Here is a 71,650-nt window from a genome sequence, read left to right as displayed (position 1 = left end):
TAACACTGACACATTCACTCTGTGCCATTAATCACACTGTTGTGACTCTGGTTGTTTATTTGCATCGACAGTGAAACCTGAGCCTGTTCGGACGAGAGAGAAACCTGCTCGGTCTGAGGAGGAGATCGAGAGGAAGTGCAAGTCCATCATCGACGAGTTCCTGCACCTTAAAGATTTCAAGGTGCTGAGATCCACTCAACTGATAACTGATTTTTTTTCTTTTCGATTTCATAGAATAAACCTTCTTAAAGGGAAGAATTAAAGTATAAGTCTTGAACATGCGTCTTTGTTTTGTTGCAGGAGGCTGTCCAGTGTGTGGTGGAGCTTGATCTGGGCTCTCAGTCGCACATCTTCATACGCGTGGGGGTGGAGTCGACTCTGGAGCGCAGTCAGATCACACGGGACCACTTGGGCCAGCTCTTCTTCCAGCTGGCGCAGAAGGGAATCCTGCCCAAACCCCAGTTCTACAAAGGGTCAGTTCCCCTGCTCAGTTCTACTTAGGGTTGCAAAATTCCGGGAATATTAAAAGTTGGAAACTTTCCATAGGAATAAACGGGAATATACGGGAATATACAGGAATAAACTGGACATTGTGTGGCTAATTTATACTAACTGTATTTACCTTGTCATATACAGACATAAATATAAACATTTTGTTTTGTCATAGGCTGATTTGAGCCCTGAGGAAACTTTGGGCACTTGACTATTTGCTTCTGCATCTTTGTGTCATTCTTAACAGAGGTCTTTGCACAGTATTTGCAAATGTACACAGCCTTTGCTTCTACATTGGCTGGGGTGAAATAAAACGATTTATTTGATGTTGTCCAGCCATTTATCTTCCTGCTAATTATTTTTCAAAACCTGTCGATACCAGAATAAGCGAGAATGACCGTCAATTTTCAGTGGTTTTTGGTTTTCTAAAAGACCATGTTGTCGTTCATTTATTTATTTGGGGAACATGTAAACATTTTCTGCTTCTTAACTTACTGAATTTATATTGACTATGTTTTTCGGAGCGGCTCTTTTTCCTAACCACAACGTCCTTGTTTCTTTTCCCAGGTTTGCAGACACGCTGGAGCAAGCGGACGACATGGCCATCGACGTTCCCCACATCTGGCTGTACCTGGCTGAGCTGCTCAGCCCTGTGCTGAAGGAGGGGGGCTTCTCTATGAGAGAGCTCTTTAGGTACGAGACCACAAACGTGTTGACTGTGATGAACTCTGCTCTAAACTAAGCTGTGTATGAAGTAAAGATCTGCTCAGACTTTTAAGATTTATTTAAATTTCTGTCATGTTCTGTTTGTTCACAGTGAATTAAGCAAACATTTGCTTCCTGTGGGAAGAGCTGGGATCTTGATCTCTGAAATACTGCTCATACTATGCAAACAAATGGTAAGAAACACTTCAGTCTGTTCTTCACTCTTTTTTCCTGTTACCTGTTCTCATTATGAAGCAGGTGGATTATAACCAGTGACTCAGCTGTAGATATAATTTAAATACACATAGATTATTGACTTGTATACAATCTATATTGAAATATTTTTACTGTTACACTGCACTGGAGTTCACTGTAGCATTTTTTTTTGTATTATTCATTCAGTGTTATTATTGTGATTCTGCTATAATTATTATAAACCAGTTAAATGAAAAATCTCACTGAAATCAACTAGGCTGATTTGATCTTTTGATTTGAAGCAAATATTTTCTAATTTATTAAGTAAGTTTATGAATGAAATATTTCTCCCTGCTGTAAATTAGACGTAATAGAAAAGACATTTCAGAGCATAGGTTTGTGACGTTGTCCCGTCTCGTGTCCACAGGGCCATCGTACTGTGGCTTCTCTGTGGGAAGAATCAGGCCTCAACTGGACTGACCTTCTGCCGGAGAAAGAGGATGTCCAGGCTTTCATCTCACAACAGGTCAGTGATGAAGGTCAACACTCATCAAGACTCAAGAAATATCAATGGAGGGAAACCCTCTGTTACCATCTATCAGCTGTTTGAAGACTTTTTAACTAATTGAGACAAATAAGAACTTTCTAATGTTTTTTGTATTGTTTCCACGCCGTCCTTCTCTTCTATACTTCCTCACCATATCAATGTTGTCTCCACTCGAACAGAAACTCCAGTTTCTTCAGCCACAGAGTCCGAGTGTCTCAGAGCACAAACCTGAGCCAGAGGGCAGCAGTGTCCGAGAGCCTGGTGAGACGCACTTCACTGTCCAACACCGGACAGACAGGACGATAATACTGACACATTCACTCTCTGCCATTAATCACACTGTTGTGACTGTGGTTGTTTATTTCTCATGTTAAAGGAGATATGACCAGTCAAAGTCAGATTACCCCTAAATAATTATCTTGGAAAGCCCATATCTCCATTAATTAAGATCTGTGATATGACAAATTTCAGTTCCATGTGTTTCTCATGTGACCAAATCAGCACATTCAATTTAATTAAGATCTGTAACTGTTTGGCCAATTTCACATTACTTATATGTGAAGAACTGTTAAGTGTAAATATTACCTTTTGCTGATTGAATTCTGAAGACATGTATTCATCTGTACTTTTCCTTCTTCCAGATGATGCGCCAAACATGCAGGCTTTGAACAGCCTTGCAGAGTCAGAGACTGAGCTGGAGACAGCCGCTGTTGAGCCTTCTCTCATGCCCCCCGCTTCACTACAGGCCCAAGCCTCTAGTCCTGCTTACAGAGAGGCCTCCTCTGAAACTTTACCTGCTGACACCACTCCTCAACAGAACCCAGACATCGAAGCCAGGACAACTCTGGGAAGGTATGAGATGACAACGCTGTCTGATTTGAAAGATCCTGTTGGTGTTAGGTTTCTCTGAAACATGAGGAGAGTGTCTGTGATTCTGATATTTATCTCTCCTGCTAGCAGGATATTTATAACTCTGATTAACTAGTTTCCATTGACCTAAAAAATCTGTTTTGTTATTAGGGTTTTATTTCGCTTCTGTTTAAGTCACTGATAATAATTTGTAGTATTTTACAAATTGGTTGAAAAGCTTGATATTCAGAGTTTCTCATTTACATTGACATCCTTCCTGACTCTTTGTTTATTCGTCCCCCACCACTCGTAGCCGTACAGGCAGGAAGCGCAGGAAGAACAGAAAGCGCAGCGCAAAGCCGCTGAGCTCTGCACCGTCTCAGCCTGATCTGTACACCAGGGGAAGCAGCTCAAAGGAGCTGCTGGAGAGTCCAACCCCGGAGGAGCCGCCAAGAGACAGCGAGCCAGAGGGAGCCGTGCCTAGGAGACCGAACGTCTCAGAGCACAAACCTGAGCCAGAGGGCAGCAGTGTCCGAGAGCCTGGTGAGACGCACGTCACTGTCCAACACCGGACAGACAGGACGATAATACTGACACATTCACTCTCTGCCATTAATCACACTGTTGTGACTGTGGTTGTTTATTTCTCATGTTAAAGGAGATATGACCAGTCAAAGTCCGATTACCCCTAAATAATCATCTTGGAAAGCCCATATCTCCATTAATTAAGATCTGTGATATGACAAATTTCAGTTCCATGTGTTTCTCATGTGACCAAATCAGCACATTCAATTTAATTAAGATCTGTAACTGTTTGGCCCATTTCACATTACTTATATGTGAAGAACTGTTATGTGTAAATATTACCTTTTGCTGATTGAATTCTGAAGACATGTATTCATCTGTACTTTTCCTTCTTCCAGAGGATGCGCCAAACCGGCAGGCCAACCCACCTGAAGCGGCCAACTCAAGTGAGCGTCCCTCAGCCAAGGAACCAGCTTCTTCTCACTTGTCCTCAGTCGAGGAGCTGAAACCCTCTTTGGTGCCACCTCAGACTCTGAACACAGACAAGCCTCTCTTAGACGCCCCTGGAACTCTGGCTGCCTTGTCTGGAGCAGCCCCCACGGCTTTGAACAGCCTTGCAGAGTCAGAGACTGAGCTGGAGACAGCCGCCGTTGAGCCTTCTCTCATGCCCCCTGCTGCACTCCAGCCCCAAGCCTCTAGTCCTGCTTACAGAGAGGCCTCCTCTGAAACTTTGCCTTCTGACACCACTCCTCAACAGAACCCAGACGTCGAAGCCAGGACAACTCTGGGAAGGTATGAGATGACAACGCTGTCTGATTTGAAAGATCCTGTTGGTGTTAGGTTTCTCTGAAGCATGAGGAGAGTGTCTGTGATTCTGATATTTATCTCTCCTGCTAGCAGGATATTTATAACTCTGATTAACTAGTTTCCATTGACTTAAAAAATCTTTTGTTTATTTCGCTTCTGTTTAGGTCACTGATAATAATTTGTAGTATTTTCCAAATTGGTTGAAAAGCTTGATATTCAGAGTTTCTCATTTACACTGACATCCTTCCTGACTCTTCGTTTATTGGTCCCCCATCACTCGTAGCCGTACAGGCAGGAAGCGCAGGAAGAACAGAAAGCGCAGCGCAAAGCCGCTCAGCTCTGCACCGTCTCAGCCTGATCTGTACACCAGGGGAAGCAGCTCAAAGGAGCCAACCCCGGAGGAGCCGCCAAGAGACAGCGAGCCAGAGGGAGCTGTGCCTAGGAGACCGAATGTCTCAGAGCACAAACCTGAGCCAGAGGGCAGCAGTGTCTCTAGTCCTGTTTACAGAGAGGCCGCCTCTGAAACTTTGCCTTCTGACACCACTCCTCAACAGGACCAAGACTTCGAAGCCAAATGTGTGAAGGTACGAAAAGTGAAATCAACCAGTCTCTGCGAGTTAGTAGTAAAAATCCTGAAGGGCAGACAGAGTGGGGCTAAGTTACACCTTGTTGTAAAGTAACTGAATATAATTATATTTCGGACCTTGAAGCTAATGTTGGTCCACGACTGTTGGTAAGATCTCATCAATACAATTCCTGGATCCACCTGTGCTCCAAAATGTTAGGTTTCCTCCCTGGGTCCACAAATATTCATGGGAATCATTTCAGTAGCTTTTGATGAATCCTGCTGACAAACTGACTAAACAAATGAAAACATAAGCTCCAGTTCTAGACCAGAAATACGTTAGTTACACATCTACATACTTTGAACTCTGTGTTTACTGCTCTTCAGTGTCATCACTTCTGAGCTGATTCTTGTGAATTTGACAGACGCTGTGTTTTTACTCCTCCTCCTCCTCTGATCTCTCTGTTTCTCAGGAGAACCTGACTGAATCTCACCTGAGCTCGTCTCCCTACCTGAGGGCGTTGATGACGGCTGTGTGTAAGGCAGCAGTGAAAAGTAAGCTCTCCACCAGCCGGAGCAAAGACTCCTCTGCTCAAATCGCACCGCTGATTACAATATTTATTCTCTGCCGAGCGTATGAATTTAATCTGCCTCCTTCTTCACTGTGCAGATAACACCAACTGTCGAGTGCACACGGCCCTCATTCAAAAGAGATTACCTGTATTGCTCCAGTACCGGAACTCAGAGAGTGAGCGACAGCTGCATGCTCTTCAGGAACTTCAGTCGCTGATCGTCGCCCTCGATCATCCTCCAAGTAAGTTCTGCATCAGAGTTCACTCCAAATGAAACTCACAGATCATCCCTTTTCTTTGTTTCTTAAGAATAAACTGTGTAACAAGTTCTCAGTTGTGATCCAACCAGTGGAACAGTTCAATCTCACTACAAGGTCCATTTAGTAGCTTTTCTGGAGCTTTAGTTCTTGTCACATGATTCTCATCAGCAGAAGAACTTCGCCTTGTTATATGGAATTGGAGATTTTCATATTTCCGTCTATTTTTTAAGGACATTTGAAAAGTTTGGATTAAAACTTTGAATCTCAAATTTTTTCTCCACTGACATTATCTTGATTCGTTCATTTGAGAAACATCACTCAAAATAACTTTTGCTAAACACAATGCCGTCTTCAGTTATTTCTAATACATCAATTTTTGGTTTCTTATCTAGATACAAATCCCATTACTTGAATTGATAACATTAGGAATTGGTCTCACCTCACGGAAAAATGAGATTTATTTCAATTTCGTCACAGCTGAAACGATGACTGACATGTATTTGTTCTCCAGACCTCCTCAAGATATTCTTCGAGTGTATGTACGACGAGAACGCATTCTGCAAGTCGGGGACCAGAAAAGACCCGGCCAATCAGCTGGATAAGGGCGTGGCCCTGAAGACCGTCACAGCCTTCTTCACATGGCTGCAGGAGGCGGAGTCGGAAGACAATTGACGAGTTTGGATTCCAAACTTTTGCAACGTTCCGCACTTTTTAATTTATTAATAATAAAAGGTAGTTAAAAATGCTCGTTCTCATGATTAGTTCTTTCCATGTTTTGGTGCTTAAAGGGCATACGACTCAGTGTGTGTGTGTGTGTCTGTGTGTGATGAACTGAGACAGTTGTGTTGTGTTGGAAGTTGCCATAGCATCGTCAGATGACCTGTGTGATCAGACCAGGAGGAGCAGCTGAGCGATGAGCTGCCGGCTCCTCAGGATCAACGACACAGGTTCCACTCGTTTGGTCTGTTTAGTCATCGCAGCCCAAACAATCAAACAGCACCGTGTCGTTGAAAGTGTCTCAGCAGCTTGTCGCCTCATATATTTCTTATTTGTACCATCTTTTGTATGTGTGTATCTAGATTGTGTGTTTATGAAGCCATGACATGTTTGAGTGTTGCCCGTCATAATGTGGTCACGTGACCACCAGGTCGCCCAAAACACACCCACTGTGAACATGGATACCGGAGACGTATTGGTTAACTGATGATTCAATTTATTGGCAATTATTTAGGTAATGTCTAAGCAATAATCTTGCACTGTTAAATATGACTGTATATAATTGTTTCACAGGTATTTTCAAGAACTGAAGATTAGACACAAAACCCTGAAATATTCACTTTACAGTTAAATACGACAAAAGTGGTAAAAGGCTGAAATATGAAAATATTGTACAAATGTTTTATATTATCACTGTTGCTTTTTCTCAGTGAAGGTTAAAGGCTCATGTTTCAGGATATGAGTTCTCTGTTCAGTGTGTGTGTGTTCTTAAGGGGTTTGTTTTTTTTACTCTTGAAACAAGTGACTTATGTTGGCAGATACAAAACGGTTGTCTACCACTGCTGATCACAAGAAGTTGTTTTGTTGTGTCATCATTAGACAGAGGTAACCAGATGTTTGTTCCACTTTATTTCCCATGAAGGTTTTCTTTTATCGGTTTTTACTGGAGTTGTAAGTCTATATTCACAGTTTATTAAGTTCAATATGTTGGTCTACCCATGGCTGGATTACCAACTGAGCAAAGTGGGAAACTAACACAAGGATCCCAAAAGCCAAAGGTTTTCCCTCCATGGCATCACTACATAATTTAATTCATTGAAGGTTTCTTTCCAGTTTGCACCAGTGAAGAAGAATATCATCTATGTAGGATCTTCCATTAACCATTTAATGGTGATATGTTTTTAAACTAGTTTTAAGACTAATATTGTTTCAGTTAATGTTTGTGTTGATTTTATTTTATCAAATTGCTTCAATTGTTTCTCTGTGACAAGAAGTTAAGCACTCACGGAACCTCAGGCACAGTTGTATTAGTAACCAGCCAGTTTCAGTTAGTTATAGTTAGTTAGTTAAATAATTTAAACTTGTCAACAAGCTGTCAAAAAACAAAATCCAAGAAAACTGAGAAACCAGCAAATAATCAGATTGAAGAAACAACGGATTCTTTCCTTTTAACAAAGACCTTTATTCACTGATCATTGTCTACGAATTGATTCATCATCTAATCAGGGAGCTGGTTGGTTTCTGTGTGTCTGAGGAAATCAGTTAATGATTCTTCTATTGTAACAGATGAGGCCTCTCAGACTTCACCAAGGTAAATTAGCTTGTATAGTTTTGGTGAAGAACTCCAGCTCACATGAGTCTTAGCAGACAGGCATCCTATATAAATGTATCAGAGGTAGATAGTTTCAGGGTTCAAAGGTTTTCATTATCTTCATATTCAATTACAATGAACCTGAAGGATGCTTCTCTCTCCAAGATATCTACAGTGCCTTGCATAAGTATTCACCCCCTTTGGACTTTTCTACATTTTAACGACCAATTGCATTCACAAGTCACATTTGCAAGTCACATAATTAGTAAATAGGGTCCACCTGTCTGCAATTTAATCTCAGTATAAATACACCTGTTCTGTGACGGACTCAGAGTTTGTTGGAGATCATTACTGAACAAACAGCATCATGAAGACCAAGGAGCTCACCAAACAGGTCAGGGATAAAGTTGTGGAGAAATATAAAGCAGGGTTAGATTATAAAAAAATATCCAGTGCTTTGAACATCTCTCTGAGCACCATAAAATCCATCATAAGAAAATGGAAAGAATATGGCACAACCGCAAACCTACCAAGAGGAGGCCGTCCACCCAAACTGAAGAGTTGGACAAGGAGAAAATGAATCAGAGAAGCAACCAGGAGGCCCATGGTTACTCTGGAGGAGTTGCAGAGATCCACAGCTGAGGTGGGAGAATCTGTCCACAGGACAACTATTAGTTGTCTACTCCACAAATCTGGCCTTTATGGAAGAGTGGCAAGAAGAAAGCCATTGTTGAAAGGGATCCATCACAAATCCCGTTTGGAGTTTGCCAGAAGCCATGTGGGAGACACAGCAAACATATGGAAGAAGGTGCTCTGGTCAGATGAGACCAAAATTGAACTTTTTGGCCTCAATGCAAAACGCTATGTGTGGCGAAAACCCAACACTGCCCATCACCCTGAGCACACCATCCCAACAGTGAAACATGGTGGTGGTAGCATCATGCTGTGGGGATGCTTTTCTTCAGCAGGTACAGGGAAACTGGTCAGAATAGAGGGAAAGATGGATGGAGCCAAATACAGGGAAATCCTTGAAGAAAATCTGATGCAGTCTGCAAAAGACTTGAGACTGGGGCGGAGGTTCATCTTCCAGCAGGACAATGACCCTAAACATACAGCCAGAGCTACAAAGGAATGGTTTGGATTAAAGAATGTTAATGTCTTAAAATGGCCCAGTCAAAGCCCAGACCTCAATCCAATAGAGAATCTATAGCAAGACTTGAAGATTGCGGTTCACAGACGGTCTCCATCCAATCTGACTGAGCTTCATCTTTTTTGCCAAGAAGAATGGACAAACCTTTCCATCTCTAGATGTGCAAAGCTGGTAGAGACATACCCCAAAAGACTTGCAGCTCTAATTGCAGCTGTAATTGCAGCGAAAGGGGGTTCTACCAAGTATTGACACAGGGGGGTGAATACTTATGCACCCAACAGATGTCAACTTTTTTGTTCTCATTATTGTTTGTGTCACAATAAAATTTATTTTGCACCTCCAAAGTACTATGCATGTTTTGTTGATCAAATGGGAAAAAGTTTATTTAAGTCTATTGAATTCCAGTTAGTAACAGTACATAATGGGAAAAAGTCCAAGGGGGGTGAATACTTATGCAAGGCACTGTATATATACATGTAAAGATGTATAGAAATATTATTAAAAAAAATTCATATTCATACATGTTTTGTAATTATGATATGGCTATATTTCATTAGATTTGTTTTAATTATTTTAAACCTAGGTTTTAATAGTTCAATTAATATATTTTTATAAAATTTCACATTTTTAGATTTTTATTTTCTATTAAAATATATACCTATATTTTTTATTAATTAGATGGTTAATTTTTTTATTAGATTCAATTGTATTATTAGATTTGTTTAATTATTTTAAACCTAGGTTTTAATAGTTCAATTAATATATTTTTATAAAATTTCACATTTTTAGATTTTTATTTTCTTTTAAAATATATACCTATATTTTTTATTAATTAGATGATTAATTTTTTTATTAGATTCAATTGTATTATTAGTCTCCATTTTTTTTAAGTTTCAATATCTATAAATGAAATAAAATATAAACAAACATAAATACAATCATAGCAGCCCACAAATCCAAGATCAGATTATTCTTTAGACGCATTTGTTCCAGAAATGAGGAATAACTTAAAACCAAGATGACATTTGTCGAATCAGTTAATCGACACAAAGCTGCACATAGAATAAGATTCCTCGTATATGTATCTATATGTTTAATCAGGTGGTTTAAATAAGCATCTGTTGAATGACACATACACTGTGAGTTGAATTAAAAACGCATAAATATCAGTATTATATTGAACATGGCTCCTCACACTTGCACCATGTTTTTGAATACATTTTAAACTTTGGAGGGGAAACAGCGCCCCCCGGCGGCCGGCCGGCGCCACGACTATGGGACACCTGGTCGTAATGGGGCGGGGCCGCTAAGCAGGAATCTAAATAAAACATCGTGCAGGATTCAAACTACAAACTCTTTCACTTTTCTTCCGACTCTTGAGGTGAGTTCGTCCCGCGGTGTCGTTCGTTGTTCGCCGGGCTCATAGATACACGGAGCCGGTACCGGAGAACACGCAGGGGCCGCTGGGTGTCCGCTCCTCTCTCCCCCCCCCCCCCACCCCCCTACTCCGGGCAAAGTGAAATAAATTTTATCTTTTATCCGTTTGGCTAATGCTAACGCTGGAGTCCTTGTGTAACAGAGTTAAGAATGCACTGTATTTATTTTATTTATAATTTGTATTTGTGAATTTACTTGTGGAGGTGATGTCGTTGTGCACTACCTTTTGTGCTCCCCAAAAGTTTGTTACTTCCTGTTAGCCCTTCCCTCCCTCAGTTTAGTTTTTCATCACTGAGGGTGAGTCACCTGTGTAGAAGCTCTGTGCTGTTTTGTAGTTTTCCTTGAAGGAATGACCGTTGTGGATTGTATGTTGCGTGTATGAGTACAGTGTGCTGTTGTTTTGAATGTTTATATGTTTTGACAATGTTGTGGTTTGAAATCCACGGAGATGTTATTTACATAATGCGGCCGCCATTTTGTTTTCGCTCCGCGGATTTCGGCAGCCTTTGATGTCAATTTGTTCTGTTTTGTAGACTTTTGTATGGAGAAAAAGGAGGTTTTAACAGCAAACCTATGTTGTTGTCTGCAGGTATGTGAGTTTCTTTTTGGATCTAATAACTGTTTCACCAATAATGTGTTACTGAGCAGTTTAGTTTTTCATCACTGAGGAGAGTTCGTCCCGCGGTGTCGTTCGTTGGAGAAAAAGGAGGTTTTAACAGCAAACCTATGTTGTTGTCTGCAGGTGTCTGCAGTTTTTGTAGGTGAATAAATACCCAAAAACCAAGTCCTGAGTCACATTTCTACATCCGTTACACTGGTGCCGTGACCTTTCGGATCATCAGACCAGCTTGATGCTCGTCGCCGTGGATGCTGTGCTGCCATCCTGATCCACGTCTCAAGATTATAGTGCGGTCAGACCTGTAGAAGACCCTTGATTGGGGCATAGCGATTTATACATATATTATTATTTTTTTCTCTTCCCCTCCAGTGTGTTGACAACTGTTTTCATTTCTAAATATCTGTGTACTTCTTATTAACCTTTCTTTTTACATTTTTTTTTATATACATATATATATATGATTATTTTTTTATTTTTTTATACACAACGCAAGTACATTTCATGGTCAAGAGTTGTTTTAATTAACAATGGATGATTTTTCTAGTCCTATTCTGCCAAAAGGTAGAGGTGCATGGATAAGTGCTATTAATAACAGTAGGGATGTGGGACGCTCAACAGCAATGCCGGATGGCTATGCAGATACTGGGTTAGGTCAGATCCCAAGTTATACTCCCACTAATGTGCCTACAGGGGGGGGTCCACATACTTCCACTCCTGGCAGTGATGTTGATGCCATTCACCATCTCACAGACATGGTAGGACAGTTAGGAGCTCAGATTGGTGAGTCTATTGTAGCAAAGCTGATGTCGGCTGGTGTTGTAAGCTTAAATAGTGGTAATCATACTGCTCCTATGACTGAGAACAGACCTAGTGACACTACCAGACATGATGTTCCACAAGTGACTGTACGTGTTAAGCCTGACAGAGAACCACAGACTTTCAGAGGTGACAGCACTGACAAAAACTCAGTCCAGGACTGGATTGACATGACTAAGACTTACCTCAGAAAGCAAGATGTTCCTATACAAGACCAGGCAGAGGAAATTATAAGTCACTTAATGGGCAAGGCCAGGGATGTTGTGAAAATCGCCCTACGCAGTAACCCAGCTCTTGACGTACGACAGAAACCAGAACTGGTGTATGACATTCTTCTCCAGTATTTTAGTGATGCTTCGTCATGTCTTCCTCTGGCAGACTTTTACGCCACTCTACCAAAGCACAAAGAGAACCCAGTCGATTACTGGATAAGACTGAATAAAGCAGCAGATCAAGCCAATGAGGGCCTGCGCAGGCAAGGGAAGCAGACGGAGGACATGGCTGATGAAGTGGCCCTGATGTTTGTCAAGCATTGTCCAGACCCAGAGCTCACGAGCATCCTAAAGTGTAAACCAGTCCACGAGTGGAACTCGCGTGATGTTCAGCTGAGGATTGATGACTATCAGAGGGAGTTGAGAGCTAGTAGCAGAACCACCAGTGCTAGTCAGCTAAAAAGCCACACTGCCTCTGTAGCTCCTGAGCAATCCACATCAGCAGTGTCCGAGCAGCATCACACCCTTTGCCCCTCTTCAGCGTCGGAAACAATTCAAGGTGAATCCCGTCCGGCTCAGAATTATGCCCCTGTGCCAGCTGTGGCACAAAATCTACAACAGTCAGAAGATAGGCTCCTCACTCGCGTAGCGGACATGTTTCAGGAGATGATGGAGAGAATGCAGCAGCGCAGTATTAACCACCCGACTCGAGGAAGTAAGTTTCAATATAACCCTCGCGACAGACGTTCCAGAGAGGCGTTTTGCAGAGTGTGTAACGACTCTAGCCACACCACCACTTCGCACTGCATGGCCGAGAGACTGTGTTTTGGCTGCTACGCCCCTGGCCACACCCGACCAAATTGTCCTGTCAAAAGCTCCTCCCCTCCTCACGCTGAGGGAAACTAACTGGCCTGTATTTGGAGGGAGGCAGTACAGGTTTCACCAAAAACTTCCAAACTGAAGATATGTCTGATGCTGAGACTGTTTACATATCTGCGAAAGACTCAGGTAATAACTCTACAGTTGTTTATCAAAATATTCACAGAATTGGCAATAGTGACAGTCTTTTCAACACACCTGCAGTGGTGAATGGATTAGTGATAGGTGGTATGTTGGACAGTGGTTCTATGGCCTGCAGTATTAATGAAAAGGCTGAGATGAAACTGAGAAATGCTGGGTCAATTACAGATCAGACGTGTGTTGACGTGAATGTAGTCCTTGTTGGTTGCGGCGGGCTTCGTGTTAAACCCAAATGTGCTTTTGATGTGGAGATGGAAGTGTATGGCTGTAGGATGTTGGTTCCCACACTAGTTGTTCCAGGACAGCATGATGAGTTGATCATAGGAACTAATGTCATAAAACACGTCATGCATCAGTCTAAGCAGCGTGAATTATATTGGGACACAGTGTCTGGTCCCTGCTCAACCGTTGACTCAGAAACGGTAAATTTCCTGTCTATGCTCTCTGGTGTGAACCCTTGGAAAGGGGATGCAGTTCCTGACAAAGTTGGAACGGTGAGGTGTAACTCAGCCACATGTCTCGAGCCTGGTCGGGAATATCTCATCTGGGGAAAATTGCAGAAAAACACTGTTGTTTCACCTGGCAGTGCTGTCATGTCAGAGCCTACGTCATCACGATCAATTCCGAGAGGCATTATGGTTGCGAGCCTTGTAACTACACTCTGGGGAGACAGATGGGTCCCACTCAAGCTAGTCAACACAACAAGCAAGTCTATAGTGATGAGGCGCAACGCAAAACTGGCTGACATCTTCTCCTGTGTAGCACTTGAGGATATGGATGTTGCTGATAGCCCTGAGGTTGCCCTCCCCAGTTACACTCAGTCAACTGTGCCACTTGCTCCTGAAGCAGATTCTGTCAAAGACCGGCTCATGTCAGTTAGACTCAGTAATGTTGACATTGAGTCATGTGAGGTGTCAGCGGATTGCAAGAGAAAAATTACCGATCTTGTCTTGCAGTATGAGGACATATTTTCAAAACACCACCTAGACTGTGGTGAGGCGAAAGGTTTTGTTCACCGTATATACCTGTCCGACAACAGACCATTTAGACTCCCATACATAAGAGTGCCCCCTGGTCAATACCAGAAACTTCGCCAAGTGTTGAACGAGATGGAGGAGAAAGAAATCATTAGAAAGTCATCCAGTGAATATGCATCGCCTCTGGTGCTTGTGTGGAAGAAGAACGGAGATCTCCGCATCTGTACAGACATTTTCGGTGGTTGAATAGGAGAACCCTGAAGGACGCCCACCCTCTTCCTCATCAAGGGGACTGTTTGGCAGCGCTTGGAGGCAACTGCCTGTTCAGTACAATGGATCTGACCTCCGGCTTTTACAACATGCCCTTTCACAAGGATGATAGGAAGTATTCTGCCTTCACCACACCCATGGGCCTGTTCGAATACAACCGTTTGCCACAAGGTCTCTGTAACAGCCCAGAGAGCTTCATGCGCATGATGACCAGCATCTTTGGTGACCAAAATTATCTGAGTCTGCTGTGCTACTTGGATGATCTGCTGGTGTTTGCACCCGACGAGAAGACTGCCTTGCAACGGCTGGAGCTGGTGTTTAGTAGGTTGCGTGGTCATAACCTAAAGTTGTCCCCTAAGAAATGCTTCTTCCTCAGGAGATCCGTAAAATTTCTTGGTCACATTATAGACGAGAATGGCGTTTCAACAGACCCATCTAAGGTTGACAGCATCACAAGCATGACGAGCAAAGACTTGATGGAGCCTGATGGCAAGACACCTTCTCAGAAGAGAATTAGGTCCTTTTTAGGGATGGTGAATTACTACCAACACTTTGTGCCCAGGTTCTCCGCCATCGCCAAGCCGCTTTTTGATCTGCTGAAAGGTGGAAAAAGGAAAGGCAAACAGCTCAAGATCAAATTGTCAAGTAGGAAGCTACATGAAACTGACTGGACTAGAGAGCAGGACCGAGCTTTTGAAGACCTGAAGGACTTGCTAGTTGGAAGTGTTGCCTTGGCCCACCCTGACTTCACCCGACCCTTCATGCTGTCAACTGATGCATCACTGGATGGCTTGGGAGCTGTGTTGTCCCAAATCCAGGAAGGCGATACGCGTGCCAGACCTATTGCTTTTGCCAGTAAGTCATTGTCTCAGTCCCAAAAGAACTATCCAGCCCACCGGTTAGAGTTTCTCGCTTTGAAATGGTCAGTTTGTGACAAATTCAGTCACTGGCTAAAAGGCCACAAATTCACAGTTTGGACAGACAACAACCCGCTGACTCACATCCTGACTAAGCCGAAACTAGACTGTTGTGAGCAACGCTGGGTAGCAAAGCTGGCTAGTTATGAATTTGATATTAAGTACGTCCCGGGTCGGCAGAACATTGTAGCTGATGCTCTTAGCCGTATACTATTTGTCAGAGAGGATGTTGGTCACAGACTGCTTGCTGAGCCTTACGAAGGTCTTCTTAACGAGGTCTCAAATGTGTCTAGTGCTTCTGTTCAGAAAGCCTTCAAATCTTCCAGTGGTCACCATACATCCCATTTGGATAGGAATGACATTCAGTCCACGTGCACTCCAGTTCATATGCAAGTTCAGTCTGTTGTGATGTAGGACGTGTCTGCCGTGCTGCAGTCACACATTGAGTGGGACACATGTTCAAGGGTCCGTGCAGCTGAAGTGTTGCAGCATCTACCTCAGTTGATTCCGCCTGGGCTGGACGCCTTACCTGCTTACACCGAGAAAGAACTTCGCGATAAACAGTTGGAGGATGAGGCCCTCTCCCGTGTTTTCTTCTATGTTGAGAGGCATCGGAAGCCTTCCAGAAGAGAAAGGTTTAAAGAGTCTGTCTCTGTTACAAGGTACTTGAAGCATTGGGATAGGCTGAGTGTCATTAACGGTGTGTTGTACAGGGTTTCTAAGGACCACAAAACTAAGGCAAAGCGTTTTCAGTACATTGTCCCTGATTCACTGAGGTCTGTGGTCCTGCAAGGTGTTCATGACAGAGCAGGTCACCAGGCTCAGTTCAGGACTCTAAGTCTGACTAGACATAGGTTTTTCTGGACAAATCTTGATAGAGACGTGAGAGATTATGTTCGTCATTGTCAGCGATGCATTGTTAGCAAGAAGGTTGAGCCTGAGGGTAGAGCCCAGTTAGAGAGCATCACATCTACAAGGCCATTAGAATTAGTTTGTATTGACTTTTGGTCAGCCGAGGATTCCAAGAACAGGTCCATTGACGTCTTAGTGGTTACGGACCATTTCACAAAAATGGCTCAGGCATTTCCATGTAGGGATCAGACAGCCAAACAGGTCGGAAGAGTTCTCTGGGATCGTTACTTTTGTGATTTTTCCCGAAAGGATCCACAGTGACCAGGGTGCTAACTTCGAGAGTCACCTGATTAGTGAGCTTCTCAGAGTCTCAGGCATCCGGAAATCACACACTAGCCCCTACCATCCTATGGGAAATGGGAGTGTAGAACCGTACCTTGGGTGGCATGATCCGTGCATTGTCCCCTGATGAAAAAAGTGATTGGCCAAGGCGCTTGCAGACTCTGACGTTCATGTACAACTGCACTGCCCACGAAACAACGGGTTATGCACCCTTTTACCTAATGTTCGGACGTGTCCCCCGTCTGCCTGTTGATGTTCTTTTTCGTAGTGTGCTCCATGACTCTGCAGTGACAAGCTATGAAAAGTACGTTACATGTCTCACTGAAGATCTGAAGGAAGCGATGGAGATTGCCAAAGACCATGCTGGTAGAGAGCAGTACAGGCATGCACAGTTGTACAACAGGAAAGTGAAAGGTTCCGACATTAACATCGGTGACAGAGTGCTCATGGCCAACAAGAAAGACAGGGGTAAAAAGAAGCTTGCTGATAGATGGGACTCAACCATTTATACTGTAGTGGACATGAATGAAGGGACACACACGTACAGGATCCGTGACACGATCAGTGGTCAAGAGAAGGTTATCCATAGGAACTTACTGATGCCAGTCAATTTCCTCCCTGTTGGGGACACAAGTGAAACCTCTGAACCTACCTCGTCTGAGTCTGTTATGGGATCGTCAGTGTCAGGAACTGTTAATGTGGAAGGAGCCGGAGAGACCCAGTTTGAGAGTGACAGTGTGTCTTTTATTGCCAGTGGCAGTCTTGATGCTGACGATGACAAAGATTCACCTGCATCTGATGTACTTAGTCAGGGTGTATCGACTGAACTAGAACCTGTAGATTCTGAGAGGAGGACCATAGATTGGATCACTCAACTGTCGACGCCATGTCCATCAGTAGTGGCTATTTCTGACCACCAGAGCGTGACCTTTGGTTCCCAACAATCCTCGGTTTTACAAGAGGACAATCTGCTAGCTGACTCAGTTATTTGTAATGTCAGCCCTGGGACTGCTGTGGACAATTCAACACATGTGAGGGAGTCGGACTGTGATACTGTGACAAAGACTTCTCATACTGACGTGGAACATACTGTAGACCAGACTTCACAAATACCCTGTGACCACTCTTTTGCACAAACTCAGGTTAGATCTAGATTTGGTCGGCTGGTTAAACCTGTTAACAGGTTCCTACAAACCATGTCTAGGCAGGATGTTGTTCAGGACAAGTTTGGTGTGTAGTCTATGTTCCAAGCGTTCAATGATTAGGGTTGTATTCAGCTAGTCTACGCCTTAATAAGTCTGAATGTTTTGTTTTGGTTTAATACTCCATTGTTTTTGTTTTCTGCTATGCACAAGTTGCATTACACAATGTGTTAGGGTCTTGTGGGGTGTACAAGGCACCCCGTTGCCAGTTGATGGACCTGCCAAAGACAATGATGGTGCACTTCTACACCTGCATCATCGAGTCCATCCTCACCTCCTCCATCTCCATCTGGTTCGCTGCTGCCACTGCCAACGACAAAAGGAGGCTGCAGCGGATCATCCGTTCTGCTGAGAAGGTGATCGGCTGCAATCTGCCATCTCTTCAGGACCTGTTTGCCTCTAGGACCCTGAGGCGGGCAGGTAAGATTGTGGCTGATCCCTCCCACCCGGGTCACAAACTATTTGAGGTTCTTCCCTCGGGCAGGAGGCTGCGGGCCATCAGGACCAAAACCTCCCGCCACAAGACCAGCTTCTTACCGGCTGCAGTTGGCCTCATAAACAAGGCCCGGGACCCCCACCTGACTCAGACTTTTATTCCGCCCCCTCACCTTTAGGATGTGTTAAATTAACACATTACATCATATTATACTATACTGCATCACATTGCATATTGCAATCGGACACTGTTTACTGTTTTGCATTTTGCATATCACTTTTTACATTTTTTATCTTTTATATATTTTTATTCAGTAATGTTTATGTCGAAATAAATGTTACTTTGTATAGATATTTTGTATTTTTGTATTGTATATTTGTATTTGTGAATTTTATTAAGTTACTATTTTATTTTGATAGTGCTACTTGTGGAGATGATGTCGTTGTGCACCACCTTTTGTGCTCCCCAAAAGTTTGTTACTTCCTGTTAGCCCTTCCCTCCCTCAGTTTAGTTTTTCATCACTGAGGGTGAGTCACCTGTGGATTGTATGTTGCGTGTATGAATACATGTTGATGTGTGAATTGTTGAATGGCAAGAACAGTACTAAAGCACTTTGAGAGGTCATCAAGACTAGAAAACAACTATACAGATATAGACCATAAAGAAAATGATAATAAATCTGTTTTTTCCATTGTTAGGGTTCAATTAAAAGTTAATTTGCTCCAAATGTAATTGGTTCTTCTCTGACCCAATCTGCTTCTTTCCACTTAGTGTGCTGCTCCCCCTTTGCAGTTGTAATTTGACAGCGGTGAAAACATGGATGGTGTCTTTAATTATCTAGTTTTGTCACAACTGAAGGAGATGCTGAACATCTCTACCAGTGGATACAAAAATACTTAAAGGGTCCTCTGTTCACTATTAACTATAATTTAAGTTTAAAAAAAGAGGGCAGCTCATTCTTGTCTCCCCCTCAGAGCCCGAAGCCACGGAGGAGGAGCCGGCAGCATCTTCAACCAAGGAGGCTGAGACTAAGGAGGGTGACAGCAAGGCGGGGGCAGGCGATGCAGGGCCCACAGAGAACGGAGAGCAGAAGGCCGATGACGAAGCCGGGGAGGAGAAGGAAGGAAAGGGCACAGAGAAGAAAGAGTGAGTCTCAACCAGAGAACGAGTTTGTCAACTCTGAACACTGCGATATTTCACTTTGATATCACTTTTATATGTTTATATGATCCTTACCTTTGCTGGATAACTGCAGACTGCTCCTCATGGTCGCAGCGTTGCATTTCCACAAGATTACATTACATTACATTTAGCTGACGCTATTATCCAAACAGACTTACAATAAGTGCATTCAACCCTGAGGGTACAAACCTAGAACAACAAGAATCAAGAAAGTACAATTTCTTCAAAAATAAAGCAAAACTACAAAGTGCTATAAGTAAGTGCATTTTAAGTGCTACTAAATTGTTAGTTTCAAATTTTTATTCAAGGTATAGTCGGAAGAGGTAAGTTTTTAGTTTGCGGCAGATGTGTGAACTTTCTGGTGTCCGGATGTCGATGGGGACCTCATTCCACCATTTAGGAGCCAGGACAGCAAACAGTCGTGATTTTGACATGTGACCTGTCACGCCACACTCATCCCCCTCTTTTTGGTTACAGTTTAGATATGATTATAATCTGCACACACCGGTGTTGTAAACCGTTCTAATATTAAGTGTATAATTATGTCTTCAGAGAGAAGTGGAGAGACTTGATGTGGACTGTTATCAACAGCTCTGTGGGAGATTATCACCTTGAATATTACAGATGAGGTAGAAAGACATTTTATCTATTTGTACAATGTTTTATTTCTTTCAATACGTTTATCCAAAGCGTCTTACAATATGTGCATTTAACCATGAGGATACAAACCCAGAGCCCAGTACATCGGTTCTGTTTGAAAATCTGTGGTGCTTCCACCTGCTGAACACAGAATAAACTATAAGAACCAGATGGAACATACACAACACATAACATTATTTTACAGTGAGTTTCTTTTCATTAACATGGGAATTGACCCCTTCTTGGAGCCCGCCACTAGTGGCCACCCAGTGAACTGCAGCTTGTCCAAGATGCGCCTCGGCTTAAAGGCAGATTTTTCTTTGTCCATGATGCGCCTCGGCTTAAAGGAAGATTTTTCTTTGTCCTATAATGTCCTATGTTATTCCTTTGATGTTTATTTGTAGTCATTCCTTCTCTCCCTCATTGCTGGACATCTACTCACAAACCACAAGTTTGTTACAGAGTCACGACAGACGCATCATCTGGTAATTTACCCAACTGTAAGTTCCCTCCTGCTTCTCTTCTTCCACCATCATCATCAAAACCGTATCTTTTCCCAGTGTCAGAAGACAAAGATATAAGGGAATGTCTTTAGTTATTCAGTTATTGATGAGAATTATATTACGTTAATTATTGATATCATTTTTGTATCTAGCTCCCTGTACTATTTGCCAACTTTGGCTTTTGACTTTGCCCACTAAAGATCAAGGGCTAGGTGATATATCAGGAATTATCATGATAAATGACACAATTCATTTTTTTTTTGTAAGTTTATAGGCAGATATTTTTTCTCTCCAGAGTGATGCTCTCTGTTCTATAATGTGCTCTGTTATTCCTTTGACGTTTATTTGACATCATTCCTTCTCTCCCTCATTGCTGGACATCTCCTCACAACCCACCAGTTTGCTACAGTCACGACAGACGCATCATCTGGTAATTTACCCAACTGTAAGTTCCCTCCTGCTTCTCTTCTTCCACCATCATCATCATAACCATATCTTTTCCCAGTGTCAGAAGACAAAGATATAAGGGAATGTCGAATGTGAATGTAGTTATTCAATTAATGATGAGAATTATATTACGATAATTATTGATATGGTTTTTGTGCCTAGCTCCCTGTACTATTTGCTAAACTTTGGCTTTTGACTTTGTCCACTAAAGATCAAGGGCTAGGTGATATATCAGAAACCCAACAGATTGCTACTGAGACGTGACAGACACATCATCAGGTAATTATTCCCTGGTTATTCGTAAAACTTTTTGGAATTGTATATAATGTTATTTAATAGATGTCCATCTGAACTTTGACTTAAACATAAGAAGAATAGTCGTCTAAAAAACTGAACTTGTTTGTACTTTAGATCAAAGCATGGCAGCCTGCAGAAATGAGTCAGCTGTCTCTGGGATCGTTCTTAATGTCTTCTGTGTTTCTCTCCCATCTTACCTACAGTTTTTCCAGAGGACTCAGATACAGACTGCTAGGCCCACCATCCCGACAAACACGTCTTCCAAACAGCCTGTCTCACAGACTCCTCTAGCCGTCTACCCAACTAATCAGCCAATCATGAAGCCCATGGCACCCACGCCTTTCCCTTCCCTGCGGGCTGCACAGGTGAAAGAAACACACTGACCTGTTTACAGTTGATGGTTGCTCTCATTCAGGGGTAGGGGAACCTTTTTTTCTATCAAGGGCCATTTCAATATTTAGAATCTCCTTCAAGGGCCATGCTAAATATTGATCACATATCACCCTAGCCTTTCTCTCTTTTTCTATCTATTTTCGACCCTTTTATTTTTGTATCTACCCATTCTTCCGACCTTGGTCTTCATTCTCTCTGGCTCCCCCCTGTCTTTTTCTTTAAAAGATATTGTCATGGTAATAATACTGTTTTTCCCTTTTTTCCTGTGTTAAGCTTAAAAACCTTGGGGCCCGGCGACCACCACCCAGGAAGATCATCATGGGCCTGTCTTTGCACGACGATGTTCAGCTGAAGAAATCAGAGAATGCCTGGAAACCAGGCATGAAGAGGGAAAGCCTCCCAGCGGAACCAGAGTCCAACAAAACACAGGTACAACCAAATATACACAATCTGAAATCCACAAAGCAGTGGGCATATATAGAAATTACATATACAGAATTTTCTGATAATAAATGTTAGTCTACGTGATTGAAGATTTTCAAAGTATTGGAAATTCCAGTAAAAATGTTGTTTAAATCTGTAAATATAGGAAATCATTGTGAGTATTTAATTTCCGTATTACTAGTAGCTTTACAACAGGAGTAGTTTTTCATGTGGAGTGAGAGATTGGTGTTTGTGATCGATGACCTCAGAGTTTAAGTACCTGTTATGACCTACTCCCTCAGGACCTGTTCAAGAAGGTCCGCAGCATCTTGAACAAGCTGACGCCGGAGAAGTTCAGCCAGCTGGTGAAGCAGGTCTGGGACCTGACCATCGACACTGAGGAGCGGCTCAAAGGAGTCATCGACCTGGTGTTTGAAAAGGCCATCGACGAGCCCAGCTTCTCGGTGGCCTACGGGAAAATGTGCCGCTGCCTCGCCACGGTAAGCTGGTCGCTTAGTTGAGCAGAGAAGTGTGTCGACTTTGGAACGAGAGAGTCTTGTGTTTGCAATGTAATTGTTTGAATTGGATTTGGAGAAGTACTTAAATATAGCTTTTTCGTAAACTGCCGCATTCATCAGATGCAAAAACACGATGGAGGAATTAAGTGTAATCTTTAAACCATCTATTGGAGGGGTGTGCACACTGTGTCTCAATATATAGTCAACAATTTGCTAAATGTTTATGCAGCAAATGGATCAATTGGTTCATATTCAGCTCTGCCTTGATGCAGAATAATGCTGTGAAAAGCAACACAATTCAGTACAATGTGATGATGAGGTTTTATTGTTTTGATGCCTCTAGAGTGTACACCAGACGACACTATTTATTAGGGAGTTTGAAAATCAGTCACAAATAATCCTTTAAAACACAATTTATTAAACGTGCATATCCTTAATTATAGACACTATTAACAAGAGTTCTAGAGAAACTATTACATTTTCTGTCTTCCATCATTTGATAACATAACCTTAAAAATATATCAGTCATTAAAATCTAAATAATCCAGATACGAAAATATTAATTTGCGAAATATAAAAAGAAATGTTAAACCGCTGAAAACTTTTTTCCCGGTTAGTTCATTACTTATTTTATTCTAATGCTTATGTTCTCTACTGAATTCATTCCACTTACTTTTCATGTGCAGCTCAAAGTGCCCATCACTGACGCTCCCAACAACACAGTGAACTTTCAAAAGCTGCTGCTAAGCCGCTGCCAGAAAGAATTTGAGAAAGACAAGGTGGATGATGTGGTGTTTGAGAGGAAGCAGAAGGAGCTGGACTCTGCTGCATCGGTAAGTGTGACACCGGATCTTTACCAAAACAACATTTAGTTTCTGTTTCAACTCTGTTCAAGAGGTTTGTTTCCTTGGTCCCATTAGACGGAGCGTGACCGACTTCAGGTAGAGCTGCAGGAGGCCAAGGACATTGCCCGGCGGCGATCCATCAGCAACATAAAGTTCATTGGTGAACTGTTCAAGCTAAAGATGCTAACAGAGGCCATCATGCATGACTGCGTGGTGAAGCTGCTGGGGAACCACGACGAAGCTTCCCTGGAGTGTCTCTGCAGGCTGCTCACCACCATCGGCAAGGACTTTGATTTAGTGGAGGCCAAGGTGAGCTGGTGGTTGTACATTTTACATAAATCTTAAATTTCTTTTATTACGGTCTTAGAAAGGTCTGAGGGGCTACAGATTGAAAACTTTGAATATAATCTACAGGATAATATGCGGCTGGTTTCCCTTTCAAATTAAATATTAAGAGAAATGCATTGTTTGCAGGGATGAAGATGTGATGAGAACTTTTTGTCAGCAGTGTTTTTGACATTAGGGCAGCCAAAGATCAGTTCATGTCTCTGCTTTCATCCCACTAAGATGTTTTCTTCTGGAAATGTCAAATAAGTGATTTAGAAGGTGATTCTGATTTACAATCCCACAGCAGCTGCTTACAAGTAGGTTGTGGTCGTTTCCTCAGCACGGAAGCTTTACGGCTTTTACGGCTGTTGATGAAATGTTCCGGTTTCATCTCAGGCGGTCAGGACTGTTCCAAGTGATAAACTGGACAATTGGTCAACTCTGAAAATAATAGTATCTGCAACCTGCTGTCTGGTAGATTGAATGGAGACATGCTGAACATGACTTTCGTGTCTCAAATTAACCGTCTCTCTCCCTCTGTGTCTCACCAGCCTCGGATGGATCACTATTTTAAGCAGATGGAAAAAATCATCAGAGAGGGGAAGACGTCTTCACGCACAAGGTTCATGTTGCAGGATACCATAGACCTAAGATTGGTGAGTGGGTCTTTGTGATTTTTCTTTCATTTGCACAATTGTAAAGAGTCCAAGAATCAAATTCTTAACCGTAAGATGGATTTTACCAGAGAGATTTATTTCATCGATCTCTCTGATGACCAGGAACATGATACTATATTTTCTGGTCCTATTCTGTTTAATGAATATCTACACTGCTGTTGTTAAGGAGATCTGATGCTTTTTAGAAGGACTGATATAGATAGATACATAGATAATGGCGAAGAAATGTAAGAAAATTCCATAGAAACAACGAACAGGGAAAAATGGTTGAAACCTGAGGAATACGTGATAACTATTGATCTTTAATGAATTCATCAGTGTGTCCCCAGTCATTAGAATATTCCTCTGTGATTGAAGCTGAGCTAAGACATCTGTTTAACACTACAGAATCTGTCTGATTCAGGTTTGAAGTCATTGTTGTTCTGTACATTTGTTTTTCTTCAGCACAAATGGGTGTCAAGAAGAGCCAACCAGGGTCCAAAGACAATTGATCAGATCCACAAGGAGGCAAAGCTTGAAGAGGAAGAGGAGCAGAGAAAAGTGCAGCAGCAACTGTACTTCAAGGACACCAGGAGACGGCCAGGTCAGGCCTGCAGTCTAAATCCTCTTTAAGGTTTAGAATTACATTGGCACAGCTATAGTAACTCAGGAAGACAGGCTGTAGACTTCCTGTCCCTATAGCCTGCAGAGATGCTATTGTGCCCAACAGCAGACAGAAAGCCCCCTAGCTCCCTCCCATCTGCTAGCTGACCTATAATATTTCATCCTGTAACGCAGCATGCCACTAAAACAGTCAGAAATGTCACTCTGTCTGCCACTTTCACAGCTGTTTGACTCCACTGTTTTTCCTGTGAACTTATCTTAAACCTGTATTTCCCTGTTTGTTTCTTGTTTTTTTGTGTGGGTGTGTCTCCACAGATCCAAGGGAGCAGAGGGAGCAGAGAGAGCAGAGACAGCAGAGAGAGCAGAGACAGCAGAGAGAGCAGAGAGAGCAGAGACAGCAGAGGGATCAGAGGGATCAGAGAGAGCAGAGAGAGCAGAGGGAGCAGAGGGATCAGAGGGAGCAGAGGGAGCAGAGAGATCCGCAAGTACAGGGAGAGGAGACCTGGAAAACTGTGCCCATGAGGAAGAATGGCAGGACCATCGACCCCAACAAGATCCCAAAGATCTCCGAGGTGAGACGAGCTTTCCGAGGCTTCGACACAGATCTTACCATTTTACCTTTTTCTTACCTTCTACTGTGAGGTTTGTACAAATGCACTGCTACAGGAGACATGAAGCTGCTATTTACTTTCTGTCCCTCATAGTTGATTTGCTCATATCTCTACATTGGAATCACAAAAACAATGACAAACAATTACCATGTGTTAACTGGTCGTGTTCCATGGAAACTTAAGCCGTTGTCAGGCGTGACCTCCGGGTAAAATCTGGAGAATTGGCTACAGACTTTAAACATTTAAATAACTTAACTAATTTTGATTTAATGATAGTTTGATCTGAGAGATTTGAAATTTGAATTTGAATTAAAGCTGGAACCTAAAGCAGAGTCAGGACTTGTTAAGTTTCTCTTGTATAATCAGAAATATGTAATATTTTATGATTCATACAGACATTGGTAAACAAGTTTCTTAGATTTTCTACTTATTACTGATAAAAGACTCATAACAGGGGCATTTGTGTCGATTTGTTCCTGCTTCTTCCTCACGCCCACGATTTCACGCCCTCAACTCAGAGTAAATCAATTCAACAATATACATAATGATTTGTATAATGAGTTTAATAATGTAAAACAATTTCAAAACAAGAGAAGCTGAATATAGTATATTTTGTGAAATCAGCAGTGACCTCTGAGTAGAAACTGATCACAGACAACGTGAAAAGTTGTAAGGCTCATTTTTTTGTGCCTGATGGTCTGTTTCTCTTTCTGCAGATGGACGAGAAGATCCAGCTGGGCCCTCACGGAAGGTATGAGATGACAACACTGTCTGATTTGAAAGATCCTGTTGGTGTTAGGTTTCTCTGAAACATGAGGAGAGTGTCTCTGTGATCCTGATATTTATCTTTCCTGCTATCAGGATATTTATAACTCTGATTAACTAGTTTCCATTGACTTAAAAAATAAATCAGTTTTGTTATTAGGGTTTTGTTTCCTCTCTGTTTAGGGCAGTGATAATAATTTGTAGTAGTTTCCAAATTGGTTAGAAAGCTTTATGTTCATTTACACTGACATCCTTCCTGACTCTTTGTTTATCCGTTCCCCACCAGTCGTAGCCGTACAGAAAAAAAGTGCAGCAACAAGCCGCTGATCTCTGCACCGAAAGTCACTGAGGTCGAATCTGAGCCAGAGCGCAGCAGAGTCCGAGAGCCTGGTGAGACACACGTTGCTGCCCAACACCGGAGTGACAGGACAATAACACTGACACATTCACTCTGTGCCATTAATCACACTGTTGTGACTCTGGTTGTTTATTTGCATCGACAGTGAAACCTGAGCCTGTTCAGACGAGAGAGAAACCTGCTCGGTCTGAGGAGGAGATCGAGAGGAAGTGCAAGTCCATCATCGACGAGTTCCTGCACCTTAAAGATTTCAAGGTGCTGAGATCCACTCAACTGATAACTGATTTTTTTTCTTTTCGATTTCATAGAATAAACCTTCTTAAAGGGAAGAATTAAAGTATAAGTCTTGAACATGCGTCTTTGTTTTGTTGCAGGAGGCTGTCCAGTGTGTGGTGGAGCTTGATCTGGGCTCTCAGTCGCACATCTTCATACGCGTGGGGGTGGAGTCGACTCTGGAGCGCAGTCAGATCACACGGGACCACTTGGGCCAGCTCCTCTTCCAGCTGGCGCAGAAGGGAATCCTGCCCAAACCCCAGTTCTACAAAGGGTCAGTTCCCCTGCTCAGTTCTACTTAGGGTTGCAAAATTCCGGGAATATTAAAAGTTGGAAACTTTCCATAGGAATAAACGGGAATATACGGGAATATACAGGAATAAACTGGACATTGTGTGGCTAATTTATACTAACTGTATTTACCTTGTCATATACAGACATAAATATAAACATTTTGTTTTGTCATAGGCTGATTTGAGCCCTGAGGAAACTTTGGGCACTTGACTATTTGCTTCTGCATCTTTGTGTCATTCTTAACAGAGGTCTTTGCACAGTATTTGCAAATGTACACAGCCTTTGCTTCTACATTGGCTGGGGTGAAATAAAAAGATTTATTTGATGTTGTCCAGCCATTTATCTTCCTGCTAATTATTTTTCAAAACCTGTCGATACCAGAATAAGCGAGAATGACCGTCAATTTTCAGTGGTTTTTGGTTTTCTAAAAGACCATGTTGTCGTTCATTTATTTATTTGGGGAACATGTAAACATTTTCTGCTTCTTAACTTACTGAATTTATATTGACTATGTTTTTCGGAGCGGCTCTTTTTCCTAACCACAACGTCCTTGTTTCTTTTCCCAGGTTTGCAGACACGCTGGAGCAAGCGGACGACATGGCCATCGACGTTCCCCACATCTGGCTGTACCTGGCCGAGCTGCTCAGCCCTGTGCTGAAGGAGGGGGGCTTCTCTATGAGAGAGCTCTTTAGGTACGAGACCACAAACGTGTTGACTGTGATGAACTCTGCTCTAAACTAAGCTGTGTCTGAAGTAAAGATCTGCTCAGACTTTTAAGATTTATTTAAATTTCTGCCATGTTCTGTTTGTTCACAGTGAATTAAGCAAACATTTGCTTCCTGTGGGAAGAGCTGGGATCTTGATCTCTGAAATACTGCTCATACTATGCAAACAAATGGTAAGAAACACTTCAGTCTGTTCTTCACTCTTTTTTCCTGTTACCTGTTCTCATTATGAAGCAGGTGGATTATAACCAGTGACTCAGCTGTAGATATAATTTAAATACACATAGATTATTGACTTGTATACAATCTATATTGAAATATTTTTACTGTTACACTGCACTGGAGTTCACTGTAGCATTTTTTTTTTTGTATTATTCTGATTCTGCTATAATTATTATAAACCAGTTAAATGAAAAATCTCACTGAAATCAACTAGGCTGATTTGATCTTTTGATTTGAAGCAAATATTTTCTAATTCATTAAGTAAGTTTATGAATGAAATATTTCTCCCTGCTGTAAATTAGACGTAATAGAAAAGACATTTCAGAGCATAGGTTTGTGACGTTGTCCCGTCTCGTGTCCACAGGGCCATCGTACTGTGGCTTCTCTGTGGGAAGAATCAGGCCTCAACTGGACTGACCTTCTGCCGGAGAAAGAGGATGTCCAGGCTTTCATCTCACAACAGGTCAGTGATGAAGGTCAACACTCATCAAGACTCAAGAAATATCAATGGAGGGAAACCCTCTGTTACCATCTATCAGCTGTTTGAAGACTTTTTAACTAATTGAGACAAATAAGAACTTTCTAATGTTTTTTGTATTGTTTCCACGCCGTCCTTCTCTTCTATACTTCCTCACCATATCAATGTTGTCTCCACTCGAACAGAAACTCCAGTTTCTTCAGCCACAGAGTCCGAGTGTCTCAGAGCACAAACCTGAGCCAGAGGGCAGCAGTGTCCGAGAGCCTGGTGAGACGCACTTCACTGTCCAACACCGGACAGACAGGACGATAATACTGACACATTCACTCTCTGCCATTAATCACACTGTTGTGACTGTGGTTGTTTATTTCTCATGTTAAAGGAGATATGACCAGTCAAAGTCAGATTACCCCTAAATAATTATCTTGGAAAGCCCATATCTCCATTAATTAAGATCTGTGATATGACAAATTTCAGTTCCATGTGTTTCTCATGTGACCAAATCAGCACATTCAATTTAATTAAGATCTGTAACTGTTTGGCCAATTTCACATTACTTATATGTGAAGAACTGTTAAGTGTAAATATTACCTTTTGCTGATTGAATTCTGAAGACATGTATTCATCTGTACTTTTCCTTCTTCCAGATGATGCGCCAAACATGCAGGCTTTGAACAGCCTTGCAGAGTCAGAGACTGAGCTGGAGACAGCCGCTGTTGAGCCTTCTCTCATGCCCCCCGCTTCACTACAGGCCCAAGCCTCTAGTCCTGCTTACAGAGAGGCCTCCTCTGAAACTTTACCTGCTGACACCACTCCTCAACAGAACCCAGACATCGAAGCCAGGACAACTCTGGGAAGGTATGAGATGACAACGCTGTCTGATTTGAAAGATCCTGTTGGTGTTAGGTTTCTCTGAAACATGAGGAGAGTGTCTGTGATTCTGATATTTATCTCTCCTGCTAGCAGGATATTTATAACTCTGATTAACTAGTTTCCATTGACCTAAAAAATCTGTTTTGTTATTAGGGTTTTATTTCGCTTCTGTTTAAGTCACTGATAATAATTTGTAGTATTTTACAAATTGGTTGAAAAGCTTGATATTCAGAGTTTCTCATTTACATTGACATCCTTCCTGACTCTTTGTTTATTCGTCCCCCACCACTCGTAGCCGTACAGGCAGGAAGCGCAGGAAGAACAGAAAGCGCAGCGCAAAGCCGCTGAGCTCTGCACCGTCTCAGCCTGATCTGTACACCAGGGGAAGCAGCTCAAAGGAGCTGCTGGAGAGTCCAACCCCGGAGGGGCCGCCAAGAGACAGCGAGCCAGAGGGAGCCGTGCCTAGGAGACCGAATGTCTCAGAGCACAAACCTGAGCCAGAGGGCAGCAGTGTCCGAGAGCCTGGTGAGACGCACGTCACTGTCCAACACCGGACAGACAGGACGATAATACTGACACATTCACTCTCTGCCATTAATCACACTGTTGTGACTGTGGTTGTTTATTTCTCATGTTAAAGGAGATATGACCAGTCAAAGTCCGATTACCCCTAAATAATCATCTTGGAAAGCCCATATCTCCATTAATTAAGATCTGTGATATGACAAATTTCAGTTCCATGTGTTTCTCATGTGACCAAATCAGCACATTCAATTTAATTAAGATCTGTAACTGTTTGGCCCATTTCACATTACTTATATGTGAAGAACTGTTATGTGTAAATATTACCTTTTGCTGATTGAATTCTGAAGACATGTATTCATCTGTACTTTTCCTTCTTCCAGAGGATGCGCCAAACCGGCAGGCCAACCCACCTGAAGCGGCCAACTCAAGTGAGCGTCCCTCAGCCAAGGAACCAGCTTCTTCTCACTTGTCCTCAGTCGAGGAGCTGAAACCCTCTTTGGTGCCACCTCAGACTCTGAACACAGACAAGCCTCTCTTAGACGCCCCTGGAACTCTGGCTGCCTTGTCTGGAGCAGCCCCCACGGCTTTGAACAGCCTTGCAGAGTCAGAGACTGAGCTGGAGACAGCCGCCGTTGAGCCTTCTCTCATGCCCCCTGCTGCACTCCAGCCCCAAGCCTCTAGTCCTGCTTACAGAGAGGCCTCCTCTGAAACTTTGCCTTCTGACACCACTCCTCAACAGAACCCAGACGTCGAAGCCAGGACAACTCTGGGAAGGTATGAGATGACAACGCTGTCTGATTTGAAAGATCCTGTTGGTGTTAGGTTTCTCTGAAGCATGAGGAGAGTGTCTGTGATTCTGATATTTATCTCTCCTGCTAGCAGGATATTTATAACTCTGATTAACTAGTTTCCATTGACTTAAAAAATCTTTTGTTTATTTCGCTTCTGTTTAGGTCACTGATAATAATTTGTAGTATTTTCCAAATTGGTTGAAAAGCTTGATATTCAGAGTTTCTCATTTACACTGACATCCTTCCTGACTCTTCGTTTATTGGTCCCCCATCACTCGTAGCCGTACAGGCAGGAAGCGCAGGAAGAACAGAAAGCGCAGCGCAAAGCCGCTCAGCTCTGCACCGTCTCAGCCTGATCTGTACACCAGGGGAAGCAGCTCAAAGGAGCCAACCCCGGAGGAGCCGCCAAGAGACAGCGAGCCAGAGGGAGCTGTGCCTAGGAGACCGAATGTCTCAGAGCACAAACCTGAGCCAGAGGGCAGCAGTGTCTCTAGTCCTGTTTACAGAGAGGCCGCCTCTGAAACTTTGCCTTCTGACACCACTCCTCAACAGGACCAAGACTTCGAAGCCAAATGTGTGAAGGTACGAAAAGTGAAATCAACCAGTCTCTGCGAGTTAGTAGTAAAAATCCTGAAGGGCAGACAGAGTGGGGCTAAGTTACACCTTGTTGTAAAGTAACTGAATATAATTATATTTCGGACCTTGAAGCTAATGTTGGTCCACGACTGTTGGTAAGATCTCATCAATACAATTCCTGGATCCACCTGTGCTCCAAAATGTTAGGTTTCCTCCCTGGGTCCACAAATATTCATGGGAATCATTTCAGTAGCTTTTGATGAATCCTGCTGACAAACTGACTAAACAAATGAAAACATAAGCTCCAGTTCTAGACCAGAAATACGTTAGTTACACATCTACATACTTTGAACTCTGTGTTTACTGCTCTTCAGTGTCATCACTTCTGAGCTGATTCTTGTGAATTTGACAGACGCTGTGTTTTTACTCCTCCTCCTCCTCTGATCTCTCTGTTTCTCAGGAGAACCTGACTGAATCTCACCTGAGCTCGTCTCCCTACCTGAGGGCGTTGATGACGGCTGTGTGTAAGGCAGCAGTGAAAAGTAAGCTCTCCACCAGCCGGAGCAAAGACTCCTCTGCTCAAATCGCACCGCTGATTACAATATTTATTCTCTGCCGAGCGTATGAATTTAATCTGCCTCCTTCTTCACTGTGCAGATAACACCAACTGTCGAGTGCACACGGCCCTCATTCAAAAGAGATTACCTGTATTGCTCCAGTACCGGAACTCAGAGAGTGAGCGACAGCTGCATGCTCTTCAGGAACTTCAGTCGCTGATCGTCGCCCTCGATCATCCTCCAAGTAAGTTCTGCATCAGAGTTCACTCCAAATGAAACTCACAGATCATCCCTTTTCTTTGTTTCTTAAGAATAAACTGTGTAACAAGTTCTCAGTTGTGATCCAACCAGTGGAACAGTTCAATCTCACTACAAGGTCCATTTAGTAGCTTTTCTGGAGCTTTAGTTCTTGTCACATGATTCTCATCAGCAGAAGAACTTCGCCTTGTTATATGGAATTGGAGATTTTCATATTTCCGTCTATTTTTTAAGGACATTTGAAAAGTTTGGATTAAAACTTTGAATCTCAAATTTTTTCTCCACTGACATTATCTTGATTCGTTCATTTGAGAAACATCACTCAAAATAACTTTTGCTAAACACAATGCCGTCTTCAGTTATTTCTAATACATCAATTTTTGGTTTCTTATCTAGATACAAATCCCATTACTTGAATTGATAACATTAGGAATTGGTCTCACCTCACGGAAAAATGAGATTTATTTCAATTTCGTCACAGCTGAAACGATGACTGACATGTATTTGTTCTCCAGACCTCCTCAAGATATTCTTCGAGTGTATGTACGACGAGGACGCATTCTGCAAGTCGGGGACCAGAAAAGACCCGGCCAATCAGCTGGATAAGGGCGTGGCCCTGAAGACCGTCACAGCCTTCTTCACATGGCTGCAGGAGGCGGAGTCGGAAGACAATTGACGAGTTTGGATTCCAAACTTTTGCAACGTTCCGCACTTTTTAATTTATTAATAATAAAAGGTAGTTAAAAATGCTCGTTCTCATGATTAGTTCTTTCCATGTTTTGGTGCTTAAAGGGCATACGACTCAGTGTGTGTGTGTGTGTCTGTGTGTGATGAACTGAGACAGTTGTGTTGTGTTGGAAGTTGCCATAGCATCGTCAGATGACCTGTGTGATCAGACCAGGAGGAGCAGCTGAGCGATGAGCTGCCGGCTCCTCAGGATCAACGACACAGGTTCCACTCGTTTGGTCTGTTTAGTCATCGCAGCCCAAACAATCAAACAGCACCGTGTCGTTGAAAGTGTCTCAGCAGCTTGTCGCCTCATATATTTCTTATTTGTACCATCTTTTGTATGTGTGTATCTAGATTGTGTGTTTATGAAGCCATGACATGTTTGAGTGTTGCCCGTCATAATGTGGTCACGTGACCACCAGGTCGCCCAAAACACACCCACTGTGAACATGGATACCGGAGACGTATTGGTTAACTGATGATTCAATTTATTGGCAATTATTTAGGTAATGTCTAAGCAATAATCTTGCACTGTTAAATATGACTGTATATAATTGTTTCACAGGTATTTTCAAGAACTGAAGATTAGACACAAAACCCTGAAATATTCACTTTACAGTTAAATACGACAAAAGTGGTAAAAGGCTGAAATATGAAAATATTGTACAAATGTTTTATATTATCACTGTTGCTTTTTCTCAGTGAAGGTTAAAGGCTCATGTTTCAGGATATGAGTTCTCTGTTCAGTGTGTGTGTGTTCTTAAGGGGTTTGTTTTTTTTACTCTTGAAACAAGTGACTTATGTTGGCAGATACAAAACGGTTGTCTACCACTGCTGATCACAAGAAGTTGTTTTGTTGTGTCATCATTAGACAGAGGTAACCAGATGTTTGTTCCACTTTATTTCCCATGAAGGTTTTCTTTTATCGGTTTTTACTGGAGTTGTAAGTCTATATTCACAGTTTATTAAGTTCAATATGTTGGTCTACCCATGGCTGGATTACCAACTGAGCAAAGTGGGAAACTAACACAAGGATCCCAAAAGCCAAAGGTTTTCCCTCCATGGCATCACTACATAATTTAATTCATTGAAGGTTTCTTTCCAGTTTGCACCAGTGAAGAAGAATATCATCTATGTAGGATCTTCCATTAACCATTTAATGGTGATATGTTTTTAAACTAGTTTTAAGACTAATATTGTTTCAGTTAATGTTTGTGTTGATTTTATTTTATCAAATTGCTTCAATTGTTTCTCTGTGACAAGAAGTTAAGCACTCACGGAACCTCAGGCACAGTTGTATTAGTAACCAGCCAGTTTCAGTTAGTTATAGTTAGTTAGTTAAATAATTTAAACTTGTCAACAAGCTGTCAAAAAACAAAATCCAAGAAAACTGAGAAACCAGCAAATAATCAGATTGAAGAAACAACGGATTCTTTCCTTTTAACAAAGACCTTTATTCACTGATCATTGTCTACGAATTGATTCATCATCTAATCAGGGAGCTGGTTGGTTTCTGTGTGTCTGAGGAAATCAGTTAATGATTCTTCTATTGTAACAGATGAGGCCTCTCAGACTTCACCAAGGTAAATTAGCTTGTATAGTTTTGGTGAAGAACTCCAGCTCACATGAGTCTTAGCAGACAGGCATCCTATATAAATGTATCAGAGGTAGATAGTTTCAGGGTTCAAAGGTTTTCATTATCTTCATATTCAATTACAATGAACCTGAAGGATGCTTCTCTCTCCAAGATATCTACAGTGCCTTGCATAAGTATTCACCCCCTTTGGACTTTTCTACATTTTAACGACCAATTGCATTCACAAGTCACATTTGCAAGTCACATAATTAGTAAATAGGGTCCACCTGTCTGCAATTTAATCTCAGTATAAATACACCTGTTCTGTGACGGACTCAGAGTTTGTTGGAGATCATTACTGAACAAACAGCATCATGAAGACCAAGGAGCTCACCAAACAGGTCAGGGATAAAGTTGTGGAGAAATATGAAGCAGGGTTAGATTATAAAAAAATATCCAGTGCTTTGAACATCTCTCTGAGCACCATAAAATCCATCATAAGAAAATGGAAAGAATATGGCACAACCGCAAACCTACCAAGAGGAGGCCGTCCACCCAAACTGAAGAGTTGGACAAGGAGAAAATGAATCAGAGAAGCAACCAGGAGGCCCATGGTTACTCTGGAGGAGTTGCAGAGATCCACAGCTGAGGTGGGAGAATCTGTCCACAGGACAACTATTAGTTGTCTACTCCACAAATCTGGCCTTTATGGAAGAGTGGCAAGAAGAAAGCCATTGTTGAAAGGGATCCATCACAAATCCCGTTTGGAGTTTGCCAGAAGCCATGTGGGAGACACAGCAAACATATGGAAGAAGGTGCTCTGGTCAGATGAGACCAAAATTGAACTTTTTGGCCTCAATGCAAAACGCTATGTGTGGCGAAAACCCAACACTGCCCATCACCCTGAGCACACCATCCCAACAGTGAAACATGGTGGTGGTAGCATCATGCTGTGGGGATGCTTTTCTTCAGCAGGTACAGGGAAACTGGTCAGAATAGAGGGAAAGATGGATGGAGCCAAATACAGGGAAATCCTTGAAGAAAATCTGATGCAGTCTGCAAAAGACTTGAGACTGGGGCGGAGGTTCATCTTCCAGCAGGACAATGACCCTAAACATACAGCCAGAGCTACAAAGGAATGGTTTGGATTAAAGAATGTTAATGTCTTAAAATGGCCCAGTCAAAGCCCAGACCTCAATCCAATAGAGAATCTATAGCAAGACTTGAAGATTGCGGTTCACAGACGGTCTCCATCCAATCTGACTGAGCTTCATCTTTTTTGCCAAGAAGAATGGACAAACCTTTCCATCTCTAGATGTGCAAAGCTGGTAGAGACATACCCCAAAAGACTTGCAGCTCTAATTGCAGCTGTAATTGCAGCGAAAGGGGGTTCTACCAAGTATTGACACAGGGGGGTGAATACTTATGCACCCAACAGATGTCAACTTTTTTGTTCTCATTATTGTTTGTGTCACAATAAAATTTATTTTGCACCTCCAAAGTACTATGCATGTTTTGTTGATCAAATGGGAAAAAGTTTATTTAAGTCTATTGAATTCCAGTTAGTAACAGTACATAATGGGAAAAAGTCCAAGGGGGGTGAATACTTATGCAAGGCACTGTATATATACATGTAAATTTTACAAATATTCTTGTAATTATGATATGGCTATATTTCATTAGATTTGTTTTAATTATTTTAAACCTAGGTTTTAATAGTTCAATTAATATATTTTTATAAAATTTCACATTTTTAGATTTTTATTTTCTATTAAAATATATACCTATATTTTTTATTAATTAGATGGTTAATTTTTTTATTAGATTCAATTGTATTATTAGATTTGTTTAATTATTTTAAACCTAGGTTTTAATAGTTCAATTAATATATTTTTATAAAATTTCACATTTTTAGATTTTTATTTTCTTTTAAAATATATACCTATATTTTTTATTAATTAGATGATTAATTTTTTTATTAGATTCAATTGTATTATTAGTCTCCATTTTTTTTAAGTTTCAATATCTATAAATGAAATAAAATATAAACAAACATAAATACAATCATAGCAGCCCACAAATCCAAGATCAGATTATTCTTTAGACGCATTTGTTCCAGAAATGAGGAATAACTTAAAACCAAGATGACATTTGTCGAATCAGTTAATCGACACAAAGCTGCACATAGAATAAGATTCCTCGTATATGTATCTATATGTTTAATCAGGTGGTTTAAATAAGCATCTGTTGAATGACACATACACTGTGAGTTGAATTAAAAACGCATAAATATCAGTATTATATTGAACATGGCTCCTCACACTTGCACCATGTTTTTGAATACATTTTAAACTTTGGAGGGGAAACAGCGCCCCCCGGCGGCCGGCCGGCGCCACGACTATGGGACACCTGGTCGTAATGGGGCGGGGCCGCTAAGCAGGAATCTAAATAAAACATCGTGCAGGATTCAAACTACAAACTCTTTCACTTTTCTTCCGACTCTTGAGGTGAGTTCGTCCCGCGGTGTCGTTCGTTGTTCGCCGGGCTCATAGATACACGGAGCCGGTACCGGAGAACACGCAGGGGCTGCTGGGTGTCCGCTCCTCTCTCCCCCCCCCCCCCCCACCCCCCTACTCCGGGCAAAGTGAAATAAATTTTATCTTTTATCCGTTTGGCTAATGCTAACGCTGGAGTCCTTGTGTAACAGAGTTAAGAATGCACTGTATTTATTTTATTTATAATTTGTATTTGTGAATTTACTTGTGGAGGTGATGTCGTTGTGCACTACCTTTTGTGCTCCCCAAAAGTTTGTTACTTCCTGTTAGCCCTTCCCTCCCTCAGTTTAGTTTTTCATCACTGAGGGTGAGTCACCTGTGTAGAAGCTCTGTGCTGTTTTGTAGTTTTCCTTGAAGGAATGACCGTTGTGGATTGTATGTTGCGTGTATGAGTACAGTGTGCTGTTGTTTTGAATGTTTATATGTTTTGACAATGTTGTGGTTTGAAATCCACGGAGATGTTATTTACATAATGCGGCCGCCATTTTGTTTTCGCTCCGCGGATTTCGGCAGCCTTTGATGTCAATTTGTTCTGTTTTGTAGACTTTTGTATGGAGAAAAAGGAGGTTTTAACAGCAAACCTATGTTGTTGTCTGCAGGTATGTGAGTTTCTTTTTGGATCTAATAACTGTTTCACCAATAATGTGTTACTGAGCAGTTTAGTTTTTCATCACTGAGGAGAGTTCGTCCCGCGGTGTCGTTCGTTGGAGAAAAAGGAGGTTTTAACAGCAAACCTATGTTGTTGTCTGCAGGTGTCTGCAGTTTTTGTAGGTGAATAAATACCCAAAAACCAAGTCCTGAGTCACATTTCTACATCCGTTACACTGGTGCCGTGACCTTTCGGATCATCAGACCAGCTTGATGCTCGTCGCCGTGGATGCTGTGCTGCCATCCTGATCCACGTCTCAAGATTATAGTGCGGTCAGACCTGTAGAAGACCCTTGATTGGGGCATAGCGATTTATACATATATTATTATTTTTTTCTCTTCCCCTCCAGTGTGTTGACAACTGTTTTCATTTCTAAATATCTGTGTACTTCTTATTAACCTTTCTTTTTACATTTTTTTTTATATACATATATATATATGATTATTTTTTTATTTTTTTATACACAACGCAAGTACATTTCATGGTCAAGAGTTGTTTTAATTAACAATGGATGATTTTTCTAGTCCTATTCTGCCAAAAGGTAGAGGTGCATGGATAAGTGCTATTAATAACAGTAGGGATGTGGGACGCTCAACAGCAATGCCGGATGGCTATGCAGATACTGGGTTAGGTCAGATCCCAAGTTATACTCCCACTAATGTGCCTACAGGGGGGGGTCCACATACTTCCACTCCTGGCAGTGATGTTGATGCCATTCACCATCTCACAGACATGGTAGGACAGTTAGGAGCTCAGATTGGTGAGTCTATTGTAGCAAAGCTGATGTCGGCTGGTGTTGTAAGCTTAAATAGTGGTAATCATACTGCTCCTATGACTGAGAACAGACCTAGTGACACTACCAGACATGATGTTCCACAAGTGACTGTACGTGTTAAGCCTGACAGAGAACCACAGACTTTCAGAGGTGACAGCACTGACAAAAACTCAGTCCAGGACTGGATTGACATGACTAAGACTTACCTCAGAAAGCAAGATGTTCCTATACAAGACCAGGCAGAGGAAATTATAAGTCACTTAATGGGCAAGGCCAGGGATGTTGTGAAAATCGCCCTACGCAGTAACCCAGCTCTTGACGTACGACAGAAACCAGAACTGGTGTATGACATTCTTCTCCAGTATTTTAGTGATGCTTCGTCATGTCTTCCTCTGGCAGACTTTTACGCCACTCTACCAAAGCACAAAGAGAACCCAGTCGATTACTGGATAAGACTGAATAAAGCAGCAGATCAAGCCAATGAGGGCCTGCGCAGGCAAGGGAAGCAGACGGAGGACATGGCTGATGAAGTGGCCCTGATGTTTGTCAAGCATTGTCCAGACCCAGAGCTCACGAGCATCCTAAAGTGTAAACCAGTCCACGAGTGGAACTTGCGTGATGTTCAGCTGAGGATTGATGACTATCAGAGGGAGTTGAGAGCTAGTAGCAGAACCACCAGTGCTAGTCAGCTAAAAAGCCACACTGCCTCTGTAGCTCCTGAGCAATCCACATCAGCAGTGTCCGAGCAGCATCACACCCTTTGCCCCTCTTCAGCGTCGGAAACAATTCAAGGTGAATCCCGTCCGGCTCAGAATTATGCCCCTGTGCCAGCTGTGGCACAAAATCTACAACAGTCAGAAGATAGGCTCCTCACTCGCGTAGCGGACATGTTTCAGGAGATGATGGAGAGAATGCAGCAGCGCAGTATTAACCACCCGACTCGAGGAAGTAAGTTTCAATATAACCCTCGCGACAGACGTTCCAGAGAGGCGTTTTGCAGAGTGTGTAACGACTCTAGCCACACCACCACTTCGCACTGCATGGCCGAGAGACTGTGTTTTGGCTGCTACGCCCCTGGCCACACCCGACCAAATTGTCCTGTCAAAAGCTCCTCCCCTCCTCACGCTGAGGGAAACTAACTGGCCTGTATTTGGAGGGAGGCAGTACAGGTTTCACCAAAAACTTCCAAACTGAAGATATGTCTGATGCTGAGACTGTTTACATATCTGCGAAAGACTCAGGTAATAACTCTACAGTTGTTTATCAAAATATTCACAGAATTGGCAATAGTGACAGTCTTTTCAACACACCTGCAGTGGTGAATGGATTAGTGATAGGTGGTATGTTGGACAGTGGTTCTATGGCCTGCAGTATTAATGAAAAGGCTGAGATGAAACTGAGAAATGCTGGGTCAATTACAGATCAGACGTGTGTTGACGTGAATGTAGTCCTTGTTGGTTGCGGCGGGCTTCGTGTTAAACCCAAATGTGCTTTTGATGTGGAGATGGAAGTGTATGGCTGTAGGATGTTGGTTCCCACACTAGTTGTTCCAGGACAGCATGATGAGTTGATCATAGGAACTAATGTCATAAAACACGTCATGCATCAGTCTAAGCAGCGTGAATTATATTGGGACACAGTGTCTGGTCCCTGCTCAACCGTTGACTCAGAAACGGTAAATTTCCTGTCTATGCTCTCTGGTGTGAACCCTTGGAAAGGGGATGCAGTTCCTGACAAAGTTGGAACGGTGAGGTGTAACTCAGCCACATGTCTCGAGCCTGGTCGGGAATATCTCATCTGGGGAAAATTGCAGAAAAACACTGTTGTTTCACCTGGCAGTGCTGTCATGTCAGAGCCTACGTCATCACGATCAATTCCGAGAGGCATTATGGTTGCGAGCCTTGTAACTACACTCTGGGGAGACAGATGGGTCCCACTCAAGCTAGTCAACACAACAAGCAAGTCTATAGTGATGAGGCGCAACGCAAAACTGGCTGACATCTTCTCCTGTGTAGCACTTGAGGATATGGATGTTGCTGATAGCCCTGAGGTTGCCCTCCCCAGTTACACTCAGTCAACTGTGCCACTTGCTCCTGAAGCAGATTCTGTCAAAGACCGGCTCATGTCAGTTAGACTCAGTAATGTTGACATTGAGTCATGTGAGGTGTCAGCGGATTGCAAGAGAAAAATTACCGATCTTGTCTTGCAGTATGAGGACATATTTTCAAAACACCACCTAGACTGTGGTGAGGCGAAAGGTTTTGTTCACCGTATATACCTGTCCGACAACAGACCATTTAGACTCCCATACATAAGAGTGCCCCCTGGTCAATACCAGAAACTTCGCCAAGTGTTGAACGAGATGGAGGAGAAAGAAATCATTAGAAAGTCATCCAGTGAATATGCATCGCCTCTGGTGCTTGTGTGGAAGAAGAACGGAGATCTCCGCATCTGTACAGACATTTTCGGTGGTTGAATAGGAGAACCCTGAAGGACGCCCACCCTCTCCCTAACCCTAACCCTAACCCAGACAACAACCCGCTGACTCACATCCTGACTAAGCCGAAACTAGACTGTTGTGAGCAACGCTGGGTAGCAAAGCTGGCTAGTTATGAATTTGATATTAAGTACGTCCCGGGTCGGCAGAACATTGTAGCTGATGCTCTTAGCCGTATACTATTTGTCAGAGAGGATGTTGGTCACAGACTGCTTGCTGAGCCTTACGAAGGTCTTCTTAACGAGGTCTCAAATGTGTCTAGTGCTTCTGTTCAGAAAGCCTTCAAATCTTCCAGTGGTCACCATACATCCCATTTGGATAGGAATGACATTCAGTCCACGTGCACTCCAGTTCATATGCAAGTTCAGTCTGTTGTGATGTAGGACGTGTCTGCCGTGCTGCAGTCACACATTGAGTGGGACACATGTTCAAGGGTCCGTGCAGCTGAAGTGTTGCAGCATCTACCTCAGTTGATTCCGCCTGGGCTGGACGCCTTACCTGCTTACACCGAGAAAGAACTTCGCGATAAACAGTTGGAGGATGAGGCCCTCTCCCGTGTTTTCTTCTATGTTGAGAGGCATCGGAAGCCTTCCAGAAGAGAAAGGTTTAAAGAGTCTGTCTCTGTTACAAGGTACTTGAAGCATTGGGATAGGCTGAGTGTCATTAACGGTGTGTTGTACAGGGTTTCTAAGGACCACAAAACTAAGGCAAAGCGTTTTCAGTACATTGTCCCTGATTCACTGAGGTCTGTGGTCCTGCAAGGTGTTCATGACAGAGCAGGTCACCAGGCTCAGTTCAGGACTCTAAGTCTGACTAGACATAGGTTTTTCTGGACAAATCTTGATAGAGACGTGAGAGATTATGTTCGTCATTGTCAGCGATGCATTGTTAGCAAGAAGGTTGAGCCTGAGGGTAGAGCCCAGTTAGAGAGCATCACATCTACAAGGCCATTAGAATTAGTTTGTATTGACTTTTGGTCAGCCGAGGATTCCAAGAACAGGTCCATTGACGTCTTAGTGGTTACGGACCATTTCACAAAAATGGCTCAGGCATTTCCATGTAGGGATCAGACAGCCAAACAGGTCGGAAGAGTTCTCTGGGATCGTTACTTTTGTGATTTTTCCCGAAAGGATCCACAGTGACCAGGGTGCTAACTTCGAGAGTCACCTGATTAGTGAGCTTCTCAGAGTCTCAGGCATCCGGAAATCACACACTAGCCCCTACCATCCTATGGGAAATGGGAGTGTAGAACCGTACCTTGGGTGGCATGATCCGTGCATTGTCCCCTGATGAAAAAAGTGATTGGCCAAGGCGCTTGCAGACTCTGACGTTCATGTACAACTGCACTGCCCACGAAACAACGGGTTATGCACCCTTTTACCTAATGTTCGGACGTGTCCCCCGTCTGCCTGTTGATGTTCTTTTTCGTAGTGTGCTCCATGACTCTGCAGTGACAAGCTATGAAAAGTACGTTACATGTCTCACTGAAGATCTGAAGGAAGCGATGGAGATTGCCAAAGACCATGCTGGTAGAGAGCAGTACAGGCATGCACAGTTGTACAACAGGAAAGTGAAAGGTTCCGACATTAACATCGGTGACAGAGTGCTCATGGCCAACAAGAAAGACAGGGGTAAAAAGAAGCTTGCTGATAGATGGGACTCAACCATTTATACTGTAGTGGACATGAATGAAGGGACACACACGTACAGGATCCGTGACACGATCAGTGGTCAAGAGAAGGTTATCCATAGGAACTTACTGATGCCAGTCAATTTCCTCCCTGTTGGGGACACAAGTGAAACCTCTGAACCTACCTCGTCTGAGTCTGTTATGGGATCGTCAGTGTCAGGAACTGTTAATGTGGAAGGAGCCGGAGAGACCCAGTTTGAGAGTGACAGTGTGTCTTTTATTGCCAGTGGCAGTCTTGATGCTGACGATGACAAAGATTCACCTGCATCTGATGTACTTAGTCAGGGTGTATCGACTGAACTAGAACCTGTAGATTCTGAGAGGAGGACCATAGATTGGATCACTCAACTGTCGACGCCATGTCCATCAGTAGTGGCTATTTCTGACCACCAGAGCGTGACCTTTGGTTCCCAACAATCCTCGGTTTTACAAGAGGACAATCTGCTAGCTGACTCAGTTATTTGTAATGTCAGCCCTGGGACTGCTGTGGACAATTCAACACATGTGAGGGAGTCGGACTGTGATACTGTGACAAAGACTTCTCATACTGACGTGGAACATACTGTAGACCAGACTTCACAAATACCCTGTGACCACTCTTTTGCACAAACTCAGGTTAGATCTAGATTTGGTCGGCTGGTTAAACCTGTTAACAGGTTCCTACAAACCATGTCTAGGCAGGATGTTGTTCAGGACAAGTTTGGTGTGTAGTCTATGTTCCAAGCGTTCAATGATTAGGGTTGTATTCAGCTAGTCTACGCCTTAATAAGTCTGAATGTTTTGTTTTGGTTTAATACTCCATTGTTTTTGTTTTCTGCTATGCACAAGTTGCATTACACAATGTGTTAGGGTCTTGTGGGGTGTACAAGGCACCCCGTTGCCAGTTGATGGACCTGCCAAAGACAATGATGGTGCACTTCTACACCTGCATCATCGAGTCCATCCTCACCTCCTCCATCTCCATCTGGTTCGCTGCTGCCACTGCCAACGACAAAAGGAGGCTGCAGCGGATCATCCGTTCTGCTGAGAAGGTGATCGGCTGCAATCTGCCATCTCTTCAGGACCTGTTTGCCTCTAGGACCCTGAGGCGGGCAGGTAAGATTGTGGCTGATCCCTCCCACCCGGGTCACAAACTATTTGAGGTTCTTCCCTCGGGCAGGAGGCTGCGGGCCATCAGGACCAAAACCTCCCGCCACAAGACCAGCTTCTTACCGGCTGCAGTTGGCCTCATAAACAAGGCCCGGGACCCCCACCTGACTCAGACTTTTATTCCGCCCCCTCACCTTTAGGATGTGTTAAATTAACACATTACATCATATTATACTATACTGCATCACATTGCATATTGCAATCGGACACTGTTTACTGTTTTGCATTTTGCATATCACTTTTTACATTTTTTATCTTTTATATATTTTTATTCAGTAATGTTTATGTCGAAATAAATGTTACTTTGTATAGATATTTTGTATTTTTGTATTGTATATTTGTATTTGTGAATTTTATTAAGTTACTATTTTATTTTGATAGTGCTACTTGTGGAGATGATGTCGTTGTGCACCACCTTTTGTGCTCCCCAAAAGTTTGTTACTTCCTGTTAGCCCTTCCCTCCCTCAGTTTAGTTTTTCATCACTGAGGGTGAGTCACCTGTGGATTGTATGTTGCGTGTATGAATACATGTTGATGTGTGAATTGTTGAATGGCAAGAACAGTACTAAAGCACTTTGAGAGGTCATCAAGACTAGAAAACAACTATACAGATATAGACCATAAAGAAAATGATAATAAATCTGTTTTTTCCATTGTTAGGGTTCAATTAAAAGTTAATTTGCTCCAAATGTAATTGGTTCTTCTCTGACCCAATCTGCTTCTTTCCACTTAGTGTGCTGCTCCCCCTTTGCAGTTGTAATTTGACAGCGGTGAAAACATGGATGGTGTCTTTAATTATCTAGTTTTGTCACAACTGAAGGAGATGCTGAACATCTCTACCAGTGGATACAAAAATACTTAAAGGGTCCTCTGTTCACTATTAACTATAATTTAAGTTTAAAAAAAGAGGGCAGCTCATTCTTGTCTCCCCCTCAGAGCCCGAAGCCACGGAGGAGGAGCCGGCAGCATCTTCAACCAAGGAGGCTGAGACTAAGGAGGGTGACAGCAAGGCGGGGGCAGGCGATGCAGGGCCCACAGAGAACGGAGAGCAGAAGGCCGATGACGAAGCCGGGGAGGAGAAGGAAGGAAAGGGCACAGAGAAGAAAGAGTGAGTCTCAACCAGAGAACGAGTTTGTCAACTCTGAACACTGCGATATTTCACTTTGATATCACTTTTATATGTTTATATGATCCTTACCTTTGCTGGATAACTGCAGACTGCTCCTCATGGTCGCAGCGTTGCATTTCCACAAGATTACATTACATTACATTTAGCTGACGCTATTATCCAAACAGACTTACAATAAGTGCATTCAACCCTGAGGGTACAAACCTAGAACAACAAGAATCAAGAAAGTACAATTTCTTCAAAAATAAAGCAAAACTACAAAGTGCTATAAGTAAGTGCATTTTAAGTGCTACTAAATTGTTAGTTTCAAATTTTTATTCAAGGTATAGTCGGAAGAGGTAAGTTTTTAGTTTGCGGCAGATGTGTGAACTTTCTGGTGTCCGGATGTCGATGGGGACCTCATTCCACCATTTAGGAGCCAGGACAGCAAACAGTCGTGATTTTGACATGTGACCTGTCACGCCACACTCATCCCCCTCTTTTTGGTTACAGTTTAGATATGATTATAATCTGCACACACCGGTGTTGTAAACCGTTCTAATATTAAGTGTATAATTATGTCTTCAGAGAGAAGTGGAGAGACTTGATGTGGACTGTTATCAACAGCTCTGTGGGAGATTATCACCTTGAATATTACAGATGAGGTAGAAAGACATTTTATCTATTTGTACAATGTTTTATTTCTTTCAATACGTTTATCCAAAGCGTCTTACAATATGTGCATTTAACCATGAGGATACAAACCCAGAGCCCAGTACATCGGTTCTGTTTGAAAATCTGTGGTGCTTCCACCTGCTGAACACAGAATAAACTATAAGAACCAGATGGAACATACACAACACATAACATTATTTTACAGTGAGTTTCTTTTCATTAACATGGGAATTGACCCCTTCTTGGAGCCCGCCACTAGTGGCCACCCAGTGAACTGCAGCTTGTCCAAGATGCGCCTCGGCTTAAAGGCAGATTTTTCTTTGTCCATGATGCGCCTCGGCTTAAAGGAAGATTTTTCTTTGTCCTATAATGTCCTATGTTATTCCTTTGATGTTTATTTGTAGTCATTCCTTCTCTCCCTCATTGCTGGACATCTACTCACAAACCACAAGTTTGTTACAGAGTCACGACAGACGCATCATCTGGTAATTTACCCAACTGTAAGTTCCCTCCTGCTTCTCTTCTTCCACCATCATCATCAAAACCGTATCTTTTCCCAGTGTCAGAAGACAAAGATATAAGGGAATGTCTTTAGTTATTCAGTTATTGATGAGAATTATATTACGTTAATTATTGATATCATTTTTGTATCTAGCTCCCTGTACTATTTGCCAACTTTGGCTTTTGACTTTGCCCACTAAAGATCAAGGGCTAGGTGATATATCAGGAATTATCATGATAAATGACACAATTCATTTTTTTTTTGTAAGTTTATAGGCAGATATTTTTTCTCTCCAGAGTGATGCTCTCTGTTCTATAATGTGCTCTGTTATTCCTTTGACGTTTATTTGACATCATTCCTTCTCTCCCTCATTGCTGGACATCTCCTCACAACCCACCAGTTTGCTACAGTCACGACAGACGCATCATCTGGTAATTTACCCAACTGTAAGTTCCCTCCTGCTTCTCTTCTTCCACCATCATCATCATAACCATATCTTTTCCCAGTGTCAGAAGACAAAGATATAAGGGAATGTCGAATGTGAATGTAGTTATTCAATTAATGATGAGAATTATATTACGATAATTATTGATATGGTTTTTGTGCCTAGCTCCCTGTACTATTTGCTAAACTTTGGCTTTTGACTTTGTCCACTAAAGATCAAGGGCTAGGTGATATATCAGAAACCCAACAGATTGCTACTGAGACGTGACAGACACATCATCAGGTAATTATTCCCTGGTTATTCGTAAAACTTTTTGGAATTGTATATAATGTTATTTAATAGATGTCCATCTGAACTTTGACTTAAACATAAGAAGAATAGTCGTCTAAAAAACTGAACTTGTTTGTACTTTAGATCAAAGCATGGCAGCCTGCAGAAATGAGTCAGCTGTCTCTGGGATCGTTCTTAATGTCTTCTGTGTTTCTCTCCCATCTTACCTACAGTTTTTCCAGAGGACTCAGATACAGACTGCTAGGCCCACCATCCCGACAAACACGTCTTCCAAACAGCCTGTCTCACAGACTCCTCTAGCCGTCTACCCAACTAATCAGCCAATCATGAAGCCCATGGCACCCACGCCTTTCCCTTCCCTGCGGGCTGCACAGGTGAAAGAAACACACTGACCTGTTTACAGTTGATGGTTGCTCTCATTCAGGGGTAGGGGAACCTTTTTTTCTATCAAGGGCCATTTCAATATTTAGAATCTCCTTCAAGGGCCATGCTAAATATTGATCACATATCACCCTAGCCTTTCTCTCTTTTTCTATCTATTTTCGACCCTTTTATTTTTGTATCTACCCATTCTTCCGACCTTGGTCTTCATTCTCTCTGGCTCCCCCCTGTCTTTTTCTTTAAAAGATATTGTCATGGTAATAATACTGTTTTTCCCTTTTTTCCTGTGTTAAGCTTAAAAACCTTGGGGCCCGGCGACCACCACCCAGGAAGATCATCATGGGCCTGTCTTTGCACGACGATGTTCAGCTGAAGAAATCAGAGAATGCCTGGAAACCAGGCATGAAGAGGGAAAGCCTCCCAGCGGAACCAGAGTCCAACAAAACACAGGTACAACCAAATATACACAATCTGAAATCCACAAAGCAGTGGGCATATATAGAAATTACATATACAGAATTTTCTGATAATAAATGTTAGTCTACGTGATTGAAGATTTTCAAAGTATTGGAAATTCCAGTAAAAATGTTGTTTAAATCTGTAAATATAGGAAATCATTGTGAGTATTTAATTTCCGTATTACTAGTAGCTTTACAACAGGAGTAGTTTTTCATGTGGAGTGAGAGATTGGTGTTTGTGATCGATGACCTCAGAGTTTAAGTACCTGTTATGACCTACTCCCTCAGGACCTGTTCAAGAAGGTCCGCAGCATCTTGAACAAGCTGACGCCGGAGAAGTTCAGCCAGCTGGTGAAGCAGGTCTGGGACCTGACCATCGACACTGAGGAGCGGCTCAAAGGAGTCATCGACCTGGTGTTTGAAAAGGCCATCGACGAGCCCAGCTTCTCGGTGGCCTACGGGAAAATGTGCCGCTGCCTCGCCACGGTAAGCTGGTCGCTTAGTTGAGCAGAGAAGTGTGTCGACTTTGGAACGAGAGAGTCTTGTGTTTGCAATGTAATTGTTTGAATTGGATTTGGAGAAGTACTTAAATATAGCTTTTTCGTAAACTGCCGCATTCATCAGATGCAAAAACACGATGGAGGAATTAAGTGTAATCTTTAAACCATCTATTGGAGGGGTGTGCACACTGTGTCTCAATATATAGTCAACAATTTGCTAAATGTTTATGCAGCAAATGGATCAATTGGTTCATATTCAGCTCTGCCTTGATGCAGAATAATGCTGTGAAAAGCAACACAATTCAGTACAATGTGATGATGAGGTTTTATTGTTTTGATGCCTCTAGAGTGTACACCAGACGACACTATTTATTAAGGAGTTTGAAAATCAGTCACAAATAATCCTTTAAAACACAATTTATTAAACGTGCATATCCTTAATTATAGACACTATTAACAAGAGTTCTAGAGAAACTATTACATTTTCTGTCTTCCATCATTTGATAACATAACCTTAAAAATATATCAGTCATTAAAATCTAAATAATCCAGATACGAAAATATTAATTTGCGAAATATAAAAAGAAATGTTAAACCGCTGAAAACTTTTTTCCCGGTTAGTTCATTACTTATTTTATTCTAATGCTTATGTTCTCTACTGAATTCATTCCACTTACTTTTCATGTGCAGCTCAAAGTGCCCATCACTGACGCTCCCAACAACACAGTGAACTTTCAAAAGCTGCTGCTAAGCCGCTGCCAGAAAGAATTTGAGAAAGACAAGGTGGATGATGTGGTGTTTGAGAGGAAGCAGAAGGAGCTGGACTCTGCTGCATCGGTAAGTGTGACACCGGATCTTTACCAAAACAACATTTAGTTTCTGTTTCAACTCTGTTCAAGAGGTTTGTTTCCTTGGTCCCATTAGACGGAGCGTGACCGACTTCAGGTAGAGCTGCAGGAGGCCAAGGACATTGCCCGGCGGCGATCCATCAGCAACATAAAGTTCATTGGTGAACTGTTCAAGCTAAAGATGCTAACAGAGGCCATCATGCATGACTGCGTGGTGAAGCTGCTGGGGAACCACGACGAAGCTTCCCTGGAGTGTCTCTGCAGGCTGCTCACCACCATCGGCAAGGACTTTGATTTAGTGGAGGCCAAGGTGAGCTGGTGGTTGTACATTTTACATAAATCTTAAATTTCTTTTATTACGGTCTTAGAAAGGTCTGAGGGGCTACAGATTGAAAACTTTGAATATAATCTACAGGATAATATGCGGCTGGTTTCCCTTTCAAATTAAATATTAAGAGAAATGCATTGTTTGCAGGGATGAAGATGTGATGAGAACTTTTTGTCAGCAGTGTTTTTGACATTAGGGCAGCCAAAGATCAGTTCATGTCTCTGCTTTCATCCCACTAAGATGTTTTCTTCTGGAAATGTCAAATAAGTGATTTAGAAGGTGATTCTGATTTACAATCCCACAGCAGCTGCTTACAAGTAGGTTGTGGTCGTTTCCTCAGCACGGAAGCTTTACGGCTTTTACGGCTGTTGATGAAATGTTCCGGTTTCATCTCAGGCGGTCAGGACTGTTCCAAGTGATAAACTGGACAATTGGTCAACTCTGAAAATAATAGTATCTGCAACCTGCTGTCTGGTAGATTGAATGGAGACATGCTGAACATGACTTTCGTGTCTCAAATTAACCGTCTCTCTCCCTCTGTGTCTCACCAGCCTCGGATGGATCACTATTTTAAGCAGATGGAAAAAATCATCAGAGAGGGGAAGACGTCTTCACGCACAAGGTTCATGTTGCAGGATACCATAGACCTAAGATTGGTGAGTGGGTCTTTGTGATTTTTCTTTCATTTGCACAATTGTAAAGAGTCCAAGAATCAAATTCTTAACCGTAAGATGGATTTTACCAGAGAGATTTATTTCATCGATCTCTCTGATGACCAGGAACATGATACTATATTTTCTGGTCCTATTCTGTTTAATGAATATCTACACTGCTGTTGTTAAGGAGATCTGATGCTTTTTAGAAGGACTGATATAGATAGATACATAGATAATGGCGAAGAAATGTAAGAAAATTCCATAGAAACAACGAACAGGGAAAAATGGTTGAAACCTGAGGAATACGTGATAACTATTGATCTTTAATGAATTCATCAGTGTGTCCCCAGTCATTAGAATATTCCTCTGTGATTGAAGCTGAGCTAAGACATCTGTTTAACACTACAGAATCTGTCTGATTCAGGTTTGAAGTCATTGTTGTTCTGTACATTTGTTTTTCTTCAGCACAAATGGGTGTCAAGAAGAGCCAACCAGGGTCCAAAGACAATTGATCAGATCCACAAGGAGGCAAAGCTTGAAGAGGAAGAGGAGCAGAGAAAAGTGCAGCAGCAACTGTACTTCAAGGACACCAGGAGACGGCCAGGTCAGGCCTGCAGTCTAAATCCTCTTTAAGGTTTAGAATTACATTGGCACAGCTATAGTAACTCAGGAAGACAGGCTGTAGACTTCCTGTCCCTATAGCCTGCAGAGATGCTATTGTGCCCAACAGCAGACAGAAAGCCCCCTAGCTCCCTCCCATCTGCTAGCTGACCTATAATATTTCATCCTGTAACGCAGCATGCCACTAAAACAGTCAGAAATGTCACTCTGTCTGCCACTTTCACAGCTGTTTGACTCCACTGTTTTTCCTGTGAACTTATCTTAAACCTGTATTTCCCTGTTTGTTTCTTGTTTTTTTGTGTGGGTGTGTCTCCACAGATCCAAGGGAGCAGAGGGAGCAGAGAGAGCAGAGACAGCAGAGAGAGCAGAGACAGCAGAGAGAGCAGAGAGAGCAGAGACAGCAGAGGGATCAGAGGGATCAGAGAGAGCAGAGAGAGCAGAGGGAGCAGAGGGATCAGAGGGAGCAGAGGGAGCAGAGAGATCCGCAAGTACAGGGAGAGGAGACCTGGAAAACTGTGCCCATGAGGAAGAATGGCAGGACCATCGACCCCAACAAGATCCCAAAGATCTCCGAGGTGAGACGAGCTTTCCGAGGCTTCGACACAGATCTTACCATTTTACCTTTTTCTTACCTTCTACTGTGAGGTTTGTACAAATGCACTGCTACAGGAGACATGAAGCTGCTATTTACTTTCTGTCCCTCATAGTTGATTTGCTCATATCTCTACATTGGAATCACAAAAACAATGACAAACAATTACCATGTGTTAACTGGTCGTGTTCCATGGAAACTTAAGCCGTTGTCAGGCGTGACCTCCGGGTAAAATCTGGAGAATTGGCTACAGACTTTAAACATTTAAATAACTTAACTAATTTTGATTTAATGATAGTTTGATCTGAGAGATTTGAAATTTGAATTTGAATTAAAGCTGGAACCTAAAGCAGAGTCAGGACTTGTTAAGTTTCTCTTGTATAATCAGAAATATGTAATATTTTATGATTCATACAGACATTGGTAAACAAGTTTCTTAGATTTTCTACTTATTACTGATAAAAGACTCATAACAGGGGCATTTGTGTCGATTTGTTCCTGCTTCTTCCTCACGCCCACGATTTCACGCCCTCAACTCAGAGTAAATCAATTCAACAATATACATAATGATTTGTATAATGAGTTTAATAATGTAAAACAATTTCAAAACAAGAGAAGCTGAATATAGTATATTTTGTGAAATCAGCAGTGACCTCTGAGTAGAAACTGATCACAGACAACGTGAAAAGTTGTAAGGCTCATTTTTTTGTGCCTGATGGTCTGTTTCTCTTTCTGCAGATGGACGAGAAGATCCAGCTGGGCCCTCACGGAAGGTATGAGATGACAACACTGTCTGATTTGAAAGATCCTGTTGGTGTTAGGTTTCTCTGAAACATGAGGAGAGTGTCTCTGTGATCCTGATATTTATCTTTCCTGCTATCAGGATATTTATAACTCTGATTAACTAGTTTCCATTGACTTAAAAAATAAATCAGTTTTGTTATTAGGGTTTTGTTTCCTCTCTGTTTAGGGCAGTGATAATAATTTGTAGTAGTTTCCAAATTGGTTAGAAAGCTTTATGTTCATTTACACTGACATCCTTCCTGACTCTTTGTTTATCCGTTCCCCACCAGTCGTAGCCGTACAGAAAAAAAGTGCAGCAACAAGCCGCTGATCTCTGCACCGAAAGTCACTGAGGTCGAATCTGAGCCAGAGCGCAGCAGAGTCCGAGAGCCTGGTGAGACACACGTTGCTGCCCAACACCGGAGTGACAGGACAATAACACTGACACATTCACTCTGTGCCATTAATCACACTGTTGTGACTCTGGTTGTTTATTTGCATCGACAGTGAAACCTGAGCCTGTTCAGACGAGAGAGAAACCTGCTCGGTCTGAGGAGGAGATCGAGAGGAAGTGCAAGTCCATCATCGACGAGTTCCTGCACCTTAAAGATTTCAAGGTGCTGAGATCCACTCAACTGATAACTGATTTTTTTTCTTTTCGATTTCATAGAATAAACCTTCTTAAAGGGAAGAATTAAAGTATAAGTCTTGAACATGCGTCTTTGTTTTGTTGCAGGAGGCTGTCCAGTGTGTGGTGGAGCTTGATCTGGGCTCTCAGTCGCACATCTTCATACGCGTGGGGGTGGAGTCGACTCTGGAGCGCAGTCAGATCACACGGGACCACTTGGGCCAGCTCCTCTTCCAGCTGGCGCAGAAGGGAATCCTGCCCAAACCCCAGTTCTACAAAGGGTCAGTTCCCCTGCTCAGTTCTACTTAGGGTTGCAAAATTCCGGGAATATTAAAAGTTGGAAACTTTCCATAGGAATAAACGGGAATATACGGGAATATACAGGAATAAACTGGACATTGTGTGGCTAATTTATACTAACTGTATTTACCTTGTCATATACAGACATAAATATAAACATTTTGTTTTGTCATAGGCTGATTTGAGCCCTGAGGAAACTTTGGGCACTTGACTATTTGCTTCTGCATCTTTGTGTCATTCTTAACAGAGGTCTTTGCACAGTATTTGCAAATGTACACAGCCTTTGCTTCTACATTGGCTGGGGTGAAATAAAAAGATTTATTTGATGTTGTCCAGCCATTTATCTTCCTGCTAATTATTTTTCAAAACCTGTCGATACCAGAATAAGCGAGAATGACCGTCAATTTTCAGTGGTTTTTGGTTTTCTAAAAGACCATGTTGTCGTTCATTTATTTATTTGGGGAACATGTAAACATTTTCTGCTTCTTAACTTACTGAATTTATATTGACTATGTTTTTCGGAGCGGCTCTTTTTCCTAACCACAACGTCCTTGTTTCTTTTCCCAGGTTTGCAGACACGCTGGAGCAAGCGGACGACATGGCCATCGACGTTCCCCACATCTGGCTGTACCTGGCCGAGCTGCTCAGCCCTGTGCTGAAGGAGGGGGGCTTCTCTATGAGAGAGCTCTTTAGGTACGAGACCACAAACGTGTTGACTGTGATGAACTCTGCTCTAAACTAAGCTGTGTCTGAAGTAAAGATCTGCTCAGACTTTTAAGATTTATTTAAATTTCTGCCATGTTCTGTTTGTTCACAGTGAATTAAGCAAACATTTGCTTCCTGTGGGAAGAGCTGGGATCTTGATCTCTGAAATACTGCTCATACTATGCAAACAAATGGTAAGAAACACTTCAGTCTGTTCTTCACTCTTTTTTCCTGTTACCTGTTCTCATTATGAAGCAGGTGGATTATAACCAGTGACTCAGCTGTAGATATAATTTAAATACACATAGATTATTGACTTGTATACAATCTATATTGAAATATTTTTACTGTTACACTGCACTGGAGTTCACTGTAGCATTTTTTTTTTTGTATTATTCTGATTCTGCTATAATTATTATAAACCAGTTAAATGAAAAATCTCACTGAAATCAACTAGGCTGATTTGATCTTTTGATTTGAAGCAAATATTTTCTAATTCATTAAGTAAGTTTATGAATGAAATATTTCTCCCTGCTGTAAATTAGACGTAATAGAAAAGACATTTCAGAGCATAGGTTTGTGACGTTGTCCCGTCTCGTGTCCACAGGGCCATCGTACTGTGGCTTCTCTGTGGGAAGAATCAGGCCTCAACTGGACTGACCTTCTGCCGGAGAAAGAGGATGTCCAGGCTTTCATCTCACAACAGGTCAGTGATGAAGGTCAACACTCATCAAGACTCAAGAAATATCAATGGAGGGAAACCCTCTGTTACCATCTATCAGCTGTTTGAAGACTTTTTAACTAATTGAGACAAATAAGAACTTTCTAATGTTTTTTGTAGTGTTTCCACGCCGTCCTTCTCTTCTATACTTCCTCACCATATCAATGTTGTCTCCACTCGAACAGAAACTCCAGTTTCTTCAGCCACAGAGTCCGAGTGTCTCAGAGCACAAACCTGAGCCAGAGGGCAGCAGTGTCCGAGAGCCTGGTGTGACGCACTTCACTGTCCAACACCGGACAGACAGGACGATAATACTGACACATTCACTCTCTGCCATTAATCACACTGTTGTGACTGTGGTTGTTTATTTCTCATGTTAAAGGAGATATGACCAGTCAAAGTCAGATTACCCCTAAATAATTATCTTGGAAAGCCCATATCTCCATTAATTAAGATCTGTGATATGACAAATTTCAGTTCCATGTGTTTCTCATGTGACCAAATCAGCACATTCAATTTAATTAAGATCTGTAACTGTTTGGCCAATTTCACATTACTTATATGTGAAGAACTGTTAAGTGTAAATATTACCTTTTGCTGATTGAATTCTGAAGACATGTATTCATCTGTACTTTTCCTTCTTCCAGATGATGCGCCAAACATGCAGGCTTTGAACAGCCTTGCAGAGTCAGAGACTGAGCTGGAGACAGCCGCTGTTGAGCCTTCTCTCATGCCCCCCGCTTCACTACAGGCCCAAGCCTCTAGTCCTGCTTACAGAGAGGCCTCCTCTGAAACTTTACCTGCTGACACCACTCCTCAACAGAACCCAGACATCGAAGCCAGGACAACTCTGGGAAGGTATGAGATGACAACGCTGTCTGAATTGAAAGATCCTGTTGGTGTTAGGTTTCTCTGAAACATGAGGAGAGTGTCTGTGATTCTGATATTTATCTCTCCTGCTAGCAGGATATTTATAACTCTGATTAACTAGTTTCCATTGACCTAAAAAATCTGTTTTGTTATTAGGGTTTTATTTCGCTTCTGTTTAAGTCACTGATAATAATTTGTAGTATTTTACAAATTGGTTGAAAAGCTTGATATTCAGAGTTTCTCATTTACATTGACATCCTTCCTGACTCTTTGTTTATTCGTCCCCCACCACTCGTAGCCGTACAGGCAGGAAGCGCAGGAAGAACAGAAAGCGCAGCGCAAAGCCGCTGAGCTCTGCACCGTCTCAGCCTGATCTGTACACCAGGGGAAGCAGCTCAAAGGAGCTGCTGGAGAGTCCAACCCCGGAGGGGCCGCCAAGAGACAGCGAGCCAGAGGGAGCCGTGCCTAGGAGACCGAATGTCTCAGAGCACAAACCTGAGCCAGAGGGCAGCAGTGTCCGAGAGCCTGGTGAGACGCACGTCACTGTCCAACACCGGACAGACAGGACGATAATACTGACACATTCACTCTCTGCCATTAATCACACTGTTGTGACTGTGGTTGTTTATTTCTCATGTTAAAGGAGATATGACCAGTCAAAGTCCGATTACCCCTAAATAATCATCTTGGAAAGCCCATATCTCCATTAATTAAGATCTGTGATATGACAAATTTCAGTTCCATGTGTTTCTCATGTGACCAAATCAGCACATTCAATTTAATTAAGATCTGTAACTGTTTGGCCCATTTCACATTACTTATATGTGAAGAACTGTTATGTGTAAATATTACCTTTTGCTGATTGAATTCTGAAGACATGTATTCATCTGTACTTTTCCTTCTTCCAGAGGATGCGCCAAACCGGCAGGCCAACCCACCTGAAGCGGCCAACTCAAGTGAGCGTCCCTCAGCCAAGGAACCAGCTTCTTCTCACTTGTCCTCAGTCGAGGAGCTGAAACCCTCTTTGGTGCCACCTCAGACTCTGAACACAGACAAGCCTCTCTTAGACGCCCCTGGAACTCTGGCTGCCTTGTCTGGAGCAGCCCCCACGGCTTTGAACAGCCTTGCAGAGTCAGAGACTGAGCTGGAGACAGCCGCCGTTGAGCCTTCTCTCATGCCCCCTGCTGCACTCCAGCCCCAAGCCTCTAGTCCTGCTTACAGAGAGGCCTCCTCTGAAACTTTGCCTTCTGACACCACTCCTCAACAGAACCCAGACGTCGAAGCCAGGACAACTCTGGGAAGGTATGAGATGACAACGCTGTCTGATTTGAAAGATCCTGTTGGTGTTAGGTTTCTCTGAAGCATGAGGAGAGTGTCTGTGATTCTGATATTTATCTCTCCTGCTAGCAGGATATTTATAACTCTGATTAACTAGTTTCCATTGACTTAAAAAATCTTTTGTTTATTTCGCTTCTGTTTAGGTCACTGATAATAATTTGTAGTATTTTCCAAATTGGTTGAAAAGCTTGATATTCAGAGTTTCTCATTTACACTGACATCCTTCCTGACTCTTCGTTTATTGGTCCCCCATCACTCGTAGCCGTACAGGCAGGAAGCGCAGGAAGAACAGAAAGCGCAGCGCAAAGCCGCTCAGCTCTGCACCGTCTCAGCCTGATCTGTACACCAGGGGAAGCAGCTCAAAGGAGCCAACCCCGGAGGAGCCGCCAAGAGACAGCGAGCCAGAGGGAGCTGTGCCTAGGAGACCGAATGTCTCAGAGCACAAACCTGAGCCAGAGGGCAGCAGTGTCTCTAGTCCTGTTTACAGAGAGGCCGCCTCTGAAACTTTGCCTTCTGACACCACTCCTCAACAGGACCAAGACTTCGAAGCCAAATGTGTGAAGGTACGAAAAGTGAAATCAACCAGTCTCTGCGAGTTAGTAGTAAAAATCCTGAAGGGCAGACAGAGTGGGGCTAAGTTACACCTTGTTGTAAAGTAACTGAATATAATTATATTTCGGACCTTGAAGCTAATGTTGGTCCACGACTGTTGGTAAGATCTCATCAATACAATTCCTGGATCCACCTGTGCTCCAAAATGTTAGGTTTCCTCCCTGGGTCCACAAATATTCATGGGAATCATTTCAGTAGCTTTTGATGAATCCTGCTGACAAACTGACTAAACAAATGAAAACATAAGCTCCAGTTCTAGACCAGAAATACGTTAGTTACACATCTACATACTTTGAACTCTGTGTTTACTGCTCTTCAGTGTCATCACTTCTGAGCTGATTCTTGTGAATTTGACAGACGCTGTGTTTTTACTCCTCCTCCTCCTCTGATCTCTCTGTTTCTCAGGAGAACCTGACTGAATCTCACCTGAGCTCGTCTCCCTACCTGAGGGCGTTGATGACGGCTGTGTGTAAGGCAGCAGTGAAAAGTAAGCTCTCCACCAGCCGGAGCAAAGACTCCTCTGCTCAAATCGCACCGCTGATTACAATATTTATTCTCTGCCGAGCGTATGAATTTAATCTGCCTCCTTCTTCACTGTGCAGATAACACCAACTGTCGAGTGCACACGGCCCTCATTCAAAAGAGATTACCTGTATTGCTCCAGTACCGGAACTCAGAGAGTGAGCGACAGCTGCATGCTCTTCAGGAACTTCAGTCGCTGATCGTCGCCCTCGATCATCCTCCAAGTAAGTTCTGCATCAGAGTTCACTCCAAATGAAACTCACAGATCATCCCTTTTCTTTGTTTCTTAAGAATAAACTGTGTAACAAGTTCTCAGTTGTGATCCAACCAGTGGAACAGTTCAATCTCACTACAAGGTCCATTTAGTAGCTTTTCTGGAGCTTTAGTTCTTGTCACATGATTCTCATCAGCAGAAGAACTTCGCCTTGTTATATGGAATTGGAGATTTTCATATTTCCGTCTATTTTTTAAGGACATTTGAAAAGTTTGGATTAAAACTTTGAATCTCAAATTTTTTCTCCACTGACATTATCTTGATTCGTTCATTTGAGAAACATCACTCAAAATAACTTTTGCTAAACACAATGCCGTCTTCAGTTATTTCTAATACATCAATTTTTGGTTTCTTATCTAGATACAAATCCCATTACTTGAATTGATAACATTAGGAATTGGTCTCACCTCACGGAAAAATGAGATTTATTTCAATTTCGTCACAGCTGAAACGATGACTGACATGTATTTGTTCTCCAGACCTCCTCAAGATATTCTTCGAGTGTATGTACGACGAGAACGCATTCTGCAAGTCGGGGACCAGAAAAGACCCGGCCAATCAGCTGGATAAGGGCGTGGCCCTGAAGACCGTCACAGCCTTCTTCACATGGCTGCAGGAGGCGGAGTCGGAAGACAATTGACGAGTTTGGATTCCAAACTTTTGCAACGTTCCGCACTTTTTAATTTATTAATAATAAAAGGTAGTTAAAAATGCTCGTTCTCATGATTAGTTCTTTCCATGTTTTGGTGCTTAAAGGGCATACGACTCAGTGTGTGTGTGTGTGTCTGTGTGTGATGAACTGAGACAGTTGTGTTGTGTTGGAAGTTGCCATAGCATCGTCAGATGACCTGTGTGATCAGACCAGGAGGAGCAGCTGAGCGATGAGCTGCCGGCTCCTCAGGATCAACGACACAGGTTCCACTCGTTTGGTCTGTTTAGTCATCGCAGCCCAAACAATCAAACAGCACCGTGTCGTTGAAAGTGTCTCAGCAGCTTGTCGCCTCATATATTTCTTATTTGTACCATCTTTTGTATGTGTGTATCTAGATTGTGTGTTTATGAAGCCATGACATGTTTGAGTGTTGCCCGTCATAATGTGGTCACGTGACCACCAGGTCGCCCAAAACACACCCACTGTGAACATGGATACCGGAGACGTATTGGTTAACTGATGATTCAATTTATTGGCAATTATTTAGGTAATGTCTAAGCAATAATCTTGCACTGTTAAATATGACTGTATATAATTGTTTCACAGGTATTTTCAAGAACTGAAGATTAGACACAAAACCCTGAAATATTCACTTTACAGTTAAATACGACAAAAGTGGTAAAAGGCTGAAATATGAAAATATTGTACAAATGTTTTATATTATCACTGTTGCTTTTTCTCAGTGAAGGTTAAAGGCTCATGTTTCAGGATATGAGTTCTCTGTTCAGTGTGTGTGTGTTCTTAAGGGGTTTGTTTTTTTTACTCTTGAAACAAGTGACTTATGTTGGCAGATACAAAACGGTTGTCTACCACTGCTGATCACAAGAAGTTGTTTTGTTGTGTCATCATTAGACAGAGGTAACCAGATGTTTGTTCCACTTTATTTCCCATGAAGGTTTTCTTTTATCGGTTTTTACTGGAGTTGTAAGTCTATATTCACAGTTTATTAAGTTCAATATGTTGGTCTACCCATGGCTGGATTACCAACTGAGCAAAGTGGGAAACTAACACAAGGATCCCAAAAGCCAAAGGTTTTCCCTCCATGGCATCACTACATAATTTAATTCATTGAAGGTTTCTTTCCAGTTTGCACCAGTGAAGAAGAATATCATCTATGTAGGATCTTCCATTAACCATTTAATGGTGATATGTTTTTAAACTAGTTTTAAGACTAATATTGTTTCAGTTAATGTTTGTGTTGATTTTATTTTATCAAATTGCTTCAATTGTTTCTCTGTGACAAGAAGTTAAGCACTCACGGAACCTCAGGCACAGTTGTATTAGTAACCAGCCAGTTTCAGTTAGTTATAGTTAGTTAGTTAAATAATTTAAACTTGTCAACAAGCTGTCAAAAAACAAAATCCAAGAAAACTGAGAAACCAGCAAATAATCAGATTGAAGAAACAACGGATTCTTTCCTTTTAACAAAGACCTTTATTCACTGATCATTGTCTACGAATTGATTCATCATCTAATCAGGGAGCTGGTTGGTTTCTGTGTGTCTGAGGAAATCAGTTAATGATTCTTCTATTGTAACAGATGAGGCCTCTCAGACTTCACCAAGGTAAATTAGCTTGTATAGTTTTGGTGAAGAACTCCAGCTCACATGAGTCTTAGCAGACAGGCATCCTATATAAATGTATCAGAGGTAGATAGTTTCAGGGTTCAAAGGTTTTCATTATCTTCATATTCAATTACAATGAACCTGAAGGATGCTTCTCTCTCCAAGATATCTACAGTGCCTTGCATAAGTATTCACCCCCTTTGGACTTTTCTACATTTTAACGACCAATTGCATTCACAAGTCACATTTGCAAGTCACATAATTAGTAAATAGGGTCCACCTGTCTGCAATTTAATCTCAGTATAAATACACCTGTTCTGTGACGGACTCAGAGTTTGTTGGAGATCATTACTGAACAAACAGCATCATGAAGACCAAGGAGCTCACCAAACAGGTCAGGGATAAAGTTGTGGAGAAATATGAAGCAGGGTTAGATTATAAAAAAATATCCAGTGCTTTGAACATCTCTCTGAGCACCATAAAATCCATCATAAGAAAATGGAAAGAATATGGCACAACCGCAAACCTACCAAGAGGAGGCCGTCCACCCAAACTGAAGAGTTGGACAAGGAGAAAATGAATCAGAGAAGCAACCAGGAGGCCCATGGTTACTCTGGAGGAGTTGCAGAGATCCACAGCTGAGGTGGGAGAATCTGTCCACAGGACAACTATTAGTTGTCTACTCCACAAATCTGGCCTTTATGGAAGAGTGGCAAGAAGAAAGCCATTGTTGAAAGGGATCCATCACAAATCCCGTTTGGAGTTTGCCAGAAGCCATGTGGGAGACACAGCAAACATATGGAAGAAGGTGCTCTGGTCAGATGAGACCAAAATTGAACTTTTTGGCCTCAATGCAAAACGCTATGTGTGGCGAAAACCCAACACTGCCCATCACCCTGAGCACACCATCCCAACAGTGAAACATGGTGGTGGTAGCATCATGCTGTGGGGATGCTTTTCTTCAGCAGGTACAGGGAAACTGGTCAGAATAGAGGGAAAGATGGATGGAGCCAAATACAGGGAAATCCTTGAAGAAAATCTGATGCAGTCTGCAAAAGACTTGAGACTGGGGCGGAGGTTCATCTTCCAGCAGGACAATGACCCTAAACATACAGCCAGAGCTACAAAGGAATGGTTTGGATTAAAGAATGTTAATGTCTTAAAATGGCCCAGTCAAAGCCCAGACCTCAATCCAATAGAGAATCTACAGCAAGACTTGAAGATTGCGGTTCACAGACGGTCTCCATCCAATCTGACTGAGCTTCATCTTTTTTGCCAAGAAGAATGGACAAACCTTTCCATCTCTAGATGTGCAAAGCTGGTAGAGACATACCCCAAAAGACTTGCAGCTCTAATTGCAGCTGTAATTGCAGCGAAAGGGGGTTCTACCAAGTATTGACACAGGGGGGTGAATACTTATGCACCCAACAGATGTCAACTTTTTTGTTCTCATTATTGTTTGTGTCACAATAAAATTTATTTTGCACCTCCAAAGTACTATGCATGTTTTGTTGATCAAATGGGAAAAAGTTTATTTAAGTCTATTGAATTCCAGTTAGTAACAGTACATAATGGGAAAAAGTCCAAGGGGGGTGAATACTTATGCAAGGCACTGTATATATACATGTAAATTTTACAAATATTCTTGTAATTATGATATGGCTATATTTCATTAGATTTGTTTTAATTATTTTAAACCTAGGTTTTAATAGTTCAATTAATATATTTTTATAAAATTTCACATTTTTAGATTTTTATTTTCTATTAAAATATATACCTATATTTTTTATTAATTAGATGGTTAATTTTTTTATTAGATTCAATTGTATTATTAGATTTGTTTAATTATTTTAAACCTAGGTTTTAATAGTTCAATTAATATATTTTTATAAAATTTCACATTTTTAGATTTTTATTTTCTTTTAAAATATATACCTATATTTTTTATTAATTAGATGATTAATTTTTTTATTAGATTCAATTGTATTATTAGTCTCCATTTTTTTTAAGTTTCAATATCTATAAATGAAATAAAATATAAACAAACATAAATACAATCATAGCAGCCCACAAATCCAAGATCAGATTATTCTTTAGACGCATTTGTTCCAGAAATGAGGAATAACTTAAAACCAAGATGACATTTGTCGAATCAGTTAATCGACACAAAGCTGCACATAGAATAAGATTCCTCGTATATGTATCTATATGTTTAATCAGGTGGTTTAAATAAGCATCTGTTGAATGACACATACACTGTGAGTTGAATTAAAAACGCATAAATATCAGTATTATATTGAACATGGCTCCTCACACTTGCACCATGTTTTTGAATACATTTTAAACTTTGGAGGGGAAACAGCGCCCCCCGGCGGCCGGCCGGCGCCACGACTATGGGACACCTGGTCGTAATGGGGCGGGGCCGCTAAGCAGGAATCTAAATAAAACATCGTGCAGGATTCAAACTACAAACTCTTTCACTTTTCTTCCGACTCTTGAGGTGAGTTCGTCCCGCGGTGTCGTTCGTTGTTCGCCGGGCTCATAGATACACGGAGCCGGTACCGGAGAACACGCAGGGGCCGCTGGGTGTCCGCTCCTCTCTCCCCCCCCCCCCCCCACCCCCCTACTCCGGGCAAAGTGAAATAAATTTTATCTTTTATCCGTTTGGCTAATGCTAACGCTGGAGTCCTTGTGTAACAGAGTTAAGAATGCACTGTATTTATTTTATTTATAATTTGTATTTGTGAATTTACTTGTGGAGGTGATGTCGTTGTGCACTACCTTTTGTGCTCCCCAAAAGTTTGTTACTTCCTGTTAGCCCTTCCCTCCCTCAGTTTAGTTTTTCATCACTGAGGGTGAGTCACCTGTGTAGAAGCTCTGTGCTGTTTTGTAGTTTTCCTTGAAGGAATGACCGTTGTGGATTGTATGTTGCGTGTATGAGTACAGTGTGCTGTTGTTTTGAATGTTTATATGTTTTGACAATGTTGTGGTTTGAAATCCACGGAGATGTTATTTACATAATGCGGCCGCCATTTTGTTTTCGCTCCGCGGATTTCGGCAGCCTTTGATGTCAATTTGTTCTGTTTTGTAGACTTTTGTATGGAGAAAAAGGAGGTTTTAACAGCAAACCTATGTTGTTGTCTGCAGGTATGTGAGTTTCTTTTTGGATCTAATAACTGTTTCACCAATAATGTGTTACTGAGCAGTTTAGTTTTTCATCACTGAGGAGAGTTCGTCCCGCGGTGTCGTTCGTTGGAGAAAAAGGAGGTTTTAACAGCAAACCTATGTTGTTGTCTGCAGGTGTCTGCAGTTTTTGTAGGTGAATAAATACCCAAAAACCAAGTCCTGAGTCACATTTCTACATCCGTTACACTGGTGCCGTGACCTTTCGGATCATCAGACCAGCTTGATGCTCGTCGCCGTGGATGCTGTGCTGCCATCCTGATCCACGTCTCAAGATTATAGTGCGGTCAGACCTGTAGAAGACCCTTGATTGGGGCATAGCGATTTATACATATATTATTATTTTTTTCTCTTCCCCTCCAGTGTGTTGACAACTGTTTTCATTTCTAAATATCTGTGTACTTCTTATTAACCTTTCTTTTTACATTTTTTTTTATATACATATATATATATGATTATTTTTTTATTTTTTTATACACAACGCAAGTACATTTCATGGTCAAGAGTTGTTTTAATTAACAATGGATGATTTTTCTAGTCCTATTCTGCCAAAAGGTAGAGGTGCATGGATAAGTGCTATTAATAACAGTAGGGATGTGGGACGCTCAACAGCAATGCCGGATGGCTATGCAGATACTGGGTTAGGTCAGATCCCAAGTTATACTCCCACTAATGTGCCTACAGGGGGGGGTCCACATACTTCCACTCCTGGCAGTGATGTTGATGCCATTCACCATCTCACAGACATGGTAGGACAGTTAGGAGCTCAGATTGGTGAGTCTATTGTAGCAAAGCTGATGTCGGCTGGTGTTGTAAGCTTAAATAGTGGTAATCATACTGCTCCTATGACTGAGAACAGACCTAGTGACACTACCAGACATGATGTTCCACAAGTGACTGTACGTGTTAAGCCTGACAGAGAACCACAGACTTTCAGAGGTGACAGCACTGACAAAAACTCAGTCCAGGACTGGATTGACATGACTAAGACTTACCTCAGAAAGCAAGATGTTCCTATACAAGACCAGGCAGAGGAAATTATAAGTCACTTAATGGGCAAGGCCAGGGATGTTGTGAAAATCGCCCTACGCAGTAACCCAGCTCTTGACGTACGACAGAAACCAGAACTGGTGTATGACATTCTTCTCCAGTATTTTAGTGATGCTTCGTCATGTCTTCCTCTGGCAGACTTTTACGCCACTCTACCAAAGCACAAAGAGAACCCAGTCGATTACTGGATAAGACTGAATAAAGCAGCAGATCAAGCCAATGAGGGCCTGCGCAGGCAAGGGAAGCAGACGGAGGACATGGCTGATGAAGTGGCCCTGATGTTTGTCAAGCATTGTCCAGACCCAGAGCTCACGAGCATCCTAAAGTGTAAACCAGTCCACGAGTGGAACTCGCGTGATGTTCAGCTGAGGATTGATGACTATCAGAGGGAGTTGAGAGCTAGTAGCAGAACCACCAGTGCTAGTCAGCTAAAAAGCCACACTGCCTCTGTAGCTCCTGAGCAATCCACATCAGCAGTGTCCGAGCAGCATCACACCCTTTGCCCCTCTTCAGCGTCGGAAACAATTCAAGGTGAATCCCGTCCGGCTCAGAATTATGCCCCTGTGCCAGCTGTGGCACAAAATCTACAACAGTCAGAAGATAGGCTCCTCACTCGCGTAGCGGACATGTTTCAGGAGATGATGGAGAGAATGCAGCAGCGCAGTATTAACCACCCGACTCGAGGAAGTAAGTTTCAATATAACCCTCGCGACAGACGTTCCAGAGAGGCGTTTTGCAGAGTGTGTAACGACTCTAGCCACACCACCACTTCGCACTGCATGGCCGAGAGACTGTGTTTTGGCTGCTACGCCCCTGGCCACACCCGACCAAATTGTCCTGTCAAAAGCTCCTCCCCTCCTCACGCTGAGGGAAACTAACTGGCCTGTATTTGGAGGGAGGCAGTACAGGTTTCACCAAAAACTTCCAAACTGAAGATATGTCTGATGCTGAGACTGTTTACATATCTGCGAAAGACTCAGGTAATAACTCTACAGTTGTTTATCAAAATATTCACAGAATTGGCAATAGTGACAGTCTTTTCAACACACCTGCAGTGGTGAATGGATTAGTGATAGGTGGTATGTTGGACAGTGGTTCTATGGCCTGCAGTATTAATGAAAAGGCTGAGATGAAACTGAGAAATGCTGGGTCAATTACAGATCAGACGTGTGTTGACGTGAATGTAGTCCTTGTTGGTTGCGGCGGGCTTCGTGTTAAACCCAAATGTGCTTTTGATGTGGAGATGGAAGTGTATGGCTGTAGGATGTTGGTTCCCACACTAGTTGTTCCAGGACAGCATGATGAGTTGATCATAGGAACTAATGTCATAAAACACGTCATGCATCAGTCTAAGCAGCGTGAATTATATTGGGACACAGTGTCTGGTCCCTGCTCAACCGTTGACTCAGAAACGGTAAATTTCCTGTCTATGCTCTCTGGTGTGAACCCTTGGAAAGGGGATGCAGTTCCTGACAAAGTTGGAACGGTGAGGTGTAACTCAGCCACATGTCTCGAGCCTGGTCGGGAATATCTCATCTGGGGAAAATTGCAGAAAAACACTGTTGTTTCACCTGGCAGTGCTGTCATGTCAGAGCCTACGTCATCACGATCAATTCCGAGAGGCATTATGGTTGCGAGCCTTGTAACTACACTCTGGGGAGACAGATGGGTCCCACTCAAGCTAGTCAACACAACAAGCAAGTCTATAGTGATGAGGCGCAACGCAAAACTGGCTGACATCTTCTCCTGTGTAGCACTTGAGGATATGGATGTTGCTGATAGCCCTGAGGTTGCCCTCCCCAGTTACACTCAGTCAACTGTGCCACTTGCTCCTGAAGCAGATTCTGTCAAAGACCGGCTCATGTCAGTTAGACTCAGTAATGTTGACATTGAGTCATGTGAGGTGTCAGCGGATTGCAAGAGAAAAATTACCGATCTTGTCTTGCAGTATGAGGACATATTTTCAAAACACCACCTAGACTGTGGTGAGGCGAAAGGTTTTGTTCACCGTATATACCTGTCCGACAACAGACCATTTAGACTCCCATACATAAGAGTGCCCCCTGGTCAATACCAGAAACTTCGCCAAGTGTTGAACGAGATGGAGGAGAAAGAAATCATTAGAAAGTCATCCAGTGAATATGCATCGCCTCTGGTGCTTGTGTGGAAGAAGAACGGAGATCTCCGCATCTGTACAGACATTTTCGGTGGTTGAATAGGAGAACCCTGAAGGACGCCCACCCTCTTCCTCATCAAGGGGACTGTTTGGCAGCGCTTGGAGGCAACTGCCTGTTCAGTACAATGGATCTGACCTCCGGCTTTTACAACATGCCCCTTCACAAGGATGATAGGAAGTATTCTGCCTTCACCACACCCATGGGCCTGTTCGAATACAACCGTTTGCCACAAGGTCTCTGTAACAGCCCAGAGAGCTTCATGCGCATGATGACCAGCATCTTTGGTGACCAAAATTATCTGAGTCTGCTGTGCTACTTGGATGATCTGCTGGTGTTTGCACCCGACGAGAAGACTGCCTTGCAACGGCTGGAGCTGGTGTTTAGTAGGTTGCGTGGTCATAACCTAAAGTTGTCCCCTAAGAAATGCTTCTTCCTCAGGAGATCCGTAAAATTTCTTGGTCACATTATAGACGAGAATGGCGTTTCAACAGACCCATCTAAGGTTGACAGCATCACAAGCATGACGAGCAAAGACTTGATGGAGCCTGATGGCAAGACACCTTCTCAGAAGAGAATTAGGTCCTTTTTAGGGATGGTGAATTACTACCAACACTTTGTGCCCAGGTTCTCCGCCATCGCCAAGCCGCTTTTTGATCTGCTGAAAGGTGGAAAAAGGAAAGGCAAACAGCTCAAGATCAAATTGTCAAGTAGGAAGCTACATGAAACTGACTGGACTAGAGAGCAGGACCGAGCTTTTGAAGACCTGAAGGACTTGCTAGTTGGAAGTGTTGCCTTGGCCCACCCTGACTTCACCCGACCCTTCATGCTGTCAACTGATGCATCACTGGATGGCTTGGGAGCTGTGTTGTCCCAAATCCAGGAAGGCGATACGCGTGCCAGACCTATTGCTTTTGCCAGTAAGTCATTGTCTCAGTCCCAAAAGAACTATCCAGCCCACCGGTTAGAGTTTCTCGCTTTGAAATGGTCAGTTTGTGACAAATTCAGTCACTGGCTAAAAGGCCACAAATTCACAGTTTGGACAGACAACAACCCGCTGACTCACATCCTGACTAAGCCGAAACTAGACTGTTGTGAGCAACGCTGGGTAGCAAAGCTGGCTAGTTATGAATTTGATATTAAGTACGTCCCGGGTCGGCAGAACATTGTAGCTGATGCTCTTAGCCGTATACTATTTGTCAGAGAGGATGTTGGTCACAGACTGCTTGCTGAGCCTTACGAAGGTCTTCTTAACGAGGTCTCAAATGTGTCTAGTGCTTCTGTTCAGAAAGCCTTCAAATCTTCCAGTGGTCACCATACATCCCATTTGGATAGGAATGACATTCAGTCCACGTGCACTCCAGTTCATATGCAAGTTCAGTCTGTTGTGATGTAGGACGTGTCTGCCGTGCTGCAGTCACACATTGAGTGGGACACATGTTCAAGGGTCCGTGCAGCTGAAGTGTTGCAGCATCTACCTCAGTTGATTCCGCCTGGGCTGGACGCCTTACCTGCTTACACCGAGAAAGAACTTCGCGATAAACAGTTGGAGGATGAGGCCCTCTCCCGTGTTTTCTTCTATGTTGAGAGGCATCGGAAGCCTTCCAGAAGAGAAAGGTTTAAAGAGTCTGTCTCTGTTACAAGGTACTTGAAGCATTGGGATAGGCTGAGTGTCATTAACGGTGTGTTGTACAGGGTTTCTAAGGACCACAAAACTAAGGCAAAGCGTTTTCAGTACATTGTCCCTGATTCACTGAGGTCTGTGGTCCTGCAAGGTGTTCATGACAGAGCAGGTCACCAGGCTCAGTTCAGGACTCTAAGTCTGACTAGACATAGGTTTTTCTGGACAAATCTTGATAGAGACGTGAGAGATTATGTTCGTCATTGTCAGCGATGCATTGTTAGCAAGAAGGTTGAGCCTGAGGGTAGAGCCCAGTTAGAGAGCATCACATCTACAAGGCCATTAGAATTAGTTTGTATTGACTTTTGGTCAGCCGAGGATTCCAAGAACAGGTCCATTGACGTCTTAGTGGTTACGGACCATTTCACAAAAATGGCTCAGGCATTTCCATGTAGGGATCAGACAGCCAAACAGGTCGGAAGAGTTCTCTGGGATCGTTACTTTTGTGATTTTTCCCGAAAGGATCCACAGTGACCAGGGTGCTAACTTCGAGAGTCACCTGATTAGTGAGCTTCTCAGAGTCTCAGGCATCCGGAAATCACACACTAGCCCCTACCATCCTATGGGAAATGGGAGTGTAGAACCGTACCTTGGGTGGCATGATCCGTGCATTGTCCCCTGATGAAAAAAGTGATTGGCCAAGGCGCTTGCAGACTCTGACGTTCATGTACAACTGCACTGCCCACGAAACAACGGGTTATGCACCCTTTTACCTAATGTTCGGACGTGTCCCCCGTCTGCCTGTTGATGTTCTTTTTCGTAGTGTGCTCCATGACTCTGCAGTGACAAGCTATGAAAAGTACGTTACATGTCTCACTGAAGATCTGAAGGAAGCGATGGAGATTGCCAAAGACCATGCTGGTAGAGAGCAGTACAGGCATGCACAGTTGTACAACAGGAAAGTGAAAGGTTCCGACATTAACATCGGTGACAGAGTGCTCATGGCCAACAAGAAAGACAGGGGTAAAAAGAAGCTTGCTGATAGATGGGACTCAACCATTTATACTGTAGTGGACATGAATGAAGGGACACACACGTACAGGATCCGTGACACGATCAGTGGTCAAGAGAAGGTTATCCATAGGAACTTACTGATGCCAGTCAATTTCCTCCCTGTTGGGGACACAAGTGAAACCTCTGAACCTACCTCGTCTGAGTCTGTTATGGGATCGTCAGTGTCAGGAACTGTTAATGTGGAAGGAGCCGGAGAGACCCAGTTTGAGAGTGACAGTGTGTCTTTTATTGCCAGTGGCAGTCTTGATGCTGACGATGACAAAGATTCACCTGCATCTGATGTACTTAGTCAGGGTGTATCGACTGAACTAGAACCTGTAGATTCTGAGAGGAGGACCATAGATTGGATCACTCAACTGTCGACGCCATGTCCATCAGTAGTGGCTATTTCTGACCACCAGAGCGTGACCTTTGGTTCCCAACAATCCTCGGTTTTACAAGAGGACAATCTGCTAGCTGACTCAGTTATTTGTAATGTCAGCCCTGGGACTGCTGTGGACAATTCAACACATGTGAGGGAGTCGGACTGTGATACTGTGACAAAGACTTCTCATACTGACGTGGAACATACTGTAGACCAGACTTCACAAATACCCTGTGACCACTCTTTTGCACAAACTCAGGTTAGATCTAGATTTGGTCGGCTGGTTAAACCTGTTAACAGGTTCCTACAAACCATGTCTAGGCAGGATGTTGTTCAGGACAAGTTTGGTGTGTAGTCTATGTTCCAAGCGTTCAATGATTAGGGTTGTATTCAGCTAGTCTACGCCTTAATAAGTCTGAATGTTTTGTTTTGGTTTAATACTCCATTGTTTTTGTTTTCTGCTATGCACAAGTTGCATTACACAATGTGTTAGGGTCTTGTGGGGTGTACAAGGCACCCCGTTGCCAGTTGATGGACCTGCCAAAGACAATGATGGTGCACTTCTACACCTGCATCATCGAGTCCATCCTCACCTCCTCCATCTCCATCTGGTTCGCTGCTGCCACTGCCAACGACAAAAGGAGGCTGCAGCGGATCATCCGTTCTGCTGAGAAGGTGATCGGCTGCAATCTGCCATCTCTTCAGGACCTGTTTGCCTCTAGGACCCTGAGGCGGGCAGGTAAGATTGTGGCTGATCCCTCCCACCCGGGTCACAAACTATTTGAGGTTCTTCCCTCGGGCAGGAGGCTGCGGGCCATCAGGACCAAAACCTCCCGCCACAAGACCAGCTTCTTACCGGCTGCAGTTGGCCTCATAAACAAGGCCCGGGACCCCCACCTGACTCAGACTTTTATTCCGCCCCCTCACCTTTAGGATGTGTTAAATTAACACATTACATCATATTATACTATACTGCATCACATTGCATATTGCAATCGGACACTGTTTACTGTTTTGCATTTTGCATATCACTTTTTACATTTTTTATCTTTTATATATTTTTATTCAGTAATGTTTATGTCGAAATAAATGTTACTTTGTATAGATATTTTGTATTTTTGTATTGTATATTTGTATTTGTGAATTTTATTAAGTTACTATTTTATTTTGATAGTGCTACTTGTGGAGATGATGTCGTTGTGCACCACCTTTTGTGCTCCCCAAAAGTTTGTTACTTCCTGTTAGCCCTTCCCTCCCTCAGTTTAGTTTTTCATCACTGAGGGTGAGTCACCTGTGGATTGTATGTTGCGTGTATGAATACATGTTGATGTGTGAATTGTTGAATGGCAAGAACAGTACTAAAGCACTTTGAGAGGTCATCAAGACTAGAACTCTGTGGGAGATTATCACCTTGAATATTACAGATGAGGTAGAAAGACATTTTATCTATTTGTACAATGTTTTATTTCTTTCAATACGTTTATCCAAAGCGTCTTACAATATGTGCATTTAACCATGAGGATACAAACCCAGAGCCCAGTACATCGGTTCTGTTTGAAAATCTGTGGTGCTTCCACCTGCTGAACACAGAATAAACTATAAGAACCAGATGGAACATACACAACACATAACATTATTTTACAGTGAGTTTCTTTTCATTAACATGGGAATTGACCCCTTCTTGGAGCCCGCCACTAGTGGCCACCCAGTGAACTGCAGCTTGTCCAAGATGCGCCTCGGCTTAAAGGCAGATTTTTCTTTGTCCATGATGCGCCTCGGCTTAAAGGAAGATTTTTCTTTGTCCTATAATGTCCTATGTTATTCCTTTGATGTTTATTTGTAGTCATTCCTTCTCTCCCTCATTGCTGGACATCTACTCACAAACCACAAGTTTG

General features: G+C 42.5%; 3 protein-coding genes across 3 annotated transcripts in view; all 3 read left to right on the top strand.

Annotated features, from left to right (window-relative positions):
• Window positions 1-6,262, top strand: part of LOC128456250 (eukaryotic translation initiation factor 4 gamma 3-like) — a 12,070-nt gene extending 5,808 nt beyond the window's left edge. The window contains exons 12-23 of the mRNA XM_053440345.1: window positions 72-181; window positions 301-473; window positions 1,060-1,185; window positions 1,310-1,391; window positions 1,820-1,931; window positions 2,581-2,791; window positions 3,102-3,247; window positions 3,712-3,934; window positions 4,404-4,704; window positions 5,111-5,240; window positions 5,356-5,499; window positions 6,029-6,262. Of these exons, the coding sequence (XP_053296320.1) occupies window positions 72-181; window positions 301-473; window positions 1,060-1,185; window positions 1,310-1,391; window positions 1,820-1,931; window positions 2,581-2,791; window positions 3,102-3,247; window positions 3,712-3,934; window positions 4,404-4,704; window positions 5,111-5,240; window positions 5,356-5,499; window positions 6,029-6,189 (1,919 nt within the window). The 3' untranslated portion in view covers window positions 6,190-6,262. The remainder of the gene's footprint in view (window positions 1-71; window positions 182-300; window positions 474-1,059; window positions 1,186-1,309; window positions 1,392-1,819; window positions 1,932-2,580; window positions 2,792-3,101; window positions 3,248-3,711; window positions 3,935-4,403; window positions 4,705-5,110; window positions 5,241-5,355; window positions 5,500-6,028) is intronic.
• A 14,667-nt stretch (window positions 6,263-20,929) lies between these two features.
• LOC128456248 (eukaryotic translation initiation factor 4 gamma 3-like) lies at window positions 20,930-32,984 on the top strand. Its single transcript, XM_053440343.1, has 23 exons — window positions 20,930-20,938; window positions 21,347-21,508; window positions 21,810-21,965; window positions 22,262-22,459; window positions 23,164-23,310; window positions 23,398-23,631; window positions 24,201-24,305; window positions 24,771-24,909; window positions 25,362-25,501; window positions 26,257-26,291; window positions 26,592-26,695; window positions 26,809-26,918; window positions 27,038-27,210; window positions 27,797-27,922; window positions 28,047-28,128; window positions 28,542-28,653; window positions 29,303-29,513; window positions 29,824-29,969; window positions 30,434-30,656; window positions 31,126-31,426; window positions 31,833-31,962; window positions 32,078-32,221; window positions 32,751-32,984. Exons 1-23 carry the CDS (start codon window positions 20,930-20,932, stop codon window positions 32,909-32,911), a joined length of 3,348 nt encoding a protein of 1,115 aa, XP_053296318.1. The 3' UTR covers window positions 32,912-32,984.
• Window positions 32,985-46,671: 13,687 nt separating this feature from the next.
• On the top strand, window positions 46,672-58,726 carry LOC128456247 (eukaryotic translation initiation factor 4 gamma 3-like). Its single transcript, XM_053440341.1, has 24 exons — window positions 46,672-46,680; window positions 47,089-47,250; window positions 47,552-47,707; window positions 48,004-48,201; window positions 48,906-49,052; window positions 49,140-49,373; window positions 49,943-50,047; window positions 50,513-50,651; window positions 51,104-51,243; window positions 51,999-52,033; window positions 52,334-52,437; window positions 52,551-52,660; window positions 52,780-52,952; window positions 53,539-53,664; window positions 53,789-53,870; window positions 54,284-54,382; window positions 54,583-54,664; window positions 55,045-55,255; window positions 55,566-55,711; window positions 56,176-56,398; window positions 56,868-57,168; window positions 57,575-57,704; window positions 57,820-57,963; window positions 58,493-58,726. The coding sequence occupies exons 1-24, from the start codon at window positions 46,672-46,674 to the stop codon at window positions 58,651-58,653; spliced, it is 3,417 nt and encodes a 1,138-aa protein (XP_053296316.1). The 3' UTR covers window positions 58,654-58,726.
• The last annotated feature ends 12,924 nt before the right edge of the window (window positions 58,727-71,650 follow it).

This window comes from Pleuronectes platessa, chromosome 14 (genome assembly GCF_947347685.1).
Source record: "Pleuronectes platessa chromosome 14, fPlePla1.1, whole genome shotgun sequence".
Lineage (NCBI taxonomy): Eukaryota > Metazoa > Chordata > Actinopteri > Pleuronectiformes > Pleuronectidae > Pleuronectes > Pleuronectes platessa.
The sequence above is the reverse complement of the archived record's forward strand: the minus strand, read 5'-3'. Positions and strand labels throughout refer to the sequence as shown.

What these genes read in the sequence shown, in the direction of transcription:
- LOC128456248 (XM_053440343.1), top strand. An exon ending in AAACCCCAGTTCTACAAAGG is followed by an intron (nt 27,211 to 27,796) that starts GTCAGTTCCCCT and finishes TTCTTTTCCCAG; the next exon opens with GTTTGCAGACACGCTGGAGC. An exon ending in TCATACTATGCAAACAAATG is followed by an intron (nt 28,129 to 28,541) that starts GTAAGAAACACT and finishes TCGTGTCCACAG; the next exon opens with GGCCATCGTACTGTGGCTTC.
- LOC128456247 (XM_053440341.1), top strand. An exon ending in AGCTGGACTCTGCTGCATCG is followed by an intron (nt 49,053 to 49,139) that starts GTAAGTGTGACA and finishes TGGTCCCATTAG; the next exon opens with ACGGAGCGTGACCGACTTCA. An exon ending in CAGCAGAGTCCGAGAGCCTG is followed by an intron (nt 52,438 to 52,550) that starts GTGAGACACACG and finishes TTGCATCGACAG; the next exon opens with TGAAACCTGAGCCTGTTCAG.